Source organism: Patella vulgata, chromosome 1 (genome assembly GCF_932274485.2).
Source record: "Patella vulgata chromosome 1, xgPatVulg1.2, whole genome shotgun sequence".
Classification (NCBI taxonomy): Eukaryota; Metazoa; Mollusca; class Gastropoda; family Patellidae; genus Patella; species Patella vulgata.
Window position 1 is genome coordinate 38,057,391 of NC_065879.2, and position 72,089 is coordinate 38,129,479.

A 72,089-nucleotide genomic window follows, 5' to 3' on the forward strand; every position below is an offset into this window, starting at 1 on the left:
CATCCTTCAGGTAACATCGTGTGGCAATCATTAACCGTTTGTCGTCGTGTAAAGCATACCTTGCGTAACGTAAAACGTTTTTATTTCCTGTTGACATTAACAAGTAACATATGCGGGTAAAAGACAATACTTTCTATTTTTGATAGTGACATTTCAAATTATTTTGATGTCGGCCATGGTTAACGTATATTTATAGAGGATATGTACAGTCATAGTTTACAACGTTATATTTTATAGTGCAAAAGTGCTAATGGAACTTAGAATTTGATATGCATTTGTATGCAAATAGCTATCGGGTCTAGACTAGATAACATACAGCCTGTCAAAATAATGAGTAACAAATGTCAAATAGCGTGCATTATAAACAATCGCTTTTAGTTAAAATAATATTAACAAACACATATTTTTTGTAGGATAAATTCTTGTAATCCCATTTATTGTAGGATAAGTTAGTAAATGCATTATTATATCCTAATTTTAATATATATTTTAAAGTGCATATACCTATATTAATTATTAAGTAAAACGTGACTTCATGTCCTGTTCCAATCAACAGAATTACTTTGATATTTTTTCCAGTATGTATATAACCATGTAAAAAGTATGATGTTCTATTTCAATAACTTTCGCGTTTTTATGTAAGGAAAGATTAAACCCAAGTTTCTTTTTGTAAATTTCATATTTTGCTTTAAATTAGAACTGCCCGATGACCAACCTATGGTGGCCCTTTAGTGCCATACATTGATTTATACCCTTTTAAATCATATGAGAAATCGCAGTGAAAACTATCATTAATCAAAAAACCATGAAAAACCTTTCCACCGCGGACAAAAAGCTTTCCACAGCGGACAAAAAGCTTTACACCGCGGACAAAAGTTTACACCGCGGATAAAATATTTTCTCTGCGGTGTAAACATTTTCTCCGAGGTGTAAATATTTTCTCCGCGGTATAAAGTTTTCTCCGCTGTGGAAAGGTTTTTCGCGTTTTCTTGATCAAAAGTGTCTGTCGTTCAATGTTAGTTGACGACCTCGGAGACGGATAGAATGTAACAACGATCATATTAACTTTTTCTCCGCGGTGTAAACTTTCTCTCCGTGGAGTAAAGTTTTCTCCACGTTGTAAACCTTTTCTCCGCGGTATAATGTTTTCTCCGTGGTATAAAGTTTTCTGCGCGGTGTAAACCTTTTCTCCGCGATGGAAACGTTTTCTCCGCGGTGTAAATCTGTTCTTCGCGGTGTAAATCTTTTCTCCGCAGTGTAAAATTTTCTCCGCGGTGTAAATCTTTTCTCCGCTTTGGAAACGTTTTCTCCGCGGTGTAAACATTTTCTCCGCGGTGGAAACGTTTTCTCCGCGGTGTAAATCTTTTCTTCGCGTTATAAAATTTTCTCCGCAGTGTAAATCTTTTATGCGCTTTGGAAACGTTTTTCCGCGGTGAAAACATTTTCTCCGCGGTGTAAATATTTTCTCCGCGGTGTAAATATTTTCTCCGCGGTGTAAACCTTTTCTCCTCGGTGGAAAGGTTTTTCGTGTTTATTTTATCAAAAGTGCCTGTCATTCAATGTTAATTGAACACCTCGGAAACGGATAGAAAGTAACACCGATCATATTATCTTTATGCTTATACCTACGATCGCTGTTGCAAATTCCCCACAAATATCGTTTAGTCCGCATTGTTACTAATGTTACTTATTTACATTAGTTTTTATGATAACAATGGAGAACGGCGGTGTTTGGGCCCGAGTGACTTTCCGCTCTGAATAACCCAATTGACGTCATTCCGGAATAGGCCATGCGGTATGCGAAGAAAGTTTAAAAATTATACTTTATATGGATTATAAAACACATCTAGTACACATAGATCTAAAGCAATAAGGCTAATCGTAATAGTTTGAATCCATATATGGCAATAAAAGAATAATTGCTACTTATCAACAACGGTCAACGACAAAAATTAAAATGACGAATCAACGAAAACGAGGCAACACGTCATGTGATTTACCACCGCGGAGAAAATGTTATCACCACGGAGAAAATGTTTCCACCGCGGAGAAAACTTTATACCGCGGGGAAAAGGTTTACACCGCAGAGAAACGTTTCCACCGAGGAGAAAAGGTTTTTCATGGTTTTTTTTATTGTAGTTCTCACTGCGATTTCTCATATGCGGTAAATTTCAAGAAAAAGGTATAAATCAATGTATGGCACTAACATGCCACCGTACCAATCCAACAATAAGAATTCCACTGATTTCAATTATCGCATCTATTTCATTTTTAATCAAATTTTAAAAGCCGTCGTTCAGCGCTCAAGGTGTCCGATATTAAACACTATTTGACATTGGTCGTCTGTAAAACCCAGAATATTTTGACTGATGGATTGTAAAGAATAACGTTAACCTCTACAATCATTTGATACCGCATTACTTTGAAATTTATTCCATCGTTTATTATGACTAATAATGTCAATGTGTTAAGAGGTGTTGATGTCAATTTTAAATCAATTTAACACGAAACGCCCGCGGACCGACAATGTTTAATGAAGGAATAATTCTTGTACGACTCAGTATTCCTGATCTCCGTCTTAAAATAATTCCTACTTGCAGTTTTCTTAAGTCACGTATCATAGATACCTGTAATTATAATAAGGCACATGTAGGTAAGTAAGGTGAAAGATGAACAGATATAGGTGGGTTATATATATATAAAGATAGACCCTTTGCTTATATATTCTTGCTAATACTGTAGTGTTTATCTCTTCTGTCATTCTATAAGTCTATATTTAAAGATAGGAAATAGGTGTGTACAAATGGTATCACATTCTATAGTAAACAGATAGTACACATTTTTGTTAGATTAAGAAGTAAAGTATTTAACCAAATAAAATAAAAATACCCTGCAAAGTCTTTACAGACTTCAAACTGACACTTATGACAGCAGTGTGGTAATAGGAACTTTTCAATATGTATACACTGAGTATCACATTATATTGTAAATATTCTTAATAGAAGTTATTTAACAAAATGAAATAAAGTGACGGTGGAAAAAAATTCAAGGAGTTATTTTTATATGACTTACGGAGAGAGAGAGAGAGAGAGAGAGAGAGAGAGAGAGATGGGATTTAACGTCCACTCGACACAGACTAGGTCATTTCGGGACTAACATATGGTTTAATTTTATTTCAATAATTCGCTTGCGCGTAGGGGTCTTTAACAGTGGGAGGAAACTGGAGGACCCGGAGAAAACCCACGAGGTTGGACAGCCAACACTACTCCTTGTCACGTACAACCGGGGATTCGAAACCACGCCAGTTAACTCAATGACAGGCCTCACGATACAGCGCGCACGTGCTAACCATTCGGCTACTCATCTTGTTGTTCTGTTCTGAGACAATTAGGCATCGATTGACGGTCCATGTTACGCACGTACTTGTTTTTATAAAGCACGTATTGCCAAAGACATGTCTGAAAGATTATGACCACGCATGTGTTTTTCCCTGAAATAAATCATGAATTAAGGAATTAAGGAAATATTTTAAACAATTTCAAACTGATAAATGAGTGGGTCTGTTGGTTATGTCAGTGGTGGCCCAGTGTGGCGTCAGTCAGTTAATTTAGTTCATGCATTAATAATGTCTCCATTTGCATTGGAAATCGGTTAGAAAGAATTGTTTGCTATGAGAACCATCAAAACAGAACATTATTTTAGAAACTACGACATTTTTGAGTTATTTCAATCTTAGACTTCGGTAATGCCGAATGTGGGCATACGCTGAAACCAACTAAACGATTCATACACATGGAATTCCTTATATTACAAATTCTTTCATTATCTTACGATGCCTCTATTTCCGGAAATTGCAAACTCTAAAATAACATAATCAACAATAATAAATATATACATATATTCACCACACCTAAAACCTCAAAGCATATCCTATATAAAAATCATCTAATGAACGCGCACTGGCTTTTTCCTTTCATTGTAGGTGCCAGATTCTTTTGATTTGTTTACCGTTACTAGTCCCCTCCGGCATGCAGGAAACATAATGAAAAACGTCAATTCATTATGGCGGAAGGACATGCGTACATATGCAAACCAACCTAAAGGATACTGGCACGTGTTGACCATATACAGGAATGGATGACCTTACACGTGCAATTTAACAAACAATGGTAGAAGGATAGTTGTTAGATGTAAGAAGGGTAAGGGTCGGCTTTTCTAGAGGTATATAAATGTACATCTACAGGGTTATATTCTAGAACAACAATCACATAACAATAATCAATATCGTTTTACCTGTGAAATAGCCATCAATCAACATATTGTTTGTTTTATAGTTATTGACTAAGGGTTGACTTCCAATCTGTCCGTAATAAATTTCTTAACTCTAGCGAGATCAATAACCGAGTTATTCACCATTTTTAAAATTCTGAAGCCAGTTGGTGGCCATTTTGGATTTCTTCTAATTTCTCAAAATACTAGCTGGTTTTGGATACATTTTGTGTAAGGTTATATTGAAAATTCGGACAGATGTAGCTTCAGTGCAATTAGTGATGGGCCCCATACAGGATTGACCTTAAACTGACTAGCCCATAAGGATCCATATTATTATATTTTGTTGATACCGAACGGAATTGAAACACTTTGGACTGCTATTTCATGTAGAGATTCACCCTTCAGAGTATGTTAGTTTGCAAGAGATTACAAACCTCTCAAATGACGACATTCATTCATGTCCATGATCGAATCTTCTCTGGTGCCGAAATTGTGCAGACTCAATGATATTTGGAAGCAAAGGTAATAAACAAACCTTACATTGGATACATATAGATAACCCGGTGTTATGCTGACCGGGTCGAAATACTTTTAGACGGTTTCCATTTTTTATACATGGTTCAAACTATTAACATCTTCTCTTGCTTCCCTTATCTGGTGCAATTATTTGTTTCACGTGTTTGTAATATATGTAATACATGTTTATAAACAACATAGTCGGTATATATATATAAAAACATCAAAGACAGTTAGCATGTGGACTGTTTCCATATAAACAAACGATACAGCCGTGAATGAACTTCGACGGTACCGCAAGCCAACAGTTAAAAAAAACGACCATACTATAAACACAGACAATAACCGACAAGGGCGTTTAATCATTGTCAAAAATGACCAAAAATATAACTAAGCAACCATCTAAGCCATGTACCTACCTAATTTGGTTGAAATCAATCCCGTGGTTTAAAAAAAAGAGATGTCCTAAAATTAATGTCTTTATTTTCAACTTTCGGGTCCTCCAATCAATTCCATTTGATGAAATCTGGACAGGCACCACCCATACAATTTACCTATAAATTGTGTTTAAAATCCTACAAAACGTTGCGGAGAAGAAGTAAAAAATGCGCGAAATCGTTATAAATTTACCCGTTTAATAGATAATGTCCGAAACTGACCAACAACACACACGAAACTTATCTACAAAATGTATTTAAAATCCTACAAAACGTTACAGAGAAGATTTTAAAAAACTGCGAATTTTAAAAATTATTTATTCGTTTAATAGATAATATTGCCAAACTGACCAACAAAACACAATGAGTAAATCTAGGAAAGCATCACCCATGCAGTTTACCTACAAAATGTGCATGTGTAAAATGTGTTTAACAAAATTAGCCAAAGTCAAACATGTGTGGAACCGGTCAAATTTACCCGTTTAATAGATGATGTCGCAAAACTTACCAAAAGCCCATGTCACACAATATAGATAATGAGCAAAACACTAATTTGACACAATATAATGTCATAATTTATGGCAAAGCCCTTTACCGCACCATGACGTAAGCTGAGTAAATGTTGAGCTGCCAATGGACAATATCCGGAGCCCATCAGAAGAGGCCAGTAGCCAAAGAACAGTTTAAACGGAGCAGGGTACCTACGGCTACGAAAATATTATTTTATATCCTTTCGAATGGCACGCATGCCTAACATACAATTAAACGGTCTGCAGTACAATAAAAAATTACATAATATCTGATCAAATAGGAAATCTATTCAGTTCTAAATGGCATATAATTAGCATACGAGCGATCGCGATGACCTACGTCACGGGTTTCGACCAATCACTAGACCGATGAGTGGAACTTTCATCTGGAATTAAATAGTATTTTGTCTCGTTTTGCCATGAACCGCGGGGCCCTGGGCCTGGGCCCATTTGGCCCATGCCTAAGCTGGGCTTTGCCAGTAGCTAAAAAATCAGCTTATCCACCCACTCCATCGAGATTTGTATTAGAAAAACCCAAGTAAGATACCACCAGCATACAACACGGTGTTGTACTACACTCCGGAATGTTGTACGCGATTCCTGCTTCGCATGGCACCACGCAAATCTAATAGCAGTATATAAATGCTTCAAAAATTAATTAATTACTAATGATGAGACTTTTAGTCAAATTTGATCTTATAATCAACATAAGTTTGTCAACAAAAAGTTAATTCGTAGGCTGTAAAATACCAGGAGTGGGGTAGGGTTTCAATCTTACCTGTGTGATAATTTACCATATCTTAGTCCTAAATGGTCTTGTGTTGAGTGTGTCACTATGCATGTTCACATAATTACAAAACTAAACTATCCGGAAAATCATAAATTTAAAGATTGTAGCATCTTTCATGTCCACAAGCTAGAAGGGAAAGCGGCTTGGTCATGGAAGAAAGGGTGCGCAACGCTGAATATCTTATGGGTTCGACCTCTCAGTCTCACTATATCATTCTAAAGACAATATTTGAAAACAATCTGTGAAAAATTGTAGGCTGTATCACGTTCGCATTGTTTTCGGAAAGGTTTCACGATAAGATTTAAAGACCCTAATCTTATATCTGATCTAAATTCTGGCCTCTATTGTGCTAACACGCAGTGTGGACAGGTTTCAAAAAAGGGGGCATAACTCTAACAATATCTGATAGTAACGTAAGGAAACAAAATCGGTATCCTCATTTTATCGTATTTCCTGAAAGTTTCAGAAAAATATTATCAAAACTCTATGCACCTATTTCGGAAAAAAAAGGGTATTACCTCTAAACCTATTATTCCGATTTTGAAGAAATGAAATAGGGATCATCGACAGGTTTTGTGTAACGTTCAGAAAAATCCCTTAACACCTGTGGCCTCTATTGCGATGACAAGAAAGTGTGGATGGGACAAGAAAGTGTGGACGGACACATGGATTTTTTCTTTTCTTATCATAAAAATTGCGTACGGACATTCGGGTACCGATGACTACATTATTATACTATAATACAAATGACCACATAGAATGTGGGTGTGTTTCAACCTATACTCAACTGCCTTTTATACAGATTATTTAATTTTCTTACGGTGTTGGCCGGGAGAAGGTTGCTCTGAATTGTCTGGAATGGTTTCACCTTTCAGTGGTGCAGGACGGAGGGCAAGGCAAGGGACACGTCTAGTCGTTCGGGTGGGACGAAAAATGTATACGTTGGCGAGCACGTAAAAAACCCTTGGCTATTGTAATTCGGAATAATATAGGCCCTAACGCCGCTGTCCGGCAAAATCCCCTAAAAGCACACTGTTTGGCGGGGCCTATGCGTGTCTTCGCCAGAATTTAAACCCTATTTAATTTCATTACATATCTATATAGAAAAACGGTCTATGTACTGTGACATTGAAATATAAATGCATATAATCGTGTTATTCTATTCTAAGATAAATTTGTAAGTACAGTTAGTTACTATAACGTGATTCTTGTAATGTTTCATCACCGTACACCTTTCTTCTTACCTTTTATATGATACGGAACCTAGATGACCTTTTTTATCGCCTGCCGTTTGACTATTTTTGTAGATTCAAATATAAAGGTGATATTCCATTGGCCAATATAATAAGAAAACACGGCTCGCGCTGAAATCAACACATTCTCTTCTGCACGTGTTGGGATTGTCTGAATCGTCTGTCAGGCCAAGGCTATCGTCTTCTTAGAAAGTATCCGAGATCCTTCTATCTCAAATAAATTGAGGATTATATTTTTTTGGAGCGGAAACGATTCACACCTTTAACCCGCAAGTAAGTAAAATATTTAATTCATATTTAATTTTGATTTGGATGTTTGATTAAATCTGATAGTTTTATTTATTTTGGTAGATGGTTATCTTTCGTCATCTTAAATTTTACGCCCTTTTATAAAGTTAACGTTGTGATTTCTTTGCAACAGTCAAAAACGCATCCAAATAACTTCTGCGTGCTCTAGTCAAATAAAAATGTATGGAACGTGATTATGAATCTAAATAAACAGGTGAACACAATTAAACAACCTGAATTCAACCAAGTCAAAGGGCTTCTTTTACCGTCTTTGATGTTCTACAACAATGAATTTTAAGATCATTCTAAGAGAACATTTGTATGATGAAATAACCAGCCTACTCTTGAGCAATTTTCTTTACTCTGCCAATTTTTGTGAAAATTACTAGAGTTCCCGTTGACATGACATGAAATGAAATGGGGTTTAACGTCCTACCTTGGCTAATGAAGATGGGCATACGCCATACAGTGTGCTATGAGGGAAATTTTGCCCGGGCAGCGGCGCTACGGCTTACTCTTATATCGAATTCCAACTGCCAAGGGATCTTTTACGTGCACGCCAATGTGTACACGGGACCTCGGTTTTTCGTCCCATCCGAACAACTAGACAGCTGTCCTTGTCAGGCCCTCCGTCCTGCATCACTGACAAGGGGAAACCACGCCGGAAAATTGGGATGAACTTTTTCGGCCAATGCAGGGATCGAACACCCGACCTCCAGGCTAGCGAGCCAGCGTCTTAGCCACTTAGCCACGTGATCCCCCGTTCCCGTTGACAGTCTCTTGTATCATAGCAGCATCCTTATACATAACTCTGTATAGAAGTCTATTATTTAGCGAAATCCAATAAGAAAGAACTAGACAAAACAACGTGATAAAGACTAACAGTTTACGGTAGATTTGTTTAGTTTTTTCCTCGTTGACACCTTTTTTATAGTACTATAAAAATGATATTTATATGCATTATACATAAGTGTTTATGGCTGGTATGTGGAGAGACCTGGGGTAGAGAGACCTGCCTAACCCTTTGGGTTTTCCAATTTCCCTTTACTGCTATATAAAGATACGAGGGCTAACTGAAAAGTTCTAAGCCTGTCTGCGGAAGACCGGTGCAAAGTCGGTCGTTTCCATTTTTTTCTACATAGTTCCCTTCGGGGTGTACACACTTTTGCCAACGCAAGGCCTGGATGCGGGTCAGGATTTTTTTTTCTAAAAATGTCGCTCACAGCTGACATGACGTCATTATTACTAGGAAAATGACGACCGGCTAATTCCTTTTCATTTTTGGAAATAGGTCTCATCCAAATTACAAATCTGGCCAAAATTTTACAAAATTTGCTTCAAAACGGCGCAGGTGATTTCAATGGATAGGTTCACAAGATGGTCTGATACGAAGACAATAATAACACTACAGTTGCAGTTCTTACGTCTGTGATTCATTCAATGATTGTACATGTTGGTGGCAAAAATTTGTTCCAATCCAACTGATCTATCCTTTTTAGGCTTAGAAATTTTCAGCCAGCTCTCATACATATACGGATGTAATCTATAGGAAAATGATTTATGTTATGCATAAGATCAACAGTGGCTGCTGTTCGGACAGCTGACATCGGCAGCATAATCCACGACCATTTACTCATGAGTTTATAAATAGATACCCAGCCGATGTCTAGTCGCGATTGTAACAGCAAGGCTGCTATTGGCCGTTTATAGTACACAACTAAGAACAATACACAGTGAAAATCTTGAAGGCAACACAAAGAATGAAAAGTTTCTGATATTCATCCGATTAAGTGGACGCAGCCTTCATTTTCTACACCCCAATTCCACCTATTACTTCCAATGTCACCAAGGATGCAAAGTCAGCAAATTAAGAATTAATCTTGTGTCATGTCACTCAAAGAATTACAATAACATAATACTCACAGTGGTAATAACAGTAATATCTAGTCAGACAGCACAGACACCTACAAATACAAGTAATTATTTGATAAACCTATATACACGAAAAGTATTTGAGATAAAAACATACTGTTTCAAAATACAATCTCTTTTATGGGAAAAGAACCGTTAATAGGTTTATCAATGATAAAATATAATGAGCGAACATGAATTATGGCCATTTCAGCGCTTTACATAACATCTTAAATCATAACTTTCTGAAGAACACTTAAACTCCAACGTATGATGAAATAATATATAATTGTGATGTACTCCAGTCATCAAAACAAAAAAAAATCAACCCTAAAAATGCATTTGTTATGAGCTCTAGATTACATTATCTAAGATATTAGTAAAATTAAAAAGGCACTGCGTCTCACAGGCGACTGACATCGAAAAAAGCAGTATACTGCAATCTATAAAACATTTAAACCAAAACTTAAAAACAACCACATTCAAATCTGATTTCAGACAACAGCTAAAGGAAAACTTTTGATATCGGATTCTCAATGAAGACGGGAGAAAGAGAGAGAAATGGGGTTTGACGTCCACTCAACACAAACTAGGTCATTTAGGGACTAACACATGGTTCCATTTTATTTCATCAATTGATAGGGGTCTTTAGCAGTGGGAGGAAACCGGGGGACCCGGAGAAAACCCACGAGGTTGGACATACAAACCTACTCCTTGTCACGTACAGCCGGGAAACCATGCCAATTGACTCAGTGAGAGACCTTATTATACAACGCGCACGCGCTAACCATTCGGCCATCCAACAACCCCCACCCCTAATGAAGATGAGCATATACGATGCAGTGTGCTATGATGATTCCAACTGCTTAGGGTTATTTAACGTACATGTCAACGTGTACTTTGGATCGGGATTTTTGTTTAATCCGCAAGGCTATGCGCTATTCCATTTGAAGTTCCCCTTGTACGACTGACAAGTTGTTTTGGGAGGTCGCGTCAGGGGGCATACGAGCGGCTGTTGACTCTATGACGTAAGACATTTGATTAACCAATCAGCGTTGAGGTTTCTAGTGGATTACCCACAGTTCCGTGCACCACACGCTAAAAGTGCGTCGTAACTCTTCCATATCCTAGTGTAGTAAAGGCAAGTAAAACGAAATTTTGAACTATAAAAACGAAACGAAATAGGATTGCAGTACTACTGACCCGTCTTATTGTGCCAAGCTGTTTTCGTGATTACAAAAGAATTATAAAGACGTTCATTTTTTTTACATTAAATGGTTTATTAATCACAGGAAATAAAATGCGCAAATTTAAATTTTAGCGATTTATAAAAAAAACCTTAAAGCATTCAATCCTACAACTGAAACATTCACTTCTTAATCCTAAAATACTAGTAAGTGATCTTGTAGTTTAGTGTCGAATGCGGGTATTTTTAAGTCCGCAGATCGTAAAATTTAACCCTTAAATAATAGTAAGTAATCGCGTAGTTTAGTGTCGCATGCAGGTATATTTAAGTGCGCAAATCGTACAACTTGAACATTCATTGTTTAACCTCTAAATTCTAATAAGTAATCGCGTAGTTTAGTTTCGATAGCGGGTATATTTAAGTGCACAAAAAAAAAAAGAAATCGTTGACTATATTTCTAAATGTCATAGATATTTAACTAATGAACTATTATAAGGCCAGTCAACTGCCACTCTTGGAACTGGGTTCACCGATTTGTTATATGACCACCGGATCAGATGATAACAAGAAATTAGGTGATGAAAGGTAGTCTGGTTCCAAACATTTCTTTTGGATTAAGAGAAGCTATTTGCTTTTCCAGGGAGGTTCGGTTACCAATGTACAGGAGTCGACGAAGAAAACATCGAGGCTTAATTTGAGATATAAGCTCAATAACGTAAACAGTTCCTTATCATTCAGTATCGTTTTCCTGATATAACGAACAATTGGTGTGAAAAGTAGAAAAATGATAAGCACATTTACTTTGATTACAAGAGGTAACCTTTCAATTAACTAAGATGGGAAGCCAAGGAATTTGTTTACGAATAACCCAGTTGTTTTCAGTCTATCTAAAGACACCTACCTGATTCCTAACCAAGGCGAGGTAAAAAAACCCAGGAACCATATGCATTCTGGACCACGTGTATTAGATCTGATATATATGTATTCTTATATCAAATAAATGTTTTTAGTTTTATTCTAATGGCTCTGACCACGCAATGACTAAACTAAATGGGCTTTGGGGTATAAGATATTTTAGGAGCATAGCCACAAGCAACGATACAACCGCGGTTGGTTGTATATACTGTTATACTGTAGTTACATATATGCCCTTTAATAATTGGCAAACTTAGTAAGAACCTGGACAAGGAGCTTTGTAAGCCCACGATCAAGGTGTATATACAGGGCTTGGTCATCGCTCAATATGTACGTTCATACTTTCTCAGCAATCGAAATGCATGTTGAATTAGCTGTATAACACACCAAATAAACATGAATGACATTATATTTTCTGTTTTGGAGGACCGCCGTAAGGCATTGTTAACCTTTTCGCCAATAAACTTAAACTTATTTCTAATATTTGTACTTGCTTGGAAGCCACTTTTCACTATTTTTACTTCTCCAAATCGCACAGAAATAGAAATTATATTGAGGGATATTACTAAAACAAGGGCATATTCTCTGCTGGAATTGTAAAATATATGTATAGGTACATGTTTACCATTGCACACGTGTAATCCGTTAAGAAGATAATAAATAGATAAAATATGTTTGTGGTTTAAGGGTACACAATACTGCTACAATAAGTCGGTACCTACGCCTGTCTGTAAAATAATATTATTCGGATATAATATGTAAACTAGCAAGGGCTCGTGTGAAGAAGCCGAATGATATATATTTTCTATTGAGAAGAAACCAATGATATGATGTTATCACGTTTCAAATGGTAGTCGAAGGGGCTACTAGTGTTCCAATAAGAACGACTTGGACATCACTGATATGATAACCAGAAGGATGTCAAAAAATTAGTTATCCCACCACCATGCATCTGAATTGTTAATTTCTGATGACTATAGATCTTCTCGATTTCGGTGAATATTAAAATGTCTGTTTTATTCCATTTGGCGTGTTGATTTGTTTTGCAAAGTTGATACAGACCTTTTGCTGACCCAACACTTTTATGTTAGCTTGAATTAAAAGAGTTTAGCTTTTTTCAACTGGTAATAGTTAAGTTAATAAGGTCATGCCTCTTCCACATTATATATAAATATTGGACTTCCTTTGCACTAGCAACGTAAAGACACGACTCTTCAGGTAAAATGCTTGGTATTGAGATCTTAATGTTATAATTAACTAATTATATTCTATTGTAATGGTCCCTTTATTATTATGATGTGTGTCTTCAAACAGTAAAGGTTACCTTTAAATTGTTTTGGAGTTGCTAGGTATAATTAAATATGTATGAGGTTAACATGACTTGTAGTTTAGTAGCGGCCCGGTAAAACATTTAACGCAGAAATGGTAATACATTCTTTGTAAACTGGTATGTTTATTCTTTTAAAGAGTTATTTGCAATTGCAACAAGGATGCTAATATAAACAATAAAGTTGTTATATAATAATTTATGCATGTGTCTATGTAAATTGGTTGCTCTAGAGATCTACTCGTTGCGGTCATGTTGTGCTGACTGTTTGTGATATAGAGAATCTAATAATGTATACTCCCCTAATAAAGTGTTTCGAAATCGACTTTTATATCATATTTTTTGACATACGATTTCCAATTGGGGAAGTATTATGTAACCCTTATAAATTTTAATGTATTGATTCAAAAATGGCCCAAACCTGGTGTAGGTGAGTGCAAATGTTTAGGTTTCCATGAAAGGTAATGGTAAGGAACGAATATTTATGTCCGAATATTATCTAATAACATCTCTATTTTTCGATCTAACATGAGACTCTTAATGATGGTACTGTGTATCAGTGGTGTATATTGCCGTTGATGTTGCAGGTGTTTCAGGATGAATCATACATATAATAATATTTAGTTTAGGCTAAATAAAAAGACTAAAACACCGAAACTGAAAGAATTATTGGGAAGGTTGCTGGAAAGCTGTTATTGGAATATGATTTAAGATCTCTTTGAACTGTTTGATATTGCTTTTAAACATGTATATTTACTACTGTTAAATCAACACTCGGGGCTTTTAATCACAAGTCATCGCAGTGCAGTGAGAACGTATATTATTTAATCTTATTCCATCTGCATCAGGATAACAATCAAAGATACATCAGTTTAAGTACCCTCTTTTGTCGTTACATCTTAAGATTTTCACCTCTTTATGATAAAAATGTTGGTGTACTTTTAGCGATGCATTAGCACTGATATTTATCTTTTCCGTCTGTCTACTGGTATCATTTTTTGATGTGGGTTTCTGTGTCATTAAGGTGCAAAATTTCTTTCATCACTGAGAAAACTTACCGTTGGCAAAACACACAGATGTTCTTTAGTGGTTATTTGCACAATAATGTTCATATGATTGTAAATAAGAATGCTACGCTTTCTTGATTATATCTCGATGCCACAAACATGGAATAAATTTAAGTATCAATATTGAATACAAATCATGATCTTTGTCGAAAATTCTCACATAGTCTGAATTCAAAACATTATAACATTTAAGTAAATAAAACAAGATCTAAGCTCTTCTGGTCTTGTAAATGAGTCCATAAAGCCCGGTTATTAATCAGAATTTCTACTCGGTGATTCGAACTGATTGTTTTGGGATGGTATAGGTACCCCACTAAAACCTTAATATTATATTGCAACACTTTTTCGTCAAACAAACCCATTTTGTTCTGATCAATTCCACGCCCTAAATAGATGGATGTGACGTCCTAATTAAGTATTGTACTCTTTACACAATTTCCGAGTGGAGTCAATGTACACTTTTAATGCACATGTACTCCATGGTGCTTTCACATGTGGTACAAGTTTTCTACTTTCACATGTTATGTGTTAGCTTGTTTTCTTAAGAGTATATCACCGTCATCAATCTGTACTCGATTCTTCTATCATCTTTAAATCATGATATATTTATTCATCTCCTCATCAACAGTCTTTTATAAGCTGCCATATATATCAAGCGTACCATCATTATTACTTTTGTCAAAGAGAGAATCTACAGAAAACAATAGACGGTATGTCTTTGGTGATTTACCAGTACTCGTTCTTGCTTTCATAATTACTTAAGCTTGTGGGTTATTTACAAATACCAAAGGGTAAAATACAAGACAACATAAAACATTTTCCAATTCCAAAGAGACTGCAGAAGAAATCTATTTCTATAAATGATAATTTCAGTGGGATGATTCAGTAGTTATCTATCTCCTTGGATGTACTGGTGGTCATTTCTAGAAGGCGGAAAATATTTAATGCGTTATGTATTCGGTTAGCCCAAGAGGTTTTATGTCTAGTATTTTGAGAATCTTGTATCAAAGTATCGGATACGCCTTACACAAACATATACCGTATTTGAAACTCCCAGAGAGATGGAATATGTACATGTATAATGCAGTATAACGATCTACGAAAGAGAAGTAATAAATGATTGTTTGGATATTTAGACACCACTAACATCATAGAGTGTTTAATATCGGATGCTTCAATCATCTGCTAGACAATGGTATATAGTTAGAGAACAATCACAGCCAAGTAACGGCTAGATGTTCATAGTATCTGTACGAAATATGTTTAATATTTTTTTGACTTATCCCTAAATCCAGGTTATATCAAATATTTTTGCAAGGTATTTTTTTTTAACTAAATAGAGTAAAACACTTTATACAAATTAGGCATCGTTTCTCTATGCCTATATTCTTCTTCTTTCCTATAGGAATTTACGTGTATATTAGGCATATTGGGATCGGGGGGTTGCAGCCAAATAAAATTGTACGATCTATATTTTGGTGGTACTTTAAGCTAATCAAAATGCATTTTTCCAATAAACTAATCCTGTTAACCTTTAACCTTTAAATTTGCAGCATCCATTGTTAATACTTGAATAGTGATATTGTGGTGAGAAGGTTCATTGAAGAGTTTCCTTAATGTTAATACACATGAAAAATATGACATTTCGCTTTGGAACAGAACAAGTATACGTTTCAGCTAGTAAAAAAGGGGAAACTGCTTGGAATGTATTCATAAGATAGGCCAAGATGCTTCTTACTTGGAATATATAATGCATGTGACTGGAGGGGTATAAGAGGTTACGTAATACGCATAAATATCAGTTGCCGATGGTTTCGTGTATGTTTTATTTACACAGCCGTTCCAAGTTCCATTATATAATGACTTTTTTGTTATAACTGTATAAATGCAAATGTTCTTTCGGTTTGAATGGCTTGACAGCTAATTAAAATCACTACCGACCATATCGTATCATTACGGCTTTAAGTTTCTGCTGTTTGGTAAGGTGCAACTGTCTAACCCAATTGTCTAAGATCGTAGATGTATATTTGAGCGGTTTCTGTAAATATCTACACAATATGATTAATTCCTGTTGATTCATCGGGCCGGGCTCCGTTTCTTAAAATACCAAAACGTTTATCAAAATAAGGTAATGTAACCCAGCACATGCAATGAATTTGCGAGAGGAATAGTTTTATTTGTATAGCTTGAAAATTAAAACATGAAGTTTCGGGATGGATTTTAGTTAATACTCCACTTCCAGAATTTGAAGTTATTTATATATTTTGACACGGTTATCTTACACAAGGAAATAGTTGTAACGCTTGCAGCCCACTTCCACATCTATATATTTCTTGCAGGATTTAGAATGGGAATCGGATCGACTTAAGACTAGTATTCGTCTACCATTGGTTATTTTTCTATTTACACAAAACTGTTACGGGGCGTAATCGCTGATTTAAGCGTTTAGTTTCAATGAATTGTATTCCGAATATTTCGAATATTTATCAAGTTTCATCATATCATGTTGGCCATGAAAATGCCCCTCTCCCATAGACTTTCGAATATTTGTTAAAAATAAGAATTGTATTGTTTGGTGTTCAGAACGTAATGTAAATAAACGATTCTTAGGTATTTGTTTAGCACCAGTAGCTTAGACACCAGAAAATTACAAAAACTGCTCAGATTCTTCTGATTTAAGAATGAGAAGGAAATGATTCATGAATCTTAGCGTAACAAGAATATGCTTGTAATTTGCTACATTTCTCGCTGTTATACAATTGATTTATAAAACTTGTATATTACCCATTCATTGTCGTTATCAAACAAAATAACAGAGGGTTGTCTTAAAAAAAAGAGATTTCAAGATAACAAGAGCTAAAGCTTTACACAGCAGCTTTAACATAACTAACTGTTTCAAGGAACTGGTTAATGTAATGAATCTAATAGCTAAGAAAAGGAGGGGGGGGGGTGCTATTGCATTTGGAATAGCATCTCATCACTGGCTTAATTGGGTTTAAACTTTGTCATTTTGAAAGTAACATACGGTAATTTTAATTTCAGTAGTTTTGACAGCAAACCCGAAAGACCTGGCACCCTTTGGTTGTCAGCCCCACACGCGCCACCCCTGTCAAACTATAACCGGGCACGAAAAAGAGCATCCCTATGTTTTTTATCGTCCACGATTCGAATTTAGACCCATAAAATAAAATCAACGCGAAAAGGGTATTATATGATGATGTTTCAAACACGTGTGCTAGGGTAAAAGACTCCGTGAGTTTGTTAGTAAGAAATAAACCAATAAATGGCACCCTGTTGAAGTACCTTTGCCAGAGTGTTTGTATTATTCCTTTGAGCTTTAAATGTCAGAGACCGAATCACCATCTGTATTCATATTTGTTGCACAGATGGGTATATCAATATCATTTCTTGGTCGAAATGGCGGGGTAAATGCGAGTGGCGGCCCCCCGAGGACTTACTATTTTCGGAGAAGGTCTGTTTGCTTGGTATCTCGATATAAAAAATGAATCCTAAACCGTAATAGTTTGATGGCATTGGGACATACGTATCTCTAAATATTTAAAAGAACCATGCAATGGTGCGTTTACAACATGGCAATCTCATTACCATGAGCCTAGTCTTTTTGAAAACTTTGATTATCCAAAATTAAATGTATTTTAATTCTACCACAAAAGTCATTCTTACTCCAAGATATTATTTGCGTGCGGACGTACGGGGAGTTTATTATGCATGATGTGTACTATTATTTTCTCTATCCACCTGCGAAACATATATTACATATCGTATAGCTTTCCAAGAATTCCATCTTATATACAATATGATCTTTAACCCGTCGTCTTCAGACTCCTGCTCAAATTGCTGTAAAACATAACAAGTACAGGTATTCTCGAAAGGAGAGGACGTATATTCGACATTTTGCTTCACATCTTTTTCTGTTCCTATACTATTAACGACTGCAAGATCTAATCTTTCCGGTGGCTTCTAAATCTGTGGAGCTTGATCATTAATTGTGCATTATAATATATACCATACCCGATAGGAGCATACAATCCAAGAAGCGTAGAATCGTAAACTATCGCATACAACTCGATAGAGAAACTTACAAGGCAGCGCATGACATTTGTATATTATCTTTGAAGAATGATTTATTAATAACGGCACAAAACATCTGCCAGAGCTTGACTTCAAATGTTAATTAAGAAAAAAAACATCTATGCCGAGGCTAGTATTACCTTTCATGTTTCATATATAGTATATCTAATGGGTGTGACATGCTCATAACCATATGCATTGAACCATTTATATCGAGGTATGCATTACTCATAACATGATGTAAACGTTACCTTGACATTTGAAAAAAATACACTGATTGATGGGTGTCGGGTTTGGTCTGACTATGTTCTATCATTTAATGCAAAAAAAGAATGCATACCTGTCAACGTTTCTGTACTTATCTAATTCCAAAATAAACATAAATATATGTGTATTCAGTATTAGACAATGTACGTAATTACAGCACAGGAAACGCTATTTTAAGCAGAGTAAGGAAACTGGGCTGGCAACGGCTAAAGTGTGAAATGTCAAAAAGAATCAACCGCTGCAAGACAGCATATAATATATAATAAACGATCATTTACTTTCCAATTTGATTAAAACACGGACTCAATTCCGTTTCGATTCTAATAGTTTTAGAAAAAGGAAACGAAATATAGATCTGTAATTTGATCAGATTGTTTACCAGCTATATGCGTATTAACATAAAATCATTGTTTTAACAGTACTTCGTAAATCATATTTTAACTAAAACAAACCACTTGTCTTTGTTTCCCTACTCTTGAAAACGTAAATAGAATAGACATATTTGTGGAACCAATTAATTGAGATATAGTGTAAATAAGAGAGTACCCAGAGACAAACTCGCATAGACTGTAACCCACATGTGTCTCATTGTCTTAGCATTTATAGCTGCAGTGTCCGGTAAATGCGAAAGAGCCGCACGACATAAAAGTAATATAAAAATGTGGGCAACATATGAATGTGCTTCAAAAATTCGTCAACAGATTATTTGGCTTGGCTAAACAATTATTGTCTAAAAACATTCATATTTTCTATAGTAAGAAGGGTATCTTCTGTTTTTATGACTAATCTATTTTCCACCTTGGTGTACTAAGCCCATAAGTGCAATTTGCCGTTTTTTTATGTTTTTAGTGATTATTTTAACAGTTTTATCTTTATGTAACGGTAAATGTTGAAATAAGCGATGCTTCATTTTAGTCTCAATGCTTATTATTTTGTCGTTTGCCTTCAATTAACATAAAGGTATTCATATCTCATATTGTGCTGTGGTTTACTACCCATTGAAAATAAATATCTCATCAAACGAGAACTGATGTTCAAACGAAACAATATTTATTTGAAGAAGAAAATAAACTGCTTTATTTTAATACATCTCGAATATAACCAGAGGCTTACCTAATTATTGAAAATCTAAGCACTGGCATACCTAGAAAAGGATATGTTGCACAATGGTCCGCAGATAATCTATGGGTGGGTTGACATTATTATCTCGTTTATCGGATACGCTTTGATTTAAATATATCCGACGTACTGTATGCGAAAATCACGTCAAATAAGGTTTAATATAACAATATGCCAACAGAAGTTTAACTTTATTATTGATGAATTAAAGATCCATTATGTAAGATTTAGATAAAGAGCTCACAGTTCTCGTTTTAATAATTTCAGTCAAATTCTCGTTTTAATAATTTCAGTCAAATTGCTCCATTCTGAGCGACGTTAGCGCTGTTTGGAGAATAGCCCAGTCTCGATTGTCATTGCTACCTTTGTTACGATAGTAAACAAAGTCTCGGTTATCCATTTTTGAATTAAATCATTAACCGCAAATCCTGTTTAAATCCGTTGACAATCTCGAGCACCCGATGGCATTGGGAGTTGAGCATGGTTTTGAAAAAAGTCAATAAATCTCTAATTAATAGTTTATATAACCTTTAAGGCCCAAATAAAGACCTGCAATAGGCAGATTTAGCCCCTACATAATACATCTTTAATTAATGATCTACATTATCTATATCTCTCCCACGAAGTGAAAGTGAAGTTAACTTTACTTGAACATCCGTTACGACTCACTGTTCAGCTAGCATCCGATGCTTGTTTGTTCGTTCTTTCACCGAGGATTATATCGCAGAACAATTGTACTTTTTGCATTAATATTGTATGATACGAAGCCACGGTGGCTCTCTGTGTAAGGCACTGGTTAACTAACTAGAAGGTTCAGTGTTGGCCGAGAAAATAGATTTCCCAGTATGGTGTTCTAGGGTCCGTGGCGCAGGACACCCTGTCTGGCATGGAAAAAGTCTAGTATACCATTGGCAGTACGTTAAAATTTCCCAAGCGCTGGTATCCTGGAATTCATTTTCATTATTGCACGCTGCATGGCGTATGCCCGCCTTCATTAGCATGGTCACAAAATATGCCACCTATTGATATCACAACCTGGTTTGCCACAAACCCAAACCTGTACTGCCAACTACAGATGACACAAATACGTTCATTCGGTCATCAGCTGTTGTTACATGATTGTATAACAGTAACTTTTTGCGATTTATCAGAAGATGTAACTCACGAGCTTAAAAAATATCCTGTTATCTTTAGACAAAGTGTAGTATGATAAACTTTATCTGATTATGAAATGATTTGAGAGATGCCAGGTATCCTACTACACGCAAACAATCTGTGCATAGTTGTAGAGAGTTTGGGTGGTCAATGGAGGTCTGTAATTCCCGTGGATGTTAGTTTATATCCGCAAACATTCTATTTGTTTGTTCTAACAGCTTGAATTGACAAGCATACCAACCCAAGTAATTAGTCTCGTTAGTAGAAGGTTAGCCCCACCACAGACGTCTATAGGTTCATCACCGATAATGTGTGTGTTTACATTCTTTGTGAAATTACCTGTTTTCACACTTGGCCATGAAATATGGCGTACATCTTTAATTCATTCATAATAAACATGTAATTTCTATGTCGGTTTATAGGTTAATATGCCATGTGCCGTTTATTATCAAGACTGGGTGTCAAAACGATTAAGAAATCGCTTAATTTAAAACGTAATCTATTTAAACGTAAATGATGAAGGTATACAGACATTGAAGCAGGTGGTAGCTTCTTTATTGTTCCTGTCGGAATCCGGAAACAAGTAGTCTTTGATTATCACCCTGGGCGGACAAAAAGAACAAACAATTTTTCAATATATCACCATCTGATATTAAAGCCTAGCACAAAGAAGTTAGCATTTAGGAGAGTGTGTTTAACGTCAATTCGACACAAACTGTGCCATTTTGAGATTAACATAGGATAACAGTTTCTTTCGCTTGCACATATGGATCTTTACTAGTGGCAGGAAACCAAAGGACCTGGAGAAAACCCATGAAGATGGACAGGCGATACCACTACTATGGATCGAAAGTCAATAAGCAACCTTACGATTTTAGACCACTCAGCCAACCAGCCCCCACCCTCCTCCTAAAAACCAAGTAAATAGATAGATCGTTAAAGCACATTGAATTGATAATTAATGCTGAGCAATTGTATCCCTTTCTGCACTCTATATTCAGCAGGCTATCTTTTATATACATGACCAATTAATATCATAGAGAGACTAGATGACATCATCATTTCCAAATGTAAAATAAGGGTTAGTTTAAATACAGTATAAATTCACGTTTATTTTTCTTTCTCCACCGATGAGCAACTGCTTTTCTTAACTGTTTTATGTTTATTCATGTTACTTTACACAGAACACATCTGAGGTAAAAGTCAACCTTACCATTCTTATTTATGTTTGGTAAAAGCGAACTCTTTAAATACACAAGCATCTAACTTTAAACTCATTAGAACAGAAAAGCCATACTTTGCCCCACCCACAGTTTATTTATTATACGTGTTTTTATACCTATGACTTAATGATTTACCTTTTGACACTTTATCTTTTTAATTGCGTTCAAAATTCCAGCTGTGGTTTTCATTCAAAACATTGGAACATTTATACCATATTCAAGCTCAACATATTTATAACCCTTAAACGATAGTAACATCGCAATGCAATATAATTATGTGTAAATAATTTTGTCTGGGACATTTTATCCTTTACTCAAATATACTTTTCAAAAGAAACAAAGTTTTATGTTCCTTTTTCAACAAAAAAAAAATTATATCTTATAAAAAATAATTTCGATGTTCACGTCAATATTCAGATCGGTATTTCGGTTCTGGATCTATATATTGAATTCACAGAGTTCCAGTGTATTTGGTCTTGTTTCACATCACATATTATAAAACATTTGACGTTCTGTCATAGTAAGAAGTAATTTTCTAAAAGACTAAACATAGGAAGTGTTTTCAGTGTGGGTGTAAAACGCTCTCTAAGTCTTATCTACACACATTACTACCCCGTGCCATAATAATCGCACAAGTCTTTGGATTAGTGGCGTTCTAGGGTTATGGATATAGTCATCATAAAGTGGCTGAATATATTTTACCGGGGTTGGGAGGATGCATACTTCGCCTTCATTTGTCAGGGCATTTCATTCTCACCCGGTATACCCAAAGTGAATTTGAAAATACTAAACACTATTTCTGATATTAATATTTGACACTTCTATTCAAGATTTAAAACAAGCGATGTTGTTTATTTATTTAGATTTTCTTTCTTTACAAATGTTCTCTGAATGTTATGTCGAATAAACATTAGCATTCGTGCCATTTACTAGTATTTAGAACTCTTAGTTGTCTGTTTTGTCAATATTGCTACTTATAAACAGGTGCCCAGAAGAAGTCTTATACATGTTTTAGTATACAAGTAACACAAATATCTTAACGTACAGACCAGCATGCTAAATTTACATAAGAAAGAAAAACATTCTAACAGTGCCGACAGATTTCCTGAACTATAAATTCCTTGGGAAAATTTCTTCGACTAAGTGATCTATTTAGAGGAATTGGCAATTTGTTTTCTATATCAGAACAAAACACTGTGTAAAGTTTAGCTTAGGTTGTCATATACCCAATAAATGTTAAGAATCACATTTACGCCTACTTTACGGTTTATGTCAAAATCATCTTAACAGTATAAGGACTACTGTATATGGGCAACCACCTATCCCTTAGCTAAGTCGTTGTTTGTCGATTTTAAATTTCTTAATTTTGATTAGTCAAGGTTGTCCGTAAATATATTTGGAATTATCTATGAATAGGAATCTGACATACTTAGTGTCATTAATAACTTATAGGGTGATAGATTGGAATGGAAAGATACATGCATAAGACCATCGCATATATGACTATTCATATACTGGTTAAAATGGCGGTTTCCTTCTGCTTCCCCTAATGGAGGAAGCGAATTGTGTCGTTGTAAGAGATAGTGGAAGAATTTCAAATCTTAATTACTGTTAATGTGTCTTTCTGGTAAATGAATGTTAAAATTGTCTTACGTTTTATTTTAAAAGTTGATGGCCCCTTTAACTCCAAAATATGTATAGCATCTGTTACCATATCTATTTGAGAAGATTCCAAGATTAATCATGTTTGTTGTACATTTGCATACTGAAGCGTAAACCGGTTAAAGGAGACTGTTTTAGCTCCATGGACTTGTTTTAGTTGTGATTCATCTACCAATCTTCCACGTGTGATGGGGTTATACCAAGCAAATATCGTATTACAAAATAATGTTTAAAAAAGTTTAGATAAAAAGTAGGAATATGTTATATAATGAATGATGACTTCAACATCTGGTTGTAGCTTTAAGGCAAGAAAAAAGATTGTTCCTTTCACCTGTCCATATGAATAAAAAGTAATGATGGCATAAGACTTGTTGTGGCTAATCATTAAACAACTTCTATGACATGTTAACTTAGGGTATTCTTATTTGTATGTTCTAATAGCACCAATTCCGTGGTGTTCCCGCGTTATTTATTTTGTTTCTCACAGAAATGTTGAATTTCGGGGAATATAAAGTGCACCCAATATGGTTTGATCCACTGCGAGGTATTATGTTTTAGAAGAATAAAACATTTTAATGTATCAACTTCAAACTCCGTTGACCATATTATGACCAAATTTTCATTGTATTAAAGCGAGAATTTCATATTTTCTAATGTCTTTTGCTCAATAGGTTGTCAACTCACTATTATACGATCATAGGTATCATTCTCACACTTAGAAATCATTGACCCCGGAAATAATAACACAATTACCTCCCTTGTTTTTCTAAACCCCCCCCCCATGTAATAACTATCTTCAAACGTTTGAATTTGAAGTTGAAAATGATAGTTTTGCCAATTTCTCAACTGGCAATAGTGAATTACAGGATTAATAGGATTATTCTTTAACAAGGTCTAGGACTGTTTATAGATACCATCTATTTTAAGGCTTTATTTTAATACATTTTAAAAATATAACTTAAAAATATGAAATTAACGCTTTAAACAGAAGTCCTTATAGTCATCTGTGAAACGAGGAATCTTTTAAAACGGTTTAATTTGGTAACAAGTTGCTGGAAATTTAAGAATTTGTTACGCGTCGTTGTAAAAAGCTCTAAAGTTATTGGCACTTTAACGCTTGAAATATGACCGTTTATAAATTGTTATAACTATAGCTGACCGACTTCCACGATGATTTATTAAACCTGATTTTGGCTTGGGAATATACAGCACGTCAATGAAAAATAGATCAGAAAAACCATAGCCTATTCCCATAGTAAGTATAACTGGTGCGTCGTAGATCTATTTTAAGCCACGGTGGATCTAAAATAGTATCCTATCCATCTTATAAATACCTTATTAAAACATGGAGGTGGTGAAAAGTGGACCTAGATGTTATTTTAACCAGTTTTAGATAAGACTAAAAGAGGCATTATCACATTTGCGATAGTCGTCTAGCAGTAAAATATATAGCCTCAATAATTCGTAGAGTGATTCGTTAATTAATTTTAACTATTAAAACAGAGCATACTTATACTGCGACTATACGTAGTCAGGTAAATGAATGCTGTAATTTATATTTGCACATGGAGGGTTTGTGTCTCAGCTAAATCGTTACGCGAGAGCTTGTTCCTATTATTCTGATTTTTTAAGTAGATCGAGTCATTTGTCATCTAAGCTTCAACTACAAGGATACTCGCGCACTAAACTTATTAAAACCTTTAAAAAGTTTTATGGCCGTCATATTGATTTGATTGGTAAATATAACGTGTCTCTCTCGGCTATTATTCTAGATATATTTAATTGACACGTATACTATTACTATCTCCCTGATAATGTCTACTACATCGTTAACACGGTTCATCGCGTGCATTTTGCATATCGATAATTCATTGGCCAATCTCGCTATCTTACCGACATTTCGCCTAATAGTTTGGATGCAGCTATGGCGGGTGTGGCGCCAGGCAGGGTAAGCTTACTCTGCCGGACACCTGTTACCACTGTTTGTCGTGTATTTTGTACACGAGGAGCAGTCCATTTGCTGATTACACTATTTTGCTTGAATACACTACTTCGAATTCTATCTTATGGTTTGGATTGTTCGTACTTGGTTTTATTTTATGACAAAAGCTACTCTATTTGTATTGGATTACGGGTACTGTCATATGCGTTAGTTATATCGGGCTACTGGACGTGGGAATTAACAGCGCAGTTAGATCGGATACTTTGCAATTAGATTTGTGGCCTTGGGCTTTGGGTTATTAGGCAAATAGTTCTAAATTGTGGAGAGCTGTCTTGGGAGACTGGTCCTTGAGTGATTTATTCCCGGCTGATTGCAGTATATTTCATTGTATTGAAATTCCACTATATACATGTCTCTTAGAATCCAAATAGCTTTTGAGATTTATGCTACCTTCAATGAAAAGACTTAATTCCCTCCATATTAAAAGTTGTGAAAATGCTAATCACTTTCAGAGAAATACGTCGATTTAAATATCGTTTTGACTATGATGATTTGCATGATGACAATTTGGAATAGATATAAAACAAACCTCGCTACCAATAGAGATAAACAGATCTATCGGATGATTCGCACCTGTAGTTTACACCTTTTAACTGATGTTGTGTTTGAAAGCGACCTCCTTGTTATGACTCAATCAGTGCAGCATCTGCAAAATGACTTATGTATAATAATATAGTTTAGTTTTCTAGGTTTTCTTTTTTGTTTGTTCCACAAGTACAAACCATTTGGCTTTGCCTGGAAATTACTTTGTTTATCTTCAGATAGGTGTGTTGTAAACATCTCTGATTCAATTTCCTCCTCGCTTTCACAAGTGCATCATCACAAGTGCATGGGATGTGTTGTTTATAGCCGATTTAAAACAAGAAAATCTAACAACAAAAAACTGCTATTGAGCTCACTTTTCTATCTGTTCTAAATTAATTTTAGAATATAATGTTGTTCGTGTTACTTATAATGGCTATGTTATAAAGAACATGGGGTGTGTTGTTTATAGCCGATTTAAAATAAGAAAATCTAACAAACAAAAAACTGCTATTGAGCTCACTTTTCTATCTGTTCTAAATTAATTTTAGAATATAATGTTGTTCGTGTTACTTATAATGGCTATGCTATAAAGAACGTTTATTCGATATAAGTTTATACATTTCAGCTCACTTTGTTTTAAAACAAGAAGAATCGTATGGCATATTGCAAGTACAAATTAAATGTATTCATTTTTACAGAAGTATTTAGGACATGTATTATATGGAATTCAACCGTCTGATCTCAATTATATAATAATAATAATTCATTTATTCGTACGTAAATAAGATCACTTACAAAGATTTCTAAGAAGAATATAATTATTATAAATATATGTACAGTGAATAGTAATCACAAAATCATTATTCGGTACACAGAAAGTTTATAATTTCATTAAGTTTATGTACATCTTGGTTTAAGATGAAATTTAAGATTGGGATACATATACGATTATAAAGATGATATGATTATCATGGCTCTGATAACATCTTACAGTTGACGAAGTACATCTTTTCACTCAGAAACTTTCAGTATAAGCACACCAACTGACAAAAGAATCTCTCAGCGGGACATAAAGTACGTAGAAATCTGACCATTCTTCATAAGTTTGATTGGTAGCTTGGTAAACATATATCGATTACCTGGGTATTCCAGCAAATAATTGTCGTAACATAACCTTCGTTTCGTCTCAGTATACCTATTGCCTTGATCAAACGCCAAACATTAAAAAGCACCCCAAAGACCCTAAATCATGTTGAACAGACGATACTTGGTACTTCTGTCCTAACCGAAATACAAATAATATTATTACGACTGTGAACGTGTATAATGAATAAGTATACCCATACACCAAGTGTAGACCGAATATAATTTATTGTCGTTTTGATATCTAGACTGATAATAATATGTACGTTTATAATGCGCTCAGTAACATGCTAGTATGCATTGTTTAGGTGCCATAATTAATGTTTCTAGACTGGGTGCTAGTTTAATGTGACGGGGTAGCGCATTCTGTAGAACAGGCCCTATATGTAAAGAAACGATTTGTGTTCAAGACATTTGATTTTGAATATTTAATAAGATGTTTAAAGAATATGCCCAGAAGAATATATAAAAACAAAGGTGGAGTACAAACGCTTAAAGTCTATTCTTGATTTAATGGATAACAAATGGATAGCATTGAGCGCTCTTTTAATCTGGGAGTTCCTCAGTATTTGATGAATCTGATGATTCGAGCTGCCATATTACTTTTTCGGCTTACGTTGGTGGAGATCGTCTGTCCCATAAGGATATAATATGTTACTTGCGTCATTAGCCTTACATTGTCTTATGGATTTTATGTATCTTATTTATTTACAGAGATGATGGACCCACTGATGGACAGCTTGTTGGAGAATCAATGGAAGTTGGTGACTACAGCTACTCGAGGAGATGGTATATATTGAATTTATATATGTCTTTATACTTGTCTGCATTGTATTAATAACTAGATATTTTAGTTTAATTACACAATTCAAGATGCAACTATCAGTATCACCAAGACTAGTCTTTTCTGTTCAACATCTGCGTTTTACCGGAAGAGGGAATTAATGCCATGGCCGAAACCTTGTATTAATTACGTCCTTTCTCACATTACTACATAATATGTTCGCAACACAAATGAGCAATAAAATGTTGTTGACCATGTGTACCCATCGAATTAGAAGTGATATCAGGTGTGTTTAACCCTAATCAATATTTACTGATCCGAGCAGAATAAATAACACCCTTTCATCAATCTAGATACCTTTATTGATGTCCAGTATTATTTAATTGCGTTAATAAATCTAGATTTACAAATGATTTAATCACCGCGGATGATAATCTACAAGTTCTCTTCCAATATATACCTTAAAGGACAATATTGGTGCCAGTCATTATCACATATGTGATAATTCGGCCGTGTATCTGTTATCACTCGTCGCTTCAGTCAGTTATATAGAGCAGCGACTCGTGTTTTCCTTTGGCGTTCGTCACTTCCGATACGGGAAACCTGTATTTCTCAGCTATCGTAGCAATGATCTCTGTGTTAAAAATATATTTGGAATGTGTTTAACCAGCTCTAACACATATGTGATAATGACTGGCACCAAAATTGTCCTTTAATATTTGAGAAATAACACGGTGACCCTTTATGTCAGATTCACTGCACGGCCAAATTGATACACATCAGGAGTGGGACATAATGTCGCACATTTCTTCAACAGATGACGACGAAATCTAAAATTGACAAAAAAAAACCCCCAAAAAAACGCAAATACATAATAATTATATAACATCTCTTTTATTGATTAATAGGTTATTCGGAATACCAGGTTATGCGACAACACAAAGCTGAGGGAAAGAATGGCTGGAGATATCTTATACAACAAGAAGATGCTGATCCCAAGGGTGTTTTTCTGATGGGTTGCAAAGAAGGGAGGGATCCTCTTAAAGATATTGGAACATGTGAACTGAAACTCAATGAAGATGGTACACAGGTGTTAGGAGTAGACCTGGATGGCGACGTCGCTATTAAACTATGAGTTGTCCTTTTTTCATATATCATCAAGATCTGACATTGTTGGCTACGAAAGAAAGGACACGATCTCTTCTCTCTCTCTCTCTCTCAAGACTTGTTTGTTTTCAAAAAGAAGTGTTATTCCGCTTGTTGATTTAGAATAACATTTTTTATTTGTCCATTTTTATCATCGTGTTGTGGATATTTCATTTTTAATTCATATTTATTATTGATATCACCTCTCCCTCCCCAACCCCAAACCCTTAGATCGCTTAAGATTTGTGTACCCTTTTTACAATATCCGAAGCTGTTCCTCGTACTCGTAGGCTAATATTATAGACTGCTTAATTTATCTTGCCGAGTGAATGGTATCCCTTTAAGTTTGTATATCTTTATATATAAAAGTAATTATCGCATGATAGTAAAATTTGCCACGATTTAGAAATTACTTTTTAATTTGTATATATAGAGAATCTCCTACCAGTCTTTTTTGATATCAAAAAATATCAACACAAGTTGATAAAGTAACAAAAAACGGGGCTCTGCCGAGGTTTTCTTTTTACTTTATTAACGAGTGTTGATATTTTTTGATATCAAAAAAGACGAGGAGATTTTATTTATCACCCAATCCCTTCTTACATGCACAAATAGATAAATATAATTCTTTGCTGTAGATTTCACTTTTACTGAACATTACGGCGTAGTGATACATCATTTTTTGACAGCAATTCAACCATTGCAAAGTCCTTTATATTGGCCCAGTGTTTCCATCAGGTCAATTGAATAACAATAGTTCATTTTTTTAAAAAAAAAATTACTTTTAATAAGAAATGAACTGTTCTTTGAAAATAAAAAAAGTAGTTTCTTTTCAATTGACCAATTAAATTCATGTAAAGCGATATATCCTAAGGAGATATCGCAGTAGATTATGAAATATATCACACAAGCGATATCTACTGTAGAATGTATTATTGGGTGATTAACATGTATACACAATAACTAAACCGGCCGAATCGAGATTCGGATTATTACAGTTTATCGGAAATCGGAAAGCTGAATTGTGAAACATAACTGGATTGATATACTGGAATGTTAATTCCCGCCCCCTGTCCCGTACTTACTATTCATGCCCCTTTTCTATACTCTTTATACCTTTTTATCACAATTATACTCAATATATGTAGAGACCTAGATTTAACACGAGATGTAGGTTTCCTACCATTCACACCCAATAGATGTGTGTTATAATAAATCTTTTAAAATAAAATCGTCTTGTGTTTACCACGACATATAAACAACTAGAACCATATGGAGGCCGACCACCAATAGATTTCAAATACTAGTCTTTCTCTCTCACTTTTAGATGGCCATTTTTGTTGATTTTGGTGACGGTGATATGTACTTTGGATATTTAAAATGTCTAAATTTTACTTGTTTTTGATGTGTTACTTCAAGTTTGTGAATTTCAAATTGTCAGTGGTCAATCTCATACAAACTTGGGAGAAAAGACAATGCCAGTTATTGCTCTGTCTGAAGTGAAAAGCATTCAGCCCAACAAGCATTAAAATGTCAATAGGGAAATAAATAGTGGTCTGCATCCGTATTCAGTAAACCATTTACCTCCCTTGATTTAATTATCCGTAAACCAAATGAAGAGCCCCGGGGAAGAACGATCTAAGTCATTTTTTCAACGAACCCCGGTTAATGGCGCCATCTGGTAGCAAATTGTATAAGCTTTCTGTGGTACAATCAATTTCAGGTAAAAACGCTCGGATTCACATCGAACGAAGGCCCTTCTGAAATGGCCTCCCGGACAAATACGTCCATCGTACCCTTTATTTGACCTTAAAGGAGCTAAATCGCTAATATTTGGGATCTAGAAATTGACACAAATGGGTCGCAACACATACAATAATGTAATATGAATGTATATAAATTGATTTACAATCAATCGTTTCTATATTTACTGTAATTTCTAATCAGTTGGGTTCGGCGAAATACGCTAGAAGTCTCAATCGAATGGAAATCTCTAGCGTCTGGTAATTCCAGCCTACGCCGATAGTATTTATTGAGCATGCTCTCCAGATAAGAATATAGCGTCGCCGTGTGGCATGACTTGTGGAATGTGCCTAGCTTCGTTTTTCGAGTCCCTTATTACCATTAGCGTTGAAACACATTATGGTACACGATTCGTGTACCAATTGTAAAATGTTTATTTTGTCTTAAATATTGGATATCAGAAGGCCATCTTTTCCCGGTAAGATCACAACATCAATGTTGATTTAAACCGACAATTAATTCGTGTTTTCAATGTCGAAGATTTTGGATGATATTGCGTTAGAGACTTAGCTACTTTAATTTGGCTGAAAAGTGGAAGTCAGTTGTTGTAATGGTAATTATGATTCGTATTAGACATCATTTTGAAGTTGTAATTAAACCCACTCTTTGTTCTGTTCATGCCAAACATTCTCGTCCAAAAGTGTTTTGCCTTTTATGCGAAAAGTCAAATATATGATTTAGATCGTTCTTCCCTGAACTCTTCAAAATATTAGAATAAAGTGAATGTCACTGGCAAAGTGGATTTCAAAGAAACTGGGATAACCTGAACGTTAAGGTATACATCGGGTAGTGGACAGGGTCGCAAGCAAAATCATTGAATATATAGTTGCACTACCGAATAACCTCACCTAACATTAAATTTCCTTGCACGGAAAAACGGGCGTAACACACTTCTGACGTCTTCAATTATTATGTTTGTTTGAAATTTTGCACCTGGACCATATGGCTGCACCTTATCCACATCAATTTGAAATCAAATGAAATGGTGTTTAACGATCCACGTTTCTGCGCCGATTTGGCTACTGAAGATCTTACGCCATAAAGTGTTTTGATTGAACCCAAATGCACAACTTAAAACTACTAACTTGTCGAACGTCCTTATGAAACGAATAACACCAGGTGTTCCAGAGTGAGCCCCTTGTTGCGTACATGATGGTCATCACCTTCTATATAACTAATTGAAACGATTTATAGGGTTTTGATTACAGACTGGAGCTGGAATTTTCTACACTGTCGTCAATGGGGAGAGAATCATCAGTTCATTTTCAAAGAGGGTGAAGATCACCAATTAGTTTCCCTTATCTTGGTTCCCAATTTGGGGTTCGCCTCCTCATCTGGTTTATAAGAATTATCTTCCATCACAAGGTCATGCACAAAGCTTTATCTGACGACCTACTATGCTAAACGTGTGTCCTGGGCTGGAGGTGGTTTATGATAAATAAATATAGCATGCATTTTATTTTCTTGGAAATTAACACATCTTTTTACATGTACTTTAAATTACTGCACAATCCTATAGCAGAAACATAAGTGGCATTTTGCTCTTAAGAGTAAGTATACAAGGCTTCTAAATTGTCAGCCTTTTTAAAGGCAAACATTCCATGTTATGTACGACCTCCGACGCACATTGGTCTATTCAGAAGGCATATTATTATAGTTAATTATAGTCTAAATAAACACAATACACACATTTATCACTGATAAACATTATTTTTCAGACAACGAAAAACACGCTACCAGCAGTTAAGTTATGAGCAGTTACGAGCTAAACAACTAAGCAAAAATTACAAAAAATAAAAACCTCAGTTCATAATAAAATTGTCGAAGCTACAGTTTCGTAACAAAGGCGAATAACTCTGGAATGACTATTGAAAAAAGTTGAAAATCAACAGGTTCCTTCGTTTTTAGAGATATACAAATCATATCAATTTTAAGAAATTATATAGATTGTTGTAACCTATAGTATATTAAAAATGGAACGTGAAGGATAGATGGGCGGATACTTTCTATTAAGATGGTCGAATCATCATAACAGAGCTAAAATGAGCTAAATCGCTAACATTTGGGACCTAGAAATTGACAAAAGTGGGTCGCAACGCATATAATACTGTAATATGAATGTATATAAACTGATTTACATTCAATGGTTTCCGTTTTTACTCCAATTTCAAATCGGTTATGTTCGGCGAAATAAGCGAGCAGTCTCAAGCGAGTGCAAATTTCTAGCGCCTGGTTAATCCAGTCTACATACGCCGTTTGATTTGGTGCAATGTGTCTAGCCTCGTCCCTCGAGTCTCTTGATACAACTGGGGCTGAAGCGCATTATGGTACACGATTCGTGTACCAATGGTAAAATGTTTATTTTGTCTTAAAAATTGGATATCAAAAGCCCATCTTTTCCGGTAAGATCACAACATGAATGTTGATTTAATTTGACAAATAAATCGTGTTTTCAATGTTGAAGATTTTGGATGATATTGAGTTAGAGACTTAGCTACTTTAAGATGCTAACATGATTTCGTGCAAAGGGTGGTAACAGTGGGCGTTAATATCAAAAATCGTTGAAAATCAATAGGGTTTTTCCTTTCTGTCGGATGAATTTCAGAAATATTAATAGCTGCATTCGATAAGGCGATAACCAGATTTCAAAATAAAGGGGAATAACTCTAGAAGTTATTATCGAAAATGTAAAAGCGAACAGTCTTCTTCGTTTCAATCAGGTAGACAATCAAAATATAGTATATGGATTACTATTGCATCTAACGTATGACAACTAACAAGAAATGTGAACGATAGACCGACGTTCGTAGATTTCATAACAAAGGGGTATATATATCTACGATTCATAATGGCGAAAAATCCATAGACTTCTTCCTTTGAATGGCTTAAACATCCGACCCACATTTTGAAAGGATTGGATCACAAATTGAGGCCTATAATGTGCTAATAAGATTTCGTGGACTCTCGGGAAGTTATTGTCAAAGATCGTTGAAAATCAATTGACTGCCAGACGGTTAGTAGTGTCGGCACATTCGAATGTTGGCAAATTAAAAAATCAATAAATCTGAATGATTATTTTAACGACAAACTCAAGTGCTGCAGGCAGACGCGTTGACTTGCACGCTTCAATCACGTGTATAACAAATCATGTGTAATACGATACTATAAACTTTTTCATGTCAAATACTCCATCTCGTCCAGTAAAGAACATTCTCTGTACTGTGTCAGCATTTAGGGTTTTTAAAATAGGCAATGTCAGTAACATTTTACCAAATCTCGCAGGCTTCTCATGGTGAGCGTGACTCTCGTAATGTGCAAGGGCTAGTTGAGCTTGATCCTGTAACGTTTCTACTTTAGAACTTTCTATGAGCTTCAAAATTTGATCTGAAAATGAAGACATAATATATTATTAGAAAAAACAAGACATGTCCCTTGGGAGAAATAGTTCAAATATGTGGATACTTCAATCAAATTTGGTCAAATTTTGTCTTCGCAAGTCATGATTGGCCATTTTGGAGTTTGCAATATTTGTTCTAATATTTGTTCGCGATAACAAATTGTAGTCAACGTTTTTTTAAGTTACATTCGCTGCTTCCGAACTCGTGGCTGATGGCGTGTTGATCAAGGGGAACTAACTCCACTTACCATTACGTAAAACTATTATAGTTTCCAGAAAAGGCAGCTCATTTGAATCAACCTGTAGTGATTGGCAAGCTGCTATTATCTTCTTGAAATTGGTGATATCTTCATTACCTGAACCCTAAACAAAATTGCTGTAATTAAGCAAGGTCTAACACTAACATAAAAGTAAGCATAATAAAATGCTGAGACTTTATATAGACATGTGACTAACAAATATCCCCGTCGCCCCATGATTTGTAACAGTATAGTAATTTTAAGGCTACCTTTACTTTAAACAGCTCCAGTACTGTTTTACAATCAAAACTAAAATTGCATACAAATTCTACACCCGTGTATCCGTGAAAATCACCAACAAGCTATACAATCTTGTAAGTATATTATATTGTTTAACACCAGCTCAATCATTAATTAAAGGCTCAATACCACTCTTGTTGTAACTGAATAATATGTCCCAATCTTCATTCTGGTCAACAAATTGTACAATTTTACAATATTCCAATTAATTGATGATACAAATTTCATGTTAACACACCTAATTTAAAAAATTGTAAAAATTCAACTAAATGATTTGAAAAGCCTAACGTAAACCTTTTCAAATGTGACTTGGGTTTAAAAATATTTTCGGACCCTCTGGACAAGTAAAATAGGATGTAATGGATAATTTACACAACAGGTAGGACATTTAAACATCTAATACTTAGAATAAGGCTATTATTTATTTTCTGGAGCTGTCAAGCCAGCAAGAGTGGTATTGTCCCTTTAACAATACCATCTGGTGTTCATTTAACATATTTATATTTACCATGTTCTGTAGTAATTGGGAAACATCCATGGGCCAGTAGGCTGTTGAAAAAAGAAAAAGTTCACTCCATTTTCTTTCCACCAGTATCATCTGATCATGAGGATATAGTGATCTAAATATTCGATTGTAATGTAATCTTCTAAATGATGAGACTAATATCTGTTGACAGATGGACAAAGTCATTGCCTTCGTATCATATATTGTTCCTAAAATAAAAACAAGCCAACAGTGAGGCTTATGTCCCCCGCCGATATCCCAAAATAAATAGATGACGCATATTAATTAATCGAACATTCATTTTTTTCAAAGTATCAAGTAATCAAACTGATTATCAACTATACATTAAGTTTCATCACTCTCTATCAGATAGAATCAAAGTTATCTTGTCCTAAAGTATCGACCAATAAAATTGCTTAGCTCAGCGTAGCTCAAAATGTTAATCATTGAACTCAGTCAAGGCATTAACCTAATGAACATATCAAGTTTAAACATTCTACCTCAATTAAAAGCAGACTTGTTACGTTCCAAAGTCTTGACCAATCAAATTGCTTATCGCTCCTTAGATTAAGCAAAAAATTCTCATCATCTAACTTAGTCAAGGTAATGATATAATGAATCTATACTCAAAAGTTTCATCACTCTCACTCATGCCCCAAAGCATCAACCAATCAGATTGCTTAGTTCTGCTTACAGTAAGTAGACAATGTTTATCATCGAACTCGATCAAGGCATTCACCTAATGAATGCCAACACCAAGTTTGAACATTCTACCTCAATTAGAAAGAGAGTTATTGTGTTCCAAAGTCTCGACCAATCAAATTGCTTATCACTCTGCTTACCCTGAACAGAAAATGCCCATTATCGAAGTTAGTCGAGGTATTCATGTGATAAAACCATACACGAAGTGTCTTCATTCTCACTTAATTAGAACTAAAGTTATCGTGCCGCAGAGCATTAACCAATCAAATTGCTTATCTCTGCTTATCCTAAGCAGAAAATGTTCATTATCGAACTTAGTCAAGGTATTGATGTAATGAAACTATACACTACGTTTCATCACTCTGCTTATCCTAATAAACACCTACACCAAGTTTGAACATTCTAGCTCAATTAGAAGGAGAGTTATTGTGTCCCAAAATGTGTGACGGACAGATAGACGGACAGACAGACAAAAGGTGGGGCCAAAAACCGTAACGACATCTAATATACACATGAGGTCTCGATGAGCTCCCGGTGATGGCCGAGAAAGTTCATCGAGATTTTCTGGTGTGGTTACCCCCTTGGTAGTTGTGTATGGTGGATGGCTTTGCACGGAACTGCGTCTAGTCGTTAGGATAGCACAAAAGATTCCCGTTTTCATTAGTCTGACCGGTGCAGAAAAGTAATCTATCTCAATTTCGGTTGGTTGTATAACGTTAAAGGCTCAATACCACTTTTGTTGTAACTGAATAATATGTCCCAATCTTTATTCTGGTAAACAAATTGTACTATTTTAGAATATTTCAATTAATTGATGATACAAATTTCATCTTAACACACCTTATTTAAAAATTTTGAAAAATTCAACATAATGGTTTGAAACGTCTAACGTAAACCTTTTCAAATAAAACTTCGATTTAAAAATATTTTCGAACCCTCTGGACAAGTAAAATAGGATGTAATGGATAATTTATACAACAGGTAGGACACTTAAACATCTAGTACTTAGATAGAGATATTATTTATTTTCTGGAGCTTTCAAGCCAGCAAGAGTGTTATTGTCCCTTTAAAATAGCGAATAGCTCTGTGCAGACAAAAGCACAATCTTTAACTGTCATTGCCGGTAATAGCTTGTGACAATAAATATAATTATTATGAGGAAATTGTTAAAAACGAATTGTTGCTAACACAAACATGTACGCCGTTATATTTCGGGCCTAATAAAAGAATAATGGTGTGCGATGTACAATTCATTATCTAAAAAAATGCCTTGCAAAAATACATAGGCCTATCTAACGTACAACATTTAACGAAAATCACAATTTACCTGTAGGCGATATCGAGGTCGAGGCGCTGGCTCCATCGGACTGAAAAAGAAGCGAGGGAATTGGTGTCACGTGCCAGGTCAAGAACGGATTCCGAGGAATCACTGGTTTAAAGGCGCTGTAGTATGAGCTCCATATTAATCTATGCATCTGATTGGATATATTAGCTTGTGTATCAATGGTTGTTACACTGCTGTTGGTTGGTTGATGGGTTGTTACAGATCCAATCGGTGCTCGTCTGCTGTGCACGTAAACACTCTTTCTGGTACCCTTATTTTTTCTAGGGCCCCTCTCTTCTTGCACAGCTGAAATTATTGGATAATTGTACAATTTAACTACAATACTCATCTTAATTCCATATTATACGTCCGAAAGACTCTTTCGTAGCACAGCAAACTATGCACGTTCCAGCTTCGCGAAGAGAACTAAATGAAATTTGAAATATCGCATACAGTCGAAGCACGGATGCACTGTGAAGCAGCATCGAGTATGGCTGGCACGGGGCCCCTAGATGTTCTCACGTAGTTTGTGGGGCCTTTTTAGTCTTGACTTTAGGTCAGTTTGGATGAATTAAAGATGTTTTAGTAGTGATGTTGTGGGACGGCCTCGACAAGAGGGGTAAGATTGTGTAACGGCCATCAGAAGAATATCTCCTCTGCGTCCAAGGGGCGAAATGATATGAATTGGTGTGGTATGACGAAATTTTTCCCCGTCATCGAATTTCTACTTATAAGGTTTCTGTTAGTGCTTGCGAACGACTAAAAGTTGTTCCTTACGCGATGCTCCACTGTCATGCATGGGGAAACCAAGATGGAAAATCTAGAATTTTTTCGGTCAATACCGGGATCGAACTTCAGACCTACAGGTCATTGAGCCAGTTCCTAACCCACCGCCGTGGTTTCCTCTAGGGAAAAAAAGCCCGAGAAAGTTTGCCGTTAGAGCTCATTTTGCTCCTTAAAAAGTCGGCACATTTCCAAAGTTTGGAGTGATTTTGAACCGTTTTGTATAATTTTGCAGTTTCGAGTGAATTTTCCTCTACAACTTGCTTAAATTCAGATTTCGCGTGGCCCTTTTTAAAGTTTACCAAGAAAGCGACGAATATTTATCATACTATGGTCACTGGACGATAACCATTTATAGAATATATAAAATGGATTAATATAACATCCAAGTAAAATTAAACATGCATTATGCAAGAGCTAAATCTGATTATTGCAAGTCTTAATTTAGGCTTCAGATGTTATAGAAATTATAAATTAGATCTTTATTTAAACAACAAGACCAAAATCAACTCTGTAGACCCACGGATGGCTCGGCTACAGCTCGGATTTAAATAGGATTTTACTAATTGATTAAATCAGATAAGGGGTAACCTGATGAAAATACGTCAGTAAGATCGAGGCTAAATGATAGAGTGTACTTAGCGAGGCCGCTGTAAAGCGTTTCCGTATGCCAGTGAAAACTTTACTTGATAATCGAGATATGTAGGTGGAGTTAACGCCTGTCAATCAAACGTTCGGCGACGGTGAAGACACATTTCGCTACCATTTCTAGGCAAATATTACAACGATGATAACTATGTTCAGAATAAAGTAATTTGACTGAATTTTTCAATATATTCTTCTTTCATTATCTACTTTTGAACTGTTATAGCAAGAATGACCAACTCTCTATAAATATCTCCCATAATGTATCTTTAATATATAAATGAACGCGGGTATAATTATAACCGAATACATTTTCAAATATCTATTATAATACTTTCTTTTCTTCCAAGCATCATGATATGGCTTTTTAGTTTCGAAAGATGAATGTATGAAATAACCCTTCAATCAAGTATTAATTTTCAAAATAAATCATTCTAAAGATATACATACATGCGCTTTGCAATTATTGTTACGAAAACACTCAATCTGATTAAAACACAGATCCAATTTCGTTTCGTTTTTATAGTTCAAAATTTCGATTTTACTAGCTCTTTACTACACTTGGATCTGGAGGCGTTGTTATTTAACTCGTGTTCTGCTTGAAATGAGGGTCAGCCAATCAAATGGTTTGTCGAATCGAGCGTTTGACCTTTTTTGCGCGGAACTGTGGGTAGACATTAGCGGCAATAGAAATCAAAACAAAGCAAAAGTAGATAAAAAAAAATACATGGCGGTCGCTAATTGGTTAATCGAATGACTGACGTAATCGGGTCAAATGTCGCTTGCTTGGTACCTGACGTCATAGAACGTAAACTCCCACTATAACTTGTTAGATCTACATTTAATGTAGGCTATCGAAAGTATAAAAAACGAAACGAAATATAAATCTATATTTTAATTAGATTTGAAAACACTTTAATAATATATAAATAATGATGTGCAGTATCGGAATCAAAATTCGTATGGATTAGAGGTTGAATTCCTGTGGAACAATGCTATTCACTTTACTCTTATGTTGATTACCTTTTTTTATAGATTTAAAGGGACAATAACACTCTTGCTGGCTTGAAAGCTCCAGAAAATAAATAATATCTCTATCTAAGTACTAGATGTTTAAGTGTCCTACCTGTTGTGTAAATTATCCATTACATCCTATTTTACTTGTCCAGGGGGTTCGAAAATATTTTTAAATCGAAGTTTCATTTGAAAAGGTTTACGTTAGACGTTTCAAACCATTATGTTGAATTTTTCAAAATTTTTAAATAAGGTGTGTTAAGATGAAATTTGTATCATCAATTAATTGAAATATTCTAAAATAGTACAATTTGTTTACCAGAATAAAGATTGGGACATATTATTCAGTTACAACAAGAGTGGTATTGAGCCTTTAAAGGAGCTAAATCGCTAATATTTTGGACCTAGAAAATGGCACAAATGAGTCGCAACACATATAATAATGTAATATGAATTTATATAAACTGTTTTACATTCAATCGTGTCCGTTTTACTGTGAAGTGTCATCAGTTATGTTCGGCGAAATACGCCAGAAGTCTCAACCGTAAGTCAGTTTCTGGCATCTGATTATTCCAGTCAACACCGATATTATTTATTGCGCATGCTCTCCAAATAAGAATATATCACCGTTTGACGTGACTTGTGGAATATGTCTAGTCTCATTCTTTGAGCACCTTGTTACAAATGGCGCTGTAACGCATTATGGTACACGATTCGTGTACCAATGTTAAAATATTTATTTTGTCTTAAATATTGGATCAGAAGCCCATCTTTTCCAGGTAAGATCACAACACCAATGCTGATTTAAATTGCAAAAATAAAATCGTGTTTTCAATGTCGAAGATTTTGGATGATATTGAGTTACGGACTTAGCTACATTAAATTAAACTATTTTACATATACGTTATATAAGCCAAATGGATGGACACAGGACATAATTATCATTAATCAGGTTCGCATTAGCGTTATAAAACAAATTTCATCTCGTGTTTATTTCAAGTTGATTAGTTGATTCCTTTTGTTTATACGAATCAGCCCTGTGTTAAATTTTAAAAAAAATTGCAACCAATGTTGAAAACAAATACATTAAAGAATATATCAAAAATATGTACGTTCTTATTCCGAAATAATATTTAACAGATTCATTTAATTAAAATAGTGCGACAAAGTAAGGTATGTATAGTGTTAAATTTGTTAAAAACATATATATATATACTCTTCAAAAAAAAGTAGGGGATGAACCCCTCCCACGTGTATGGCGCTACTCTCAAAGCATGTCAAATGTCCATGTCTATTTATCATATCACAACCTGAATAGGTATTTGCGTTTCAATATCCCCTACTTTTTTTGAATTGAGTATAGTATAGTATGCAAAATATTATTTATTAATTGATGTCAAAAATATACCAAAACTGACTTACCGTTTCTATTCATATTTATTTGAAAGCATTTTTGCAGTCTACAAAAAGGACACCAATTTCGCCGGGCCTTGTCTATTATGCAACTTCCTTTACCTATGAAAAATATAGTATTTTTTTAAATTATATATAGGCCTACCAGCAAACAACTTACAAAATAAGTAATTGCTCTCTCTCTCTTTCTCTCTCTATCTCTCTTTCAGATATAGCTTTTTAAGCATATGTTGCATTAATTAAAAGCTAAATTAAGACAATAGATTTAAAGCAAACTTGTTATCCATTGTTTCTAAGACAAATAACCGGCAGTTTATAGTAATATAATTATAGTTATTTTCAACATTATACATACAACATTTGTGTGAATACTTTATACTTATAATTTAAACCATGACATTACAAATAGCCCATGTGCAAGCCCTTGTTATCTTACTAGAAGGTGAATCTGACTACCTCTTCAGTTAAATAATTTTACAATAAATGTTTAATAAATAGATATTATATTTTAACAGAATACAACACAGAAATATGTCATTGTGCTTACCTATACATGTGTAAGATATTTTTTTCCGAATACTCCTTTTGAAAAAGCAGCTACATCCGTCGCAACAAAACACCCCATAATGTTTTCCATAGCTTTTATCACCGCACACTTCACAAGCAACTGGGACGGGTAAGGTTCGACCTGATATATTAAAACCAAATTATTCAAAATGGAATTCAAAAGAAATAGTAAAATCATCTTTTGGGATAATTGATAATATTTGACGATATAATTTAAGAATTCTAGTTAACATACTAGTTTTGAGAAACCCGAAGAGTTCGTTACTTTTACTTGGTGAAAATAAATCAAATAAAATGTATAATATACATGTAGACGAATTAACCGATCCCCCACCCCTCCTCCTCCACACCACACCACACCACACCAAACCCAATGGTATGCGACTCTTGTTATGAGTTTGTCAGATTCGAATATACCAATATTTGTTGGCGTTTCTTTTTTAAATAAAGAATGACAAAATCTTACCCATGATGGTTGTGGCTGAAGAACTATCCTTAAAGTAATATCCATTATTAAACTTTGATCTTTTATGGAGAATTATTAAATCGAAGCACAGGTGTACAAATATGAGATCTGAAATAACCTCAGTGAGTAGGCTACGTTAGCGATCACCATCTTGCCGTCATCCGTTAAAGAGCGAGTTATCGATCTTAGATGCGCTCTTCAGCTAGTGAAGTCAATAAAACGTATCGTCTATCAAGCTGTATCAGTTTATTTTTGCCCTCTGATTGCATTAAACATGGCTTTTAGCAACGATTGGCAGAGTTTTAAGTGTGCTTGTGTCTTTAAGACGATACAGGTGCTTCGCTTAATCACCTTGATTGAAAACATCCCCAGCAATTTATCGATAAGAGAATAATGTTAAGATTTTTGTTTTTCATGGAAGTTTGACTAACGGGGAGCATTAAAAAAATGTAAAGTGAAATTTCGAATTAAATTCTAAACTCTGTATACAAAAATTTCTGGTGTAATTATTGTTACAAATTCGTATGTGAATTTTGTTTTTAATAATGATATATTATCTACTCCTTAATTATGTAATCATGTTTAGTAGTGTTCTAGAAAGAGTAGACGGCTATATGGGCCATATTACATTGTTAATGACGCTCAAGACCTCAGTTCAGTAATGCTAATGCATCAGTCTTTAATCGACAATATAGTTATCTGCAAATATACACGTAACAATGCACAACAAAGATTTGTTTAGTATGTGAACCCTGAAAGTCTTCGAGAAATGGGTTCTAGAGTCTATTAACTATACTGGGACACCGATTACATTTTTGTGTGTGCGAGACTAGTTTTCTTAAAGCAGAAATAAAGATATGCAAACAATTAAAACCTATTAAGAAGCAGAATGCTAAATATAGACAGTTTAATCACGGTCTTGTTATAAAACTGTTTATTTGTTTGTGTATGTATTTTAATTACATAAAATTGAAAAAAAATATACAGAGAGTTTGTTTAAGAGGTTGGAATTGGACTTAGTTTTTCGTATGCAATCACCGCTTTACAGATTATAGCATTTTCTTTTGATGCTGGAGATGCATTCTTAGTGCATAAACCTTGTAATCGGTTGTATTCACATGAATGGATATATGCGACTTAATCTCGATTGTCAAGTACCGTTGCCACGATACTAAACAATCTACTCTACATCTTGTAAAAACTTCAACACTTAATCTTCACTCGAATAAGGTAATTTGGATGAAATTTTCATTTGCCATTATCTTTTTTGAACTATTAGGCCTAAAAGCAAGAACGACCAGCTCATTATTTAAATTTTGTATAATGCATCTTTAAGGGTCTGTAAAAAAAATTTCACTCCACTAAAGAATTGACCGTTCCCCCGTCCCATGTGGACGTTTTACTGGTTAATGAAGCAGATACCGCTGAGTATCTCGATGTTTGTAAAACTCTCAGAATTAAATCTCGCGCAATATTTTTTTCCCAGCTTTTATTCACTAGTTTTTACAATTCAATACATTATACCACGGGCATCACCCGTAAGGATTATTTCTACAGCTAAACACACACAAGAAATGTTTCATTTTATGTCATTTGGGGACTAACATGGTATATCCTTTTTAATGTCTATAGAAGTAGGCTGAAATCAGAAAATGTTAAGAAAACCAGCCCGACAAGTATTCCAGGTTTTTATTTTTCAGATATATTGCAAAGCAAGTTTTCTTACTAAAAGTGACATATTAAATTAACTATTGTTGATGAATATTAAAATATAAATACGAATACATATGAATACAATAAGCTTGACATTCTGTTAAGTTTATGACAGTAATCGTGCCTGGATTTTAAAAACACACCCACAAAATATGTGTCATTTCTTTTACATCTGAGTACTGTATTCAATGTCTTTAAGAACCTTAGCCGGTTTTTCTCCACACTGAACTGACGTCTCGTTTGATTCCAAACCTCCAGAAATATTATATACGCTAGATTTTCGTCGTTCTCGTATATCTTTTACCACATCGTTTTTGATCAGATCAGCCAAAGCCAAATCTTTAGTTTCCTGTAGCAGTAGTCCACATATACCACTCGATACCATAAGTACGGCCATTATAACGTAAGGTACCATTCTATGACTTCCCTGATAAAACATAATAAGCTTGTTTTAGAAAGTAGGTTTGGAGAAATTTTCAATAATAATTCAGAGCTCTGGGTATGTAAATATTTTAAGACGTTTCCTTGTAATATTTAAGACCGTCCCTTGTAATTCCCGACACGACATGTACATGTACTATTAAAGATGCATAATGTAAGATTTAGAAAAAGATCTGACCTTTGTTGCTATATTATTATAAAAATAGATAATGAAAAATAAATATACATGTATTGAAAATGCAATGTGAATAAATGTCTAAAGAGTAATTTATATAGCATTTGAGGCCAGAAAAAGACCTGCAATAGACGGATTTAGCTCTTATATAATACATCTTTAACAGTGTGATCACTCGTTAATTTGTTTACAACCAAAAAACTGTCGATTGTCCTTTTAAAACAAAATGTCAAAATAATTAAAACCATTTCCGTACTTACCAAACTGAAGATAAAAGGAGCCAGGATTCCACCTATGCGAGCCATGGTGTTACCTGGGCCATAACCCATGAAATATCTATGGGAAAAATCAATGAAAAATTGAATTTTAGTAACGGCAGCCTAAATAAATAAACAAAGCGAGACCCAAATAGACAAGGCGATTCCTTGATAAATTTGAGGTCATTTACCTGTTATCATTTAAAAAAAAAATTCTTGGGACGCTATTTTCCGACCCATTTCCTCAGAAAATGGGAGTTCCCAAAGGAAGAATTTTGTCGCCAACTCTTTTTGCTAAAAAATTTATACTATCCGAGCGTGCAAATGGCGCTCTGTATGTTGATGAATTTCAGAATGTGCTTAAATTTTACAGTCATGCGGATAATCGAACGTAAGTTGCTGTTTTGTTTGAATTCAATTCAACAATGGGCAACTGAAAATGAATTTTGTTTTTCGAAATCCAAGACTGCATGCATTTCTGTCAGAAACGAGGTATACATCCCGATCAGGAGCTTAACTTGGATGGCAATCGCCTTCCGGTCGTGGAAGATACCAAATTTCTGGGTTAATTAGAAATTATTATTTATCCCCCAGATTAAAAACCTAAAAAAGAAATATCCGAAAGCCCTAAATTATTGAGTCTTATCAAATAATGACTGGGGTGCAGATGGTAAGGTCTTTCTTCGAATATATCGAGCTTTAATAAGTTGCATTCAACTTGTGAAGACCCACCGCGCCTTTTTTAATATCACGGTGAATCGTATTGGGTGTATATTATACTTGACTGAACAAATATTACCTGATGACTGTTGGATAAGATTCATTAGTCAGTAGAATTAAAGCCGTCCATGCTGAACCAGTCAATACTCTGGCAAAACGGGAAACTCCAGTAATAAAAAAGAACTCTTGGATTCATCATTAACTACAGTAGACATTAAACAAAATATATTAAAGATAGAAATGTAATATTTGTGATCACACATTAGCTATTTTTCTCCCGGAGTAGAATTATCACACTCAGTTTTCTAGGGAGTTTATGGTCAATATTATTGATGGTAACTATGGTGGCGTGAATATTTTAATTCCTTGAACACAGATATTATTTTAGCCGCCAGTGTGCAGTTTAATTGTACAACGATTAATGGACATGGCCTAAAACTACCAAGCACACGCTAAAAATTATTTACGACAGGCTGAGCGCAGTCAGCGGGGCGATATGAATATCCCAAAATAGAATACAACTATATGTTAAGCTATTCATTTTAATATATAACCAGTCCACAGCTGAGCTGTGTCATTAAGAATTAGTACGTATTGGTTCCCGGCAATTGATTTACAGGCACTCAGTTTAGTGTGTAGCACTTTGTTTTTCAATACCGAAACCTAACTTACGCTTGCCCGAGTTGCACTATCTAGCAAATGTGACTTTATTTGGTAAACAATACACGTTTTGAATCTATCCTTCAACTATATTAATGGACGGTATCATTGTTTTCTATTAAAATGTAACAAACCTTCTTGTGTTATCAATGCAGCAATACAAGATGCTGCAGCTAGGAACAAAGCAAAGGCACAGGTGTACCTTCTTCCTATCCTGAAATATAACCAAAAGATGGGTGCATTTGAATTATCTTTCAATTCTGTTTATATTTAAATTGAGCCTTAAATGAGTACTTCACATGTTTAGTCATATTTGGATTTTAAAAATTCAAACTTACTTTCCTAAAAGGTAGATGACTGGAGCAATGCCCGATATTTCAATGATGTTCATCAGGAAAAAATTTAAGTAAAAATTACCAGAAAAGTTGCTGATTCCAAAGGCAAATCCATAATAAATTGCAGAACAGGACATCCTAAAACACAATGTCGGTAGAATAATATGACAGATGGAAAATCACAAAATTATATTAGAGGCACGCTAATAAAGATCATAGACTTACCAGATGTACTGTATACAAAAACTCTTTTTAAACATTGGAACTCCTCTGTAGATATCTATATATGTATACCTCTTTTCTCCCTGGTTATTCCGACGTTCCATCTCAGCCACCTTTATTAGAATAGCAAGGGTATTATCAGGAACTGTTGTTCCGTTAAATCGAGCAATTTCATCAACAACTACTTTTGCCTCTTCTATTTTGCCTCTTCTATTTTGCCTTTGGTAGCCAACCATCGCAGACTTTCGGGAACTACGCTTTAGAAATAAAATAATGTACAAAACAGATAATTAAAGATTGGCAACTGTTTTCAAATAAAATATATAAATTCAGGAGTCCTTTACAGCTAATGAAATTTTCTGATTTTTACGTTATTATACATGTATATATGATCGCCTTGAAGCGTGATTCACCTGGGACCCAAATTCGATGGCCTAAAACATTCACGGGATCTTGGTTAATTTGATACAACATGTTGGGGTGGATCGAGGCGACGAAGTGTGATGGCGAACACACACACAGACATCTTTGATTTTATTTATATAGAATTGATGGTCATATTTAAAGGACACTATTGATGCCAGTCATTATCACATATGTGATAGAGCTGGTTAAACACATTCCAAATATAATTTTAACACAGAGATCATTGCTACGATTGCTGAGTAATACAGGTTTCCTGAGTCGGAAGTGACGAACGCCAAAGGAAAACACGAGTCATATCTCTATATAACTGACGAGTGATAACGGATATACGGCCGAATTTCTGCTCACTAATAATTCCTTCGAAGACCAAAAGTTGATATATGGGACTGTAAGAGGATACCCGACAATTCAATAAAGTAATTGAATGTCATTAGAAAAGAGAACACGAGAAAAATAGAAATAGTCCGTACATTCCCTTGTTTATATTCATTCTATATCTTATAAAAACATGGTAATGCACGGACTTTTTCTGTTTTTCTTTCGTGTTCACTTATCTAGTGGCAGTCAATTCTTTTTATGAATTGTCAGATATCCTCTCACAATCTCATTCAACAACTTTTGGTCTTCGAATGAATTATTAGTGAGCAGAAATTCGCCCGTATATCCGTTATCACTCGTCACATCAGTCAGTTATATAGAGAGATGACTCGTGTTTTCCTTTGGCGTTCGTCACTTCCAATTCTGGAAAACTGTATTACTCAGCTATCGTAGCAATGATCTCTATGTTAAAATTATATTTGGAATGTGTTTAACCAGCCCTATCACATATGTGATAATGACTGGCACGAATATTGTCCTTTAAAATAGTAAGAAAAAAAAATCGGTGTATATTTTTGATTCAGAAATTATATCAAGACTCTTTTATCCGATAACAATAAGTATCCGCAACCGATATATCTCAATTATCAATTATTCACGTGTAAATGACAAAAACTCGATAACTAAAGATAATATATTAGCACTATATAAAGCTATACTATACTTTTCTTCTAGTCACTCGACTTCACGTTTTAAATTGTGATATACACACAGTGTGCTATTGTTAAAAGCTTAGTGAGGTTAAATACCTTTGATATCGGTCAACATGAAGTGTTGGGGGGGGGGGGGTTGATTAGTGGCGTGACGCTCGACAATGGAACGCAAAATTATTCAGCTATATCGCCATATTGTTTAAATCGGCACATCGCAAAACAAATCGGCACATTAAATTTTATAAAATGATTATTTAAAGGGGCATTAGGCAAGATTAGTTTAAAAAATTGATAATGAAAACAGAAAATGGCTGACCCAGATCATCATTACTAACGTTGGGTCTATAATTAACGGTCTCGATCATCCATTTTTAAGTTAAAATATCCATCGCAAAATGTATTCAAATCCACTAAATATCGCAGGCTAACGATGGTATCGAGAATTGACTATGGCCAGAATCAGTTAATTAATGTCTAATTAATAATTTAGATAACATTTCTTAATTTAATGTTTTAGAGAAAACTGCAGACTCTATAATTAACATAACATTTCTTAATTTAGTGTTTTAGAGAAAACTGCAGGCTCTATAATTAACAGTCTCGATTATCCATTTTTACATTAAATTATACAAAATAAAATGTATTCAAATCCACTAAAGATCGCAGGCTAACGATGGTATCGAGAGTTGATTATAGTCTGGATCAGTTAATTAAATTGTCTAATAATAATTTAGATAACATTTCAGGCAGGATCTTTCTCCATGCACTCTCGTTGGTTTGCTTCTTAGAATCAACGGATTTTGCTATTTGGGATCCTGGGGGAAATGGCGTCCACCTGCGAGAGCTAGTCTTTCGAGCACTGTCAGGTAGTTTGGGCTCAAGAAACCCATAGAGGTGTGGAGATCTTGATCACGTTGGGTCAGAGTTGATCTAACGTAAATCATGCAGTCCGGCAGATCGAAGTAATCGACGAACAATGTCGGCACTGATGAACCCACGATGACCCGTCACAGTAGCTTTATGCTACAGTAAGCTAACATTGCACGATCGACTGCTGGAACCGATTGGATGGTATGCAACCCCTCAGCCCCTTTGAATTAAGTCAATGCTGCGTTCTTGGTGTACAGGTGTTGTGTCTTCCACATAAAATCGGGATTTCAACTTTCCCAGTCTGTCGAATTCATTTTATTGTGTTTGAGAGAATGGATCTGTGGTGCGTATACGCCCTCGTGTAAACATCATTCTCACGTGTTATCGTCATAGTCTGATGTTTTTAAATTCGGAATTGCAAGATGAACGCGTATCTCTCAAACGTGATTTAAATTCATCCATTTATAAAAGAGGTATGTTTTCATTGCTTTTCAACGTATCGCACCTTGTGTATAAAGATCCAAGTGGCTTGTACGCAAGATAGAGGCTACAGTTTTTGACTGGTCTTTTTCAAATTGTAGGCCCAAGATGATTGACTCTACCAGAGTTTTCCGAACATTTTGTGAACGCGTTAAAAGTTAATTGGTTTCTTTCAAATTTGGTGGCAAGGGTTGAGGTCCTTTGCCGAAAACCGTTTGAAAGCGATAGAGGCTACAGTTTTTAACGGAATTTTAAAAAAAAATGGTGAGAAGCATTGTTGCCAATGAACTTTCTGCGACTTTTGTTTTAGGGTTATCCAAACCCCTGGCTTAGCCTAGCCTAAAACCTCGTGAATGAGATAGAGGTTACATTCTTTGACGGATCTTTTTAATTTGGTTTGAAGCATTGCGGTCACCAGAGAACGAGCAATATCATTATTGATAACAATTCAGCATTCGGCGGTCTTCCCAGTAGCGGATCTAGAAGTTGTGAATAGGGTGGTGGGGGCGAAATCTAGGGCGCCACTTACAGTCCCATCCGACAATAAATGTCAATAAAATACGTAATAAAATGCACAAAATAACACTGAGCGCCCCTGTATTGCCTGTATAGTTGTTTGCCGATAGTTATCTCGTCGGATAGCAGTTTTATTCAATTAATGTTGTCATATTATGATTGTTTTTTAGGGTTTCACACTGCGTAGCTTGTGTGAAACACTATTGTTTTTGTTAAAATTATTAGGGTTTCACACTGCGTAGCTTGTGTGAAACACTATTGTTTTTGTTAAAATTATTATTAGGGTTTCACACTGCGTAGCTTGTGTGAAACACTATTGTTTTTGTTAAAATTATTATTAGGGTTTCACACTGCGTAGCTTGTGTGAAACACTATTGTTTTTGTTAAAATTATTATTCTTATTATTATTATTCTTCTTTTGTTTTGAGTAGATCTCAGCAACTGATTGTCGGATCGTTACGATTTCTTCGGTTTTATCGGAAAAGTGGGTGTGACTTAGAGGATAAAGCTATTTTGAACGTTCTGCGACAATGCGAAATGTCCGAAATCACCGAAGCTATCGTTTTTAGAAATATTGCAGTAATTTTAACAATAATCATTGGATTTTAACTTTCGATGCATTTTGGCATAGCCGGAGGCGGGGCACATAGCTACGCTACTTTTGATTTTTGATTTTCGGCAAATCTTCGCAGATATTAGGCGCTAAATTTAGAAAATTTAAATTTTTACAAAAAACTTTTTTATTTATAAATATTTTTTAGTCGTGTTTTACACAAATAAAACGAGTCCTCTGACTTGGGCAAAAATGTGAACATTTTTTGTCTCTGTAATTTTCCTTGGCCCCCATTGGCTAATTCAGTTTTTCAATCCTAGATTAATTATTTATTGTTCGATTTGTATAAAACAAAGTTCATATGCTCCGTTGTCTCAATTGTCATTTTTTTTGTTACCAATAGTGTTATCTGTCGGCACCGGAAGTGGCGTAAATTGACAAAAAACTACAATTTTGACAGTTAGGTACCATTTTTCGAAAGCAAATAAAATTTTTTTCAAATCTGGTATAACTGAAATTGTGCGCCCTTTAAAGGCGCACAAAATGTTGGGACCAGTTTTTTTAATTTCGATTCCGTTTTCGGGCTATTTCGATTAAAAGGTGAAAAAAGGTGTAAAATTAAGCTATTTACAACCCATCCAGCGTTTTCATATTTTAAAATATTACTTCGTAACTTTCATAAACTCGTAGCAATAATCTATACGGAGAGAATGTATGTGAAAATTAATTTGTAATATGCGCAGTTGCCGAGAAATGGGCAATTTTGCATGAGTCACTTTTTACGCTAGTTTGCCTGTAAAAGAGTCAATTATTATTCGATTTTCATAAAAGTGACACCATTTGATGTGTAATATCAATTTTAACTAGGTCAAACCAATTTAACATTTTCAATATCACCGGAAATGACGTAATTTGGGCAAAAATTGTATTTATAGCCTTCGAAACCAGTAATTTATTCAAATGAGTCATATTTGTTATTTGTTTAAAATTTTGATATTTGATTCAAATCAACTAATACAATGAACCCTTACGATCATATAGATATCACAAAATGGTTTCCAACTTGTTCAGTTGCGGAGAAATAGGCAATTTTCAACAGGTCACTTTTTAAGGTTTTTTGTCAATAAAAGTGTCAATTATTATTCGATTTTCATGAAATTTTCACTGTGTGATACATAATGCCATTTACGATTTCATACAAGTAATTTAAGATTTTCATTATCACCGGAAGTAACGTCATTTTGGCAAAAACTGTATTTTTAGCCTTCAAAACAGATATTTTATTCAAATGAATCAGATTTGTAATGTTTTTAAAATTATGATATTTGATTCCAATCAACAAATAGAATGAACTCATTCGATCATACAGATACCTCAAAATGGTTTCTAACTTGTACGGTTGCAGAGAAATAGGCGATTTTCTACAAGTCATTTTTCAAGGTTTTTGGTCTATAAAGGTGGCAATTATTATAGGATTTACATAAAATTTTCACCATGTGATGAAGCTATTTCTGATTTCATAAACCAATTTAACATTTTCTTTATCACCGGAAGTAATGTAATTTTGACAGGATCACTGACATGTAGCAAATGAATTGATTGCTGGATTTGGTTGTTTCTGCGTCCATTTTATTTCATGTGTGCAATGCTTATGTGGAAACCTGTTTAACGGTTTCATTGGTACCGGAAGTGACATTAGTTCAAGGGTAACGTGGCACCGGTGAAACCCGTCATTACTGCTTCGCAGTTCTAGTTCTTATTATTATTATTCTTCTTTTGTTTTGAGTAGATCTCAGCAACTGATTGTCGGATCGTTACGATTTCTTCGGTTTTACTGAAAAAGTGGGTGTGACTTAGAGGATAAAGCTATTTTGAACGTTCTGCGACAATGCGAAATGTCCGAAATCACCAAAGCTATCGTTTTAAGAAATATTGCAGTAATTTTAACAATAATCATTGGATTTTAACTTTCGATGCATTTTGGCATAGCCGGAGACGGGGCACATAGCTACGCTACTTTTGATTTTTGATTTTCGGCAAATCTTCGCAGATATTAGGCGCTAAATTTAGAAAATTTAAATTTTTACAAAAAACTTTTTTATTTATGAATATTTTTTAGTCGTGTTTTACACAAATATAACGAGTCCTCTGACTTGGGCAAAAATGTGAAAAATTTTTGTCTCGGTAATTTTCCTTGGCCCCCATTGGCTAATTCAGTTTTTCAGTCCTAGATTAATTATTTATTGTTCGATTTGTATAAAACAAAGTTCATATGCTCCGTTGTCTCAATTGTCATTTTTTTTGTTACCAATAGTGTTATCTGTCGGCACCGGAAGTGGCGTAAATTGACAAAAAACTACAATTTTGACAGTTAGGTACCATTTTTCGAAAGCAAATATTATTTTTTTCAAAGCTGGTATAACTGAAATTGTGCGCCCTTTAAAGGCGCACAAAATGTTGGGACCAGTTTTTTTAATTTCGATTCCGTTTTCGGGCTATTTCGATTAAAAGGTGAAAAAAGGTGTAAAATTAAGCTATTTACAACCCATCCAGCGTTTTCATATTTTAAAATATTACTTCGTAACTTTCATAAACTCGTAGCAATAATCTATACGGAGAGAATGTATTTGAAAATTAATTTGTAATATGCGCAGTTGCCGAGAAATGGGCAATTATGCATGAGTCACTTTTTACGCTAGTTTGCCTGTAAAAGAGTCAATTATTATTCGATTTTCATAAAAGTGACACCATTTGATGTGTAATGTCAATTTTAACTAGGCCAAACCAATTTAACATTCTCAATATCACCGGAAATGACGTAATTTGGGCAAAAATTGTATTTATAGCCTTCGAAACCAGTAATTTATTCAAATGAGTCATATTTGTTATTTGTTTAAAATTTTGATATTTGATTCAAATAAACTAATACAATGAACCCTTACGATCATATAGATATCACAAAATGGTTTCTAACTTGTTCAGTTGCGGAGAAATAGGCAATTTTCAACAGGTCACTTTTTAAGGTTTTTTGTCAATAAAAGTGTCAATTATTATTCGATTTTCATGAAATTTTCACTGTGTCATACATAATGCCATTTACGATTTCATACAAGTAATTTAAGATTTTCATTATCACCGGAAGTAACGTCATTTTGGCAAAAACTGTATTTTTAGCCTTCAAAACAGATATTTTATTCAAATGAATCAGATTTGTAATGTTTTTAAAATTATGATATTTGATTCCAATCAACAAATAGTATGAACTCATTCGATCATACAGATACCTCAAAATGGTTTCTAACTTGTACGGTTGCAGAGAAATAGGCGATTTTCTACAAGTCATTCTTCAAGGTTTTTGGTCTATAAAGGTGGCAATGATTATAGGATTTACATAAAATTTTCACCATGTGATGATGCTATTTCTGATTTCATAAACCAATTTAACATTTTCATTATCACCGGAAGTAATGTAATTTTGACAGGATCACTGACATGTAGCAAATGAATTGATTGCTGGATTTGGTTGTTTCTGCGTCCATTTTATTTCATGTGTGCAATGCTTATGTGGAAACCTGTTTAACGGTTTCATTGGTACCGGAAGTGACATAAGTTCAAGGGTAACGTGGCACCGGTGAAACCCGTCATTACTGCTTCGCAGTTCTAGTTAGGGTTTCACACTGCGTAGCTTGTGTGAAACACTATTGTTTTTGTTAAAATTATTATTAGGGTTTCACACTGCGAAGCTTGTGTGAAACACTATTGTTTTTGTTAAAATTATTATTAGGGTTTCACACTGCGTAGCTTGTGTGAAACACTATTGTTTTTGTTAAAATTATTATTCTTATTATTATTATTCTTCTTTTGTTTTGAGTAGATCTCAGCAACTGATTGTCGGAACGTTACGATTTCTTCGGTTTTATCTGAAAAGTGGGTGTGACTTAGAGGATAAAGCTATTTTGAACGTTCTGCGACAATGCGAAATGTCCGAAATCACCGAAGCTATCGTTTTTAGAAATATTGCAGTAATTTTAACAATAATCATTGGATTTTAACTTTCGATGCATTTTGGCATAGCCGGAGACGGGGCACATAGCTACGCTACTTTTGATTTTTGATTTTCGGCAAATCTTCGCAGATATTAGGCGCTAAATTTAGAAAATTTAAATTTTTACAAAAAACTTTTTTATTTATGAATATTTTTTAGTCGTGTTTTACACAAATATAACGAGTCCTCTGACTTGGGCAAAAATGTGAAAATTTTTTGTCTCGGTAATTTTCCTTGGCCCCCATTGGCTAATTCAGTTTTTCAGTCCTAGATTAATTATTTATTGTTCGATTTGTATAAAACAAAGTTCATATGCTCCGTTGTCTCAATTGTCATTTTTTTGGTTACCAATAGTGTTATCTGTCGGCACCGGAAGTGGCGTAAATTGACAAAAAACTACAATTTTGACAGTTAGGTACCATTTTTCGAAAGCAAATATTATTTTTTTCAAATCTGGTATAACTGAAATTGTGCGCCCTTTAAAGGCGCACAAAATGTTGGGACCAGTTTTTTTAATTTCGATTCCGTTTTCGGGCTATTTCGATTAAAAGGTGAAAAAAGGTGTAAAATTAAGCTATTTACAACCCATCCAGCGTTTTCATATTTTAAAATATTACTTCATAACTTTCATAAACTCGTAGCAATAATCTATACGAAGAGAATGTATTTGAAAATTAATTTGTAATATGCGCAGTTGCCGAGAAATGGGCAATTATGCATGAGTCACTTTTTACGCTAGTTTGCCTGTAAAAGAGTCAATTATTATTCGATTTTCATAAAAGTGACACCATTTGATGTGTAATGTCAATTTTAACTAGGTCAAACCAATTTAACATTTTCAATATCACCGGAAATGACGTAATTTGGGCAAAAATTGTATTTATAGCCTTCGAAACCAGTAATTTATTCAAATGAGTCATATTTGTTATTTGTTTAAAATTTTGATATTTGATTCAAATCAACTAATACAATGAACCCTTACGATCATATAGATATCACAAAATGGTTTCTAACTTGTTCAGTTGCGGAGAAATAGGCAATTTTCAACAGGTCACTTTTTAAGGTTTTTTGTCAATAAAAGTGTCAATTATTATTCGATTTTCATGAAATTTTCACTGTGTGATACATAATGCCATTTACGATTTCATACAAGTAATTTAAGATTTTCATTATTACCGGAAGTAACGTCATTTTGGCAAAAACTGTATTTTTAGCCTTCAAAACAGATATTTTATTCGAATGAATCAGATTTGTAATGTTTTTAAAATTATGATATTTGATTCCAATCAACAAATAGAATGAACTCATTCGTTCATACAGATACCTCAAAATGGTTTCTAACTTGTACGGTTGCAGAGAAATAGGCGATTTTCTACAAGTCATTTTTCAAGGTTTTTGGTCTATAAAGGTGGCAATTATTATAGGATTTACATAAAATTTTCACCATGTGATGATGTTATTTCTGATTTCATAAACCAATTTAACATTTTCATTATCACCGGAAGTAATGTAATTTTGACAGGATCACTGACATGTAGCAAATGAATTGATTGCTGGATTTGGTTGTTTCTGCGTCCATTTTATTTCATGTGTGCAATGCTTATGTGGAAACCTGTTTAACGGTTTCATTGGTACCGGAAGTGACATAAGTTCAAGGGTAACGTGGCACCGGTGAAACCCGTCATTACTGCTTCGCAGTTCTAGTTCTTATTATTATTATTATTCTTCTTTTGTTTTGAGTAGATCTCAGCAACTACTTGTCGCATCGTTACGATTTCTTCGGTTTTACTGGGAAAGTGGGTGTGACTTAGAGGATAAAGCTATTTTGAACGTTCTGCGACAATGCGAAATGTCCGAAATCACCGAAGTTATCGTTTTTACAAATATTGCGGTAATTTTAACAATAATCATGGGATTTTAACTTTCGATACATTTTGGCATAGCTGGAGACAGGGCACATAGCTGCGCTACTTTCGATTTTTGATTTTCAGCAAAAATTCGAAGATATTAGGCGCCAAATTTCGGAAATTTAAAATTTTACAAAAAACTTTTTTATTGATGAATATTTTTTACTCGTGTTGTGCACAGAATTAAAGAGTCATCTGACTTGCGCAAAAATGTTAAAATTTTTTGTCTCAGTAATTTTCCTTGGCCTCCATTGGCTAATTCAGTTTTTCAGTCCTAGCTTAATTTTTTATTGTTCGATTTGTATAAAACAAAGTTCATATGCTTCGTTGTCTCAATTGTCATTTTTTTTATTACCAAAAGTGTTATCTGTCGGCACCGGAAGTGGCATAATTTTACCAAAAACTACAATTTTGACAGTTAGGTACCATTTTTTGAAAACAAATATTATTTTTTTGAAAAATTATATGACTCAAAGAGTGTGTCCTTTAAAGGCGCAAAAAATGTCGGAAGCAGTTTTTTTAATTTCTTTTTCATTTTCTAGCAAATTGGATTAAGAGGTGAAAAAAGGCGTAAAATTGACCTATTTACAACTCATTCAGGCTTTTCAGATTTTAAAATATTTTTACGTAACTTTTATAAACTTGTAGCTATAATCCATACGAAGAGAATGTATGTGAAAATTAGTTTGTAATATAAGCAGTTGCCGAGAAATAGGCAATTTTGCATGAGTCACTTTTCACGTAATTTTGGCTGTAAAAGAATCAATTATTATTCGATTTTCAATTTTCTTTCGCCATTGGATGCCTAATGCCATAGTGGACTATGTCAAACCATTTTACCCCTTGCGCTGCCACCGGAAATTACGTCATTTGCTCAAAACTTAAATTTTAGCCTTCAAAAAACAATATTTTATTCAAATGATTCGTATTTGTTATTTTTTTCAAATTATGATATTTGATTCTATTGATCAAATAGATTGAACCCATACGATCATACAGATACCACAAAATGGTTTCTAACTTGTACGGTTGCAGAGAAATGGGCGATTTTCCTTAAGTCACTTTTCAAGGTTTTTGGTCTATAAAAGTGTCAGTTATTATTCGATTTTCATAAAATTTTCACCATATGATATCTTGTGTCATTTATGATTTCATAGAACTAATTTAACATTTTCATTATCACCGGAAGTAACGTCATTTTGGCAAAAACTGTATTTTTAGCCTTCAAAACAGATATTTTTTTCAAATGAGTCTTATTTGTATTGTTTTTAAAATTATGATATTTGATTCCAATCAGCAAATAGATTGAACCCATACGATCATACAGATACCAGAAAATGGTTTCTAACTTGTACGGTTGCAGAGAAATAGGCGATTTTCTACAAGTCACTTTTCAAGGTTTTTGGTCTATAAAAGTGGCAATTGTTATTCGATTTACATACAATTTTCACCATGTGATGCCCTATGTCATTTCTGATTTCATAAAAGTAATTGAACATTTTCATTATCACCGGAAGTACAGTACACTTACATGTAACAAATGTATAAAATGAATTGATATTGCTGGATTTTGTTGATTCGGCGTCCATTTTATTTGATGTGTGCAATGCTTATGTGGAAACCTGTTTAATGGTTTCATTGGTACGGGAAGTAACATGTTTAGGGTAAAGTGGCACCGGTGAAACCCGTCATTACTGCATCGCAGTTCTAGTTCTTATTATTATTATTATTCTTCTTTTGTTTTGAGTAGATCTCAGCAACTACTTGTCGCATCGTTACGATTTCTTCGGTTTTACTGGGAAAGTGGGTGTGACTTAGAGGATAAAGCTATTTTGAACGTTCTGCGACAATGCGAAATGTCCGAAATCACCGAAGTTATCGTTTTTACAAATATTGCGGTAATTTTAACAATAATCATGGGATTTTAACTTTCGATACATTTTGGCATAGCTGGAGACAGGGCACATAGCTGCGCTACTTTCGATTTTTGATTTTCAGCAAAAATTCGAAGATATTAGGCGCCAAATTTCGGAAATTTAAAATTTTACAAAAAACTTTTTTATTGATGAATATTTTTTACTCGTGTTGTGCACAGAATTAAAGAGTCATCTGACTTGCGCAAAAATGTTAAAATTTTTTGTCTCAGTAATTTTCCTTGGCCTCCATTGGCTAATTCAGTTTTTCAGTCCTAGCTTAATTTTTTATTGTTCGATTTGTATAAAACAAAGTTCATATGCTTCGTTGTCTCAATTGTCATTTTTTTTATTACCAAAAGTGTTATCTGTCGGCACCGGAAGTGGCATAATTTTACCAAAAACTACAATTTTGACAGTTAGGTACCATTTTTTGAAAACAAATATTATTTTTTTGAAAAATTATATGACTCAAAGAGTGTGTCCTTTAAAGGCGCAAAAAATGTCGGAAGCAGTTTTTTTAATTTCTTTTTCATTTTCTAGCAAATTGGATTAAGAGGTGAAAAAAGGCGTAAAATTGACCTATTTACAACTCATTCAGGCTTTTCAGATTTTAAAATATTTTTACGTAACTTTTATAAACTTGTAGCTATAATCCATACGAAGAGAATGTATGTGAAAATTAGTTTGTAATATAAGCAGTTGCCGAGAAATAGGCAATTTTGCATGAGTCACTTTTCACGTAATTTTGGCTGTAAAAGAATCAATTATTATTCGATTTTCAATTTTCTTTCGCCATTGGATACCTAATGCCATAGTGGACTATGTCAAACCATTTTACCCCTTGCGCTGCCACCGGAAATGACGTCATTTGCTCAAAACTTAAATTTTAGCCTTCAAAAAACAATATTTTATTCAAATGATTCGTATTTGTTATTTTTTTCAAATTATGATATTTGATTCTATTGATCAAATAGATTGAACCCATACGATCATACAGATACCACAAAATGGTTTCTAACTTGTACGGTTGCAGAGAAATGGGCGATTTTCCTTAAGTCACTTTTCAAGGTTTTTGGTCTATAAAAGTGTCAGTTATTATTCGATTTTCATAAAATTTTCACCATATGATATCTTGTGTCATTTATGATTTCATAGAACTAATTTAACATTTTCATTATCACCGGAAGTAACGTCATTTTGGCAAAAACTGTATTTTTAGCCTTCAAAACAGATATTTTTTTCAAATGAGTCTTATTTGTATTGTTTTTAAAATTATGATATTTGATTCCAATCAGCAAATAGATTGAACCCATACGATCATACAGATACCAGAAAATGGTTTCTAACTTGTACGGTTGCAGAGAAATAGGCGATTTTCTACAAGTCACTTTTCAAGGTTTTTGGTCTATAAAAGTGGCAATTGTTATTCGATTTACATACAATTTTCACCATGTGATGCCCTATGTCATTTCTGATTTCATAAAAGTAATTGAACATTTTCATTATCACCGGAAGTACAGTACACTTACATGTAACAAATGTATAAAATGAATTGATATTGCTGGATTTTGTTGATTCGGCGTCCATTTTATTTGATGTGTGCAATGCTTATGTGGAAACCTGTTTAATGGTTTCATTGGTACGGGAAGTAACATGTTTAGGGTAAAGTGGCACCGGTGAAACCCGTCATTACTGCATCGCAGTTCTAGTTCTTATTATTATTATTCTTCTTTTGTTTTGAGTAGATCTCAGCAACTGATTGTCGGATCGTTACGATTTCTTCGGTTTTATCGGAAAAGTGGGTGTGACTTAGAGGATAAAGCTATTTTGAACGTTCTGCGACAATGCGAAATGTCCGAAATCACCGAAGCTATCGTTTTTAGAAATATTGCAGTAATTTTAACAATAATCATTGGATTTTAACTTTCGATGCATTTTGGCATAGCCGGAGACGGGGCACATAGCTACGCTACTTTTGATTTTTGATTTTCGGCAAATCTTCGCAGATATTAGGCGCTAAATTTAGAAAATTTAAATTTTTACAAAAAACTTTTTTATTTATAAATATTTTTTAATCGTGTTTTACACAAATATAACGAGTCCTCTGACTTGGGCAAAAATGTGAAAATTTTTTGTCTCGGTAATTTTCCTTGGCCCCCATTGGCTAATTCAGTTTTTCAGTCCTAGATTAATTATTTATTGTTCGATTTGTATAAAACAAAGTTCATATGCCCCGTTGTCTCAATTGTCATTTTTTTTGTTACCAATAGTGTTATCTGTCGGCACCGGAAGTGGCGTAAATTGACAAAAAACTACAATTTTGACAGTTAGGTACCATTTTTCGAAAGCAAATATTATTTTTTTCAAATCTGGTATAACTGAAATTGTGCGCCCTTTAAAGGCGCACAAAATGTTGGGACCATTTTTTTTAATTTCGATTCCGTTTTCGGGCTATTTCGATTAAAAGGTGAAAAAAGGTGTAAAATTAAGCTATTTACAACCCATTCAGCGTTTTCATATTTTAAAATATTACTTCGTAACTTTCATAAACTCGTAGCAATAATCTATACGGAGAGAATGTATGTGAAAATTAATTTGTAATATGCGCAGTTGCCGAGAAATGGGCAATTTTGCATGAGTCACTTTTTACGCTAGTTTGCCTGTAAAAGAGTCAATTATTATTCGATTTTCATAAAAGTGACACCATTTGATGTGTAATGTCAATTTTAACTAGGTCAAACCAATTTAACATTTTCAATATCACCGGAAATGACGTAATTTGGGCAAAAATTGTATTTATAGCCTTCGAAACCAGTAATTTATTCAAATGAGTCATATTTGTTATTTGTTTAAAATTTTGATATTTGATTCAAATCAACTAATACAATGAACCCTTACGATCATATAGATATCACAAAATGGTTTCTAACTTGTTCAGTTGCGGAGAAATAGGCAATTTTCAACAGGTCACTTTTTAAGGTTTTTTTGTCAATAAAAGTGTCAATTATTATTCGATTTTCATGAAATTTTCACTGTGTGATACATAATGCCATTTACGATTTCATACAAGTAATTTAAGATTTTCATTATCACCGGAAGTAACGTCATTTTGGCAAAAACTGTATTTTTAGCCTTCAAAACAGATATTTTATTCAAATGAATCAGATTTGTAATGTTTTTAAAATTATGATATTTGATTCCAATCAACAAATAGAATGAACTCATTCGATCATACAGATACCTCAAAATGGTTTCTAACTTGTACGGTTGCAGAGAAATAGGCGATTTTCTACAAGTCATTTTTCAAGGTTTTTGGTCTATAAAGGTGGCAATTATTATAGGATTTACATAAAATTTTCAACATGTGATGATGCTATTTCTGATTTCATAAACCAATTTAACATTTTCATTATCACCGGAAGTAATGTAATTTTGACAGGATCACTGACATGTAGCAAATGAATTGGTTGCTGGATTTGGTTGTTTCTGTGTCCATTTTATTTCATGTGTGCAATGCTTATGTGGAAACCTGTTTAACGGTTTCATTGGTACCGGAAGTGACATAAGTTCAAGGGTAACGTGGCACCGGTGAAACCCGTCATTACTGCTTCGCAGTTCTAGTTAGGGTTTCACACTGCGAAGCTTGTGTGAAACACTATTGTTTTTGTTAAAATTATTATTAGGGTTTCACACTGCGAAGCTTGTGTGAAACACTATTGTTTTTGTTAAAATTATTATTAGGGTTTCACACTGCGAAGCTTGTGTGAAACACTATTGTTTTTGTTAAAATTATTATTAGGGTTTCACACTGCGAAGCTTGTGTGAAACACTATTGTTTTTGTTAAAATTATTATTCTTATTAGGGTTTCACACTGCGTAGCTTGTGTGAAACACTATTGTTTTTGTTAAAATTATTATTCTTATTATTATTATTCTTCTTTTGTTTTGAGTAGATCTCAGCAACTGATTGTCGGATCGTTACGATTTCTTCGGTTTTATCGGAAAAGTGGGTGTGACTTAGAGGATAAAGCTATTTTGAACGTTCTGCGACAATGCAAAATGTCCGAAATCACCGAAGCTATCGTTTTTAGAAATATTGCAGTAATTTTAACAATAATCATTGGATTTTAACTTTCGATGCATTTTGGCATAGCCGAAGACGGGGCACATAGCTACGCTACTTTTGATTTTTGATTTTCGGCAAATCTTCGCAGATATTAGGCGCTAAATTTAGAAAATTTAAATTTTTACAAAAAACTTTTTTATTTATGAATATTTTTTAGTCGTGTTTTACACAAATATAACGAGTCCTCTGACTTGGGCAAAAATGTGAAAATTTTTTGTCTCGGTAATTTTCCTTGGCCCCCATTGGCTAATTCAGTTTTTCAGTCCTAGATTAATTATTTATTGTTCGATTTGTATAAAACAAAGTTCATATGCTCCGTTGTCTCAATTGTCATTTTTTTTGTTACCAATAGTGTTATCTGTCGGCACCGGAAGTGGCGTAAATTGACAAAAAACTACAATTTTGACAGTTAGGTACCATTTTTCGAAAGCAAATATTATTTTTTTCAAATCTGGTATAACTGAAATTGTGCGCCCTTTAAAGGCGCACAAAATGTTGGGACCAGTTTTTTTAATTTCGATTCCGTTTTCGGGCTATTTCGATTAAAAGGTGAAAAAAGGTGTAAAATTAAGCTATTTACAACCCATCCAGCGTTTTCATATTTTAAAATATTACTTCGTAACTTTCATAAACTCGTAGCAATAATCTATACGGAGAGAATGTATGTGAAAATTAATTTGTAATATGCGCAGTTGCCGAGAAATGGGCAATTTTGCATGAGTCACTTTTTACGCTAGTTTGCCTGTAAAAGAGTCAATTATTATTCGATTTTCATAAAAGTGACACCATTTGATGTGTAATGTCAATTTTAACTAGGTCAAACCAATTTAACATTTTCAATATCACCGGAAATGACGTAATTTGGGCAAAAATTGTATTTATAGCCTTCGAAACCAGTAATTTATTCAAATGAGTCATATTTGTTATTTGTTTGAAATTTTGATATTTGATTCAAATCAACTAATACAATGACCCCTTACGATCATATAGATATCACAAAATGGTTTCTAACTTGTTCAGTTGCGGAGAAATAGGCAATTTTCAACAGGTCACTTTTTAAGGTTTTTTGTCAATAAAAGTGTCAATTATTATTCGATTTTCATGAAATTTTCACTGTGTGATACATAATGCCATTTACGATTTCATACAAGTAATTTAAGATTTTCATTATCACCGGAAGTAACGTCATTTTGGCAAAAACTGTATTTTTAGCCTTCAAAACAGATATTTTATTCAAATGAATCAGATTTGTAATGTTTTTAAAATTATGATATTTGATTCCAATCAACAAATAGAATGAACTCATTCGATCATACAGATACCTCAAAATGGTTTCTAACTTGTACGGTTGCAGAGAAATAGGCGATTTTCTACAAGTCATTTTTCAAGGTTTTTGGTCTTTAAAGGTGGCAATTATTATAGGATTTACATAAAATTTTCACCATGTGATGATGCTATTTCTGATTTCGTAAACCAATTTAACATTTTCATTATAATCGGAAGTAATGTAATTTTGACAGGATCACTGACATGTAGCAAATGAATTGATTGCTGGATTTGGTTGTTTCTGCGTCCATTTTATTTCATGTGTGCAATGCTTATGTGGAAACCTGTTTAACGGTTTCATTGGTACCGGAAGTGACATAAGTTCAAGGGTAACGTGGCACCGGTGAAACCCGTCATTACTGCTTCGCAGTTCTAGTTATTATTATTATTCTTCTTTTGTTTTGAGTAGATCTCAGCAACTACTTGTCGCATCGTTACGATTTCTTCGGTTTTACTGGGAAAGTGGGTGTGACTTAGAGGATAAAGCTATTTTGAACGTTCTGCGACAATGCGAAATGTCCGAAATCACCGAAGTTATCGTTTTTACAAATATTGCGGTAATTTTAACAATAATCATGGGATTTTAACTTTCGATACATTTTGGCATAGCTGGAGACAGGGCACATAGCTGCGCTACTTTTGATTTTTGATTTTCGGCAAATCTTCGCAGATATTAGGCGCTAAATTTAGAAAATTTAAATTTTTACAAAAAACTTTTTTATTTATGAATATTTTTTAGTCGTGTTTTACACAAATATAACGAGCCCTCTGACTTGGGCAAAAATGTGAAAATTTTTTGTCTCGGTAATTTTCCTTGGCCCCCATTGGCTAATTCAGTTTTTCAGTCCTAGATTAATTATTTATTGTTCGATTTGTATAAAACAAAGTTCATATGCTCCGTTGTCTCAATTGTCATTTTTTTTGTTACCAATAGTGTTATCTGTCGGCACCGGAAGTGGCGTAAATTGACAAAAAACTACAATTTTGACAGTTAGGTACCATTTTTCGAAAGCAAATATTATTGTTTTCAAATCTGGTATAACTGAAATTGTGCGCCCTTTAAAGGCGCACAAAATGTTGGGACCAGTTTTTTTAATTTCGATTCCGTTTTCGGGCTATTTCGATTAAAAGGTGAAAAAAGGTGTAAAATTAAGCTATTTACAACCCATCCAGCGTTTTCATATTTTAAAATATTACTTCGTAACTTTTATAAACTCGTAGCAATAATCTATACGGAGAGAATGTATGTGAAAATTAATTTGTAATATGCGCAGTTGCCGAGAAATGGGCAATTTTGCATGAGTCACTTTTTACGCTAGTTTGCCTGTAAAAGAGTCAATTATTATTCGATTTTCATAAAAGTGACACCATTTGATGTGTAATGTCAATTTTAACTAGGTCAAACCAAATTAACCCTTTCAATATCACCGGAAATGACGTAATTTGGGCAAAAATTGTATTTATAGCCTTCGAAACCAGTAATTTATTCAAATGAGTCATATTTGTTATTTGTTTAAAATTTTGATATTTGATTCAAATCAACTAATACAATGACCCCTTACGATCATATAGATATCACAAAATGGTTTCTAACTTGTTCAGTTGCGGAGAAATAAGCAATTTTCAACAGGTCACTTTTTAAGGTTTTTTGTCAATAAAAGTCTCAATTATTATTCGATTTTCATGAAATTTTCACTGTGTGATACATAATGCCATTTACGATTTCATACAAGTAATTTCAGATTTTCATTATCACCGGAAGTAACGTCATTTTGGCAAAAACTGTATTTTTAGCCTTCAAAACAGATATTTTATTCAAATGAATCAGATTTGTAATGTTTTTAAAATTATGATATTTGATTCCAATCAACAAATAGAATGAACTCCTTCGATCATACAGATACCTCAAAATGGTTTCTAACTTGTACGGTTGCAGAGAAATAGGCGATTTTCTACAAGTCATTTTTCAAGGTTTTTGGTCTATAAAGGTGGCAATTATTATAGGATTTACATAAAATTTTCACCATGTGATCATGCTATTTCTGATTTCATAAACCAATTTAACATTTTCATTATCACCGGAAGTAATGTAATTTTGACAGGATCACTGACATGTAGCAAATGAATTGATTGCTGGATTTGGTTGTTTCTGCGTCCATTTTATTTCATGTGTGCAATGCTTATGTGGAAACCTGTTTAACGGTTTCATTGGTACCGGAAGTGACATAAGTTCAAGGGTAACGTGGCACTGGTGAAACCCGTCATTACTGCTTCGCAGTTCTAGTTATTATTATTATTCTTCTTTTGTTTTGAGTAGATCTCAGCAACTGATTGTCGGATCGTTACGATTTCTTCAGTTTTACTGAAAAAGTGGGTGTGACTTAGAGGATAAAGCTATTTTGAACGTTCTGCGACAATGCGAAATGTCCGAAATCACCGAAGCTATCGTTTTTAGAAATATTGCAGTAATTTTAACAATAATCATTGGATTTTAACTTTCGATGCATTTTGGCATAGCCGGAGACGGGGCACATAGCTACGCTACTTTTGATTTTTGATTTTCGGCAAATCTTCGCAGATATTAGGCGCTAAATTTAGAAAATTTAAATTTTTACAAAAAACTTTTTTATTTATGAATATTTTTTAGTCGTGTTTTACACAAATATAACGAGTCCTCTGACTTGGGCAAAAATGTGAAAAATTTTTGTCTCGGTAATTTTCCTTGGCCCCAATTGGCTAATTCAGTTTTTCAGTCCTAGATTAATTATTTATTGTTCGATTTGTATAAAACAAAGTTCATATGCTCCGTTGTCTCAATTGTCATTTTTTTTGTTACCAATAGTGTTATCTGTCGGCACCGGAAGTGGCGTAAATTGACAAAAAACTACAATTTTGACAGTTAGGTACCATTTTTCGAAAGCAAATATTATTTTTTTCAAATCTGGTATAACTGAAATTGTGCGCCCTTTAAAGGCGCACAAAATGTTGGGACCAGTTTTTTTAATTTCGATTCCGTTTTCGGGCTATTTCGATTAAAAGGTGAAAAAAGGTGTAAAATTAAGCTATTTACAACCCATCCAGCGTTTTCATATTTTAAAATATTACTTCGTAACTTTCATAAACTCGTAGCAATAATCTATACGGAGAGAATGTATGTGAAAATTAATTTGTAATATGCGCAGTTGCCGAGAAATGGGCAATTTTGCATGAGTCACTTTTTACGCTAGTTTGCCTGTAAAAGAGTCAATTATTATTCGATTTTCATAAAAGTGACACCATTTGATGTGTAATGTCAATTTTAACTAGGTCAAACCAATTTAACATTTTCAATATCACCGGAAATGACGTAATTTGGGCAAAAATTGTATTTATAGCCTTCGAAACCAGTAATTTATTCAAATGAGTCATATTTGTTATTTGTTTAAAATTTTGATATTTGATTCAAATGAACTAATACAATGAACCCTTACGATCATATAGATATCACAAAATGGTTTCTAACTTGTTCAGTTGCGGAGAAATAGGCAATTTTCAACAGGTCACTTTTTAAGGTTTTTTGTCAATAAAAGTGTCAATTATTATTCGATTTTCATGAAATTTTCATTGTGTGATACCTAATGCCATTTACGATTTCATACAAGTAATTTAAGATTTTCATTATCACCGGAAGTAACGTCATTTTGGCAAAAAACTGTATTTTTAGCCTTCAAAACAGATATTTTATTCAAATGAATCAGATTTGTAATGTTTTTAAAATTATGATATTTGATTCCAATCAACAAATAGAATGAACTCATTCGATCATACAGATACCTCAAAATGGTTTCTAACTTGTACGGTTGCAGAGAAATAGGCGATTTTCTACAAGTCATTTTTCAAGGTTTTTGGTCTATAAAGGTGGCAACTATTATAGGATTTACATAAAATTTTCACCATGTGATGATGCTATTTCTGATTTCATAAACCAATTTAACATTTTCATTATCACCGGAAGTAATGTAATTTTGGTACCGGAAGTGACATAAGTTCAAGGGTAACGTGGCACCGGTGAAACCCGTCATTACTGCTTCGCAGTTCTAGTTCTTATTATTATTATTATTCTTCTTTTGTTTTGAGTAGATCTCAGCAACTACTTGTCGCATCGTTACGATTTCTTCGGTTTTACTGGGAAAGTGGGTGTGACTTAGAGGATAAAGCTATTTTGAACGTTCTGCGACAATGCGAAATGTCCGAAATCACCGAAGTTATCGTTTTTACAAATATTGCGGTAATTTTAACAATAATCATGGGATTTTAACTTTCGATACATTTTGGCATAGCTGGAGACAGGGCACATAGCTGCGCTACTTTTGATTTTTGATTTTCGGCAAATCTTCGCAGATATTAGGCGCTAAATTTAGAAAATTTAAATTTTTACAAAAAACTTTTTTATTTATGAATATTTTTTAGTCGTGTTTTACACAAATATAACGAGCCCTCTGACTTGGGCAAAAATGTGAAAAATTTTTGTCTCGGTAATTTTCCTTGGCCCCCATTGGCTAATTCAGTTTTTCAGTCCTAGATTAATTATTTATTGTTCGATTTGTATAAAACAAAGTTCATATGCTCCGTTGTCTCAATTGTCATTTTTTTTGTTACCAATAGTGTTATCTGTCGGCACCGGAAGTGGCGTAAATTGACAAAAAACTACAATTTTGACAGTTAGGTACCATTTTTCGAAAGCAAATATTATTGTTTTCAAATCTGGTATAACTGAAATTGTGCGCCCTTTAAAGGCGCACAAAATGTTGGGACCAGTTTTTTTAATTTCGATTCCGTTTTCGGGCTATTTCGATTAAAAGGTGAAAAAAGGTGTAAAATTAAGCTATTTACAACCCATCCAGCGTTTTCATATTTTAAAATATTACTTCGTAACTTTCATAAACTCGTAGCAATAATCTATACGGAGAGAATGTATGTGAAAATTAATTTGTAATATGCGCAGTTGCCGAGAAATGGGCAATTTTGCATGAGTCACTTTTTACGCTAGTTTGCCTGTAAAAGAGTCAATTATTATTCGATTTTCATAAAAGTGACACCATTTGATGTGTAATGTCAATTTTAACTAGGTCAAACCAAATTAACCCTTTCAATATCACCGGAAATGACGTAATTTGGGCAAAAATTGTATTTATAGCCTTCGAAACCAGTAATTTATTCAAATGAGTCATATTTGTTATTTGTTTAAAATTTTGATATTTGATTCAAATCAACTAATACAATGACCCCTTACGATCATATAGATATCACAAAATGGTTTCTAACTTGTTCAGTTGCGGAGAAATAAGCAATTTTCAACAGGTCACTTTTTAAGGTTTTTTGTCAATAAAAGTCTCAATTATTATTCGATTTTCATGAAATTTTCACTGTGTGATACATAATGCCATTTACGATTTCATACAAGTAATTTCAGATTTTCATTATCACCGGAAGTAACGTCATTTTGGCAAAAACTGTATTTTTAGCCTTCAAAACAGATATTTTATTCAAATGAATCAGATTTGTAATGTTTTTAAAATTATGATATTTGATTCCAATCAACAAATAGAATGAACTCCTTCGATCATACAGATACCTCAAAATGGTTTCTAACTTGTACGGTTGCAGAGAAATAGGCGATTTTCTACAAGTCATTTTTCAAGGTTTTTGGTCTATAAAGGTGGCAATTATTATAGGATTTACATAAAATTTTCACCATGTGATCATGCTATTTCTGATTTCATAAACCAATTTAACATTTTCATTATCACCGGAAGTAATGTAATTTTGACAGGATCACTGACATGTAGCAAATGAATTGATTGCTGGATTTGGTTGTTTCTGCGTCCATTTTATTTCATGTGTGCAATGCTTATGTGGAAACCTGTTTAACGGTTTCATTGGTACCGGAAGTGACATAAGTTCAAGGGTAACGTGGCACTGGTGAAACCCGTCATTACTGCTTCGCAGTTCTAGTTCTTATTAGGGTTTCACACTGCGTAGCTTGTGTGAAACACTATTGTTTTTGTTAAAATTATTATTCTTATTATTATTATTCTTCTTTTGTTTTGAGTAGATCTCAGCAACTGATTGTCGGATCGTTACGATTTCTTCGGTTTTATCGGAAAAGTGGGTGTGACTTAGAGGATAAAGCTATTTTGAACGTTCTGCGACAATGCGAAATGTCCGAAATCACCGAAGCTATCGTTTTTAGAAATATTGCAGTAATTTTAACAATAATCATTGGATTTTAACTTTCGATGCATTTTGGCATAGCCGGAGACGGGGCACATAGCTACGCTACTTTTGATTTTTGATTTTCGGCAAATCTTCGCAGATATTAGGCGCTAAATTTAGAAAATTTAAATTTTTACAAAAAACTTTTTTATTTATGAATATTTTTTAATCGTGTTTTACACAAATATAACGAGTCCTCTGACTTGGGCAAAAATGTGAAAATTTTTTGTCTCGGTAATTTTCCTTGGCCCCCATTGGCTAATTCAGTTTTTCAGTCCTAGATTAATTATTTATTGTTCGATTTGTATAAAACAAAGTTCATATGCCCCGTTGTCTCAATTGTCATTTTTTTTGTTACCAATAGTGTTATCTGTCGGCACCGGAAGTGGCGTAAATTGACAAAAAACTACAATTTTGACAGTTAGGTACCATTTTTCGAAAGCAAATATTATTTTTTTCAAATCTGGTATAACTGAAATTGTGCGCCCTTTAAAGGCGCACAAAATGTTGGGACCATTTTTTTTAATTTCGATTCCGTTTTCGGGCTATTTCGATTAAAAGGTGAAAAAAGGTGTAAAATTAAGCTATTTACAACCCATCCAGCGTTTTCATATTTTAAAATATTACTTCGTAACTTTCATAAACTCGTAGCAATAATCTATACGGAGAGAATGTATGTGAAAATTAATTTGTAATATGCGCAGTTGCCGAGAAATGGGCAATTTTGCATGAGTCACTTTTTACGCTAGTTTGCCTGTAAAAGAGTCAATTATTATTCGATTTTCATAAAAGTGACACCATTTGATGTGTAATGTCAATTTTAACTAGGTCAAACCAAATTAACCCTTTCAATATCACCGGAAATGACGTAATTTGGGCAAAAATTGTATTTATAGCCTTCGAAACCAGTAATTTATTCAAATGAGTCATATTTGTTATTTGTTTAAAATTTTGATATTTGATTCAAATCAACTAATACAATGAACCCTTACGATCATATAGATATCACAAAATGGTTTCTAACTTGTTCAGTTGCGGAGAAATAGGCAATTTTCAACAGGTCACTTTTTAAGGTTTTTTGTCAATAAAAGTGTCAATTATTATTCGATTTTCATGAAATTTTCACTGTGTGATACATAATGCCATTTACGATTTCATACAAGTAATTTAAGATTTTCATTATCACCAGAAGCAACGTCATTTTGGCAAAAACTGTATTTTTAGCCTTCAAAACAGATATTTTATTCAAATGAATCAGATTTGTAATGTTTTTAAAATTATGATATTTGATTCCAATCAACAAATAGAATGAACTCATTCGATCATACAGATACCTCAAAATGGTTT

At 34.1% G+C, this 72,089-nt stretch overlaps 1 protein-coding gene, 1 long non-coding RNA gene and 1 other non-coding gene across 3 annotated transcripts; 1 reads left to right on the plus strand and 2 right to left on the minus strand.

Annotated features, from left to right (window-relative positions):
- Nucleotides 1–7,907: 7,907 nt before the first annotated feature.
- LOC126821929 (uncharacterized) lies at nt 7,908–30,841 on the plus strand. The gene is made up of 3 exons (XM_050550566.2): nt 7,908–8,071; nt 28,395–28,469; nt 29,373–30,841. The coding sequence occupies exons 2-3, from the start codon at nt 28,397–28,399 to the stop codon at nt 29,597–29,599; spliced, it is 300 nt and encodes a 99-aa protein (XP_050406523.1). The 5' UTR covers nt 7,908–8,071; nt 28,395–28,396; the 3' UTR covers nt 29,600–30,841.
- Nucleotides 30,842–32,851: 2,010 nt separating this feature from the next.
- LOC126810031 (uncharacterized) lies at nt 32,852–41,902 on the minus strand. The gene is made up of 5 exons (XR_008788726.1): nt 41,745–41,902; nt 37,884–38,186; nt 35,858–36,063; nt 35,059–35,173; nt 32,852–34,797 (listed from the first exon to the last, which is right to left on the minus strand). It is a non-coding gene; the product is annotated as an uncharacterized LOC126810031 (transcript).
- A 2,370-nt stretch (nt 41,903–44,272) lies between these two features.
- Nucleotides 44,273–47,797, minus strand: LOC126819209 (uncharacterized). Its single transcript, XR_007679546.1, has 7 exons — nt 47,705–47,797; nt 47,295–47,548; nt 47,073–47,207; nt 46,869–46,948; nt 46,154–46,276; nt 45,358–45,433; nt 44,273–44,908 (listed from the first exon to the last, which is right to left on the minus strand). It is a non-coding gene; the product is annotated as an uncharacterized LOC126819209 (long non-coding RNA).
- Between the last annotated feature and the right edge of the window lie 24,292 nt (nt 47,798–72,089).

Coding starts and splice junctions, on each gene's coding strand:
- LOC126821929 (XM_050550566.2), top strand. CDS start 28,397: ATGATGGACCCACTGATGGACAGCTTGTTGGAGAATCAATGGAAGTTG. Junction 28,470..29,372: donor TACAGCTACTCGAGGAGATG/GTATATATTGAA, acceptor ATTGATTAATAG/GTTATTCGGAATACCAGGTT.